Genomic DNA, 70216 nt, shown 5'->3' with positions numbered 1-70216 from the left:
CAATTCAAAAGACTGATACATTGCACAAACTCCGACCGGACGAGACGCACTTTCTCATCCGTGTCGTTTGAGAAGCACTCACTTAGTTGTTTCAGGAAAGAGTTCAAATAAAATCAATTGCAAAAACAGCAGCCCTTCTTTGAAGCCTGCATTAAACACTTATTTCCCATGGCTTGCTGAGTACTCTCGTACTCACCCTTGCTCCATATAAATAATTCCCCCCCCCCCAGTTGCTGAAGAAGATGAAGCGGATCCCGCTGACGAGGAGTTCCTTCAGGAGCAAGCCGGCTACGATGAGTTTTAGGGTTTCGGCCTAGTTCCCAAGTCGCGCCTGTGATGTGTGGTCCAAGTCTTGGCTTCCGCGTTCCTTTTGTAATGCAGTTGTGAGCTCGGGATCTGTCCGCAGCCCAACATGACTGTACCCCTACTCTATAATAAAGAGACCTCTGTTGCTGTGATATTCTGTCTTCCTGTTATACCAGCACTGTTTCCTGGGACTGGTATCAATTAACAGGTAAATTTGGAGCGTCACGGGCTAGTTCCGCTCGGGACTAGTTCGGGGCGTGACAGACGACCCCTCCCCGTCCCCCACCCCGGGCGCGAGGATGTCGCCATCGTGGATCTTCGCGGGGCCGCCGACGGCGCGCGGGGTGGCCGACGGCTCCTCCACCACAGCGAGGGGCGCACGGGGTGGACGACGACGAGGGGCGCGCGCCGCGCGGGGTGGCCTCTCTCTCCCTCTCCCGCTCGCTTCTCTCCCTCCCTCTCTCTCTCCCGTCGCCGGCGGCTGCGGAGTCGTCGCCATCGCGGATCTTTGCGGGGCCGTCGACGGTGCGCGGGGTGGCCGACGGCTCCTCCACCACGGCAAGGGGCACGTGGGGTGGACGACGGCGAGGGGCGCACAGGGTGTCCTCTCTCTCCCTCTCCCGCTCGCTTCTCTCCCTCCCTCTCTCTCTCTCTCTCCCGTCGCCAGCGGCCGCGAGGTTGTCGCCGTCGCGAATCTTCGCGGAGCCGCCGACGGCGCGCGGGGTGGACGACGGCGAGGGGCGTGCGGGGTGGCCTCTCTCTCCCTCTCCCGCTCGCTTCTCTTCCTCCCTCTCTCTCTCCCGTCGCCGGCGGCCGCGAGGTCGTCACTGTCGCGGATCTTCAAGCTGCTCCGCAAGCGCGCCCACGACTACAACTCCGACGACTCCGACGACGAGAAGCGCCTCTCGGCGGAGGATGAGGAGGAGGAGGAGGAGGAGGGGGCCTCTAGCTCCAGTGACGATGAGGCCGCCGGCACCGTCGTGGTGTCTGAAGGGGAAGAGAAAAGGGGGAGAGAAAGAGGAAGGGGGAGGAGAAAGGATGACATGTGGGCCCCACATGTCAGTGGGTCCCGCTATGTATTTTTTTTTTGTGAATGACATATGGGTCTCACAGATATTTTTTTAATTCTAATCCAACGCAAGCGCCACGTGAGACGAAGACCGGGTCAACACCGCCACATCAGCGCCACGTCAGCAAAACCACCCCTCAAAACCGGTGAGGGAGTCAATAGTTCGGGGGGTCGTTCTATCCGGTTTTCTGGTTGAGGGGTACGAATTAGATTCGGCCTACAATTAAAGGAGTCTAAGTGGACTTTTTCCTACTGAAAATGTTGGATTTGAACAACCACATAATCTTATGCACGACAGAGCATTCCTCTAATCATCATTTCTGAGGTAATTTTGTATAGAAATTTATCACCTACATCCTCTATTAAAATTTGTATTTTTTTTCAATGGAGATGTATAAATTAAGCAATGCTCTTTTTAAGATCAAGAATGTGCTATACATTGATCGTATGAACCCAACAACAGTTCCACCACCGCCAGCGCCTAGGATGTTGTCTGCTGGTGCAAACAGCAATTACCAATCCAATTCAAAGCCATCAACAAACATGCTAATCTTCCAAGGCCTAAAATAAATTCCCATGGAATCCCAGATTACCCCTGTCGTCGAAAAAATAAAAAGAATATCCAGGGGATAAATGGAAGAAGAGAAAGCTATTCTTCAGCGCTCGGTGACACGCGGATCAGCTTGGTGATGGTGAAGGCGATGCTGCAAAGCTGGTCGACCTCGCGGTTGCGCAAGGTGAGGATGTTCCGGTGCTGCGGCACGGCCTTGAACCCCCTCTGGCACATCTTCACCTCCGCCTGCCCCGCCGCCACCAGCGCCATCGCCTCCTCGTAACCCCCCGTGTCCAGCGCCACCGTCGCGTCCGTCAGCTGCTCCACCGCCGCCTCGTACCTTCATCACCACAGCGTACAACACCGGTCATTCATCGCGGCTGGCACCCATGCATCGATAGCCGGCGGGCGTGTCATGTGTATTGATTCTCGTTGCGTATACGACGAAAAACGTTACCTCTCGGAGCAGTCCTCGAGGCACTGCTGCAGCTGCACCGTCTTCTTCTCGATGCTGTCGTCGTCGTAGATGCTGGAGAGGTAGGTGGCCGTCTCCGACGCGTTCTTCTGCGCCGCCAGGACGGCCACCCTGGCGAGCCCTACCGTGTCCGACGACTTGGCGGACCGGTCGGCGGAGAGCGTCGCGATGCAGAGGCCGTAGTGTGGGCCGGTCTTCTTGCACGCGTCCTCGAGGGAGTAGGTGGCCAACGGCGCGGCGGTAGGTGCCCCGGCCTCCGCAGCCGGCGCGGCGAGGAGGATGGCGAGGACGGCGACACCGACGGCGGCGTGATACGGGGAGGAAGCCATTTCGTCGTTTTTTTTTTTCTTTTTTGGGTTTTCCTCCGATCAGCGACCGGCTTCGGTGATGTTGCTCACGTTGGACGCGGGAGGGCATGCAGGGATCCTAGCTAGTTGTATGCTGATGTTTGGCTAAATTAAGCACCTATCAATTGTTAGGTGGTTTATTAATTGTTACGATCGCCTATCGCCTGCATTAAGGGTCGAGATTTTGGTTGGACAGGAAAAAAACCCAAAAACTAACAGAGGCTATTATATATATATATATATATATATATATATATATATATATATATATATATATATATATATATATTAAATTTGTTTGGTGCTTCATGGTGCCCGGGCACCATTGTTGAAATTGACGAGCTTTCTTCATATATATATATATATATATATATGGCCTTACAAAGTCTAAGGGGTAGTATGAGATCTGTAGTAGGTAAAAGAATTTGTCCCTTGATTGAGTATGCTATTTTCCCTCCTTTACCGCGCATTATTGTATATGCTTCTAGAAGAGCACGTATGCAGAGAGGAAATTACAGTTTAATAAAAAAGCCTAAAAAAGTTTCAACTTTACGGCAATATCAATCAACTAAAAGTCCTATGTATCAATCCTTACAGCGGATTTGTGGGGTCCGAGAGTGGTTGAATAAGTATTGCATGTGGAAGGAAGTAGACGAAAAAGATTTTGGATTCGAAATAGGCGCATTCGACTAAGTCGTACTTTGAATCCAATTTCAAGTTCGATTAGAAGGATAGAAAGGCCGCGAGGATCGGAAAAGAAAAATCAAATCTTTTTAATTGCTTCTCCTTTTTTGCTATTTTCTTATTATTTATATAATCCATTCGATTCTTTTTTTTAGAATACTAAAGTATTCTAAAAAAAAGTATTCTATAAAAAATCTTTTTTTGCAAACTCAAAAATACAATAGTCAATATTCGTTATAATAGATATACTTAATTATATCATAAGAATCTTAAGATATTTTTTGAATAGATCAAATCGAATAGATAGAAATAGTAAATTTGAATGGAGACACCTATTCTATGATGGATTTTAACTTACCCTCTATTTTCGTGCCTTTAGTAGGCTTAGTATTTCCGGCAATTGCAATGGCTTCTTTATTTCTTTATGTGCAGAAAAATAAGATTGTCTAGAACCGACGGGACCGAATTTTCTCAATGTATTTCCACACAGGATCATAATACGGATCTTTTGTAGTGTAAGTAATATAATATGGTATGTTATGTGGCTCTTTCTACACACAAATGCAAACCCGCTATGGATGGGGATTATGGATGCGGATATAGGCTACGAGCATAAATGCATGCATATGCGGAACCGGGTATAGCGAGTTTTTTTAAGTGGATCAACAAATACTTTTTGAATAGAAAGTCAATGTATCTAACCAATTATTTTACAGGAGTATCTAGTTGGCGAAGGCGATTTCAGAATCAAAAAAAGTAAAGTCAAAATCATTTAGCTTATTCTCTCAATTTCAATCGACCGCTGTTAGTATATCTAATATGAATTGGCGATCAGAACACATATGGATAGAACTTCTAAAAGGTTCTCGAAAAAGAGGTAATTTTTTCTGGGCCTGTATTCTTTTTCTAGGTTCACTAGGATTCTTAGCGGTTGGGGCTTCCAGTTATCTTGGTAAGAATATTATATCTGTACTTCCATCTCAACAAATTCTTTTTTTTCCACAGGGGGTCGTGATGTCTTTCTACGGAATCGCAGGCCTATTCATTAGCGCTTACTTGTGGTGCACTATTTTGTGGAATGTAGGCAGTGGTTATGACCGATTCGATAGAAAAGAGGGAGTAGTGTGCATTTTTCGTTTGGGATTCCCTGGAATAAAACGTCGCGTCTTCCTTCGATTCCTTATGCGGGATATCCAATCAATTAGAATTCAGGTTAAAGAAGGTCTTTTTCCTCGTCGTATCCTTTATATGGAAATCCGGGGCCAGGGGGCCATTCCCTTGACTCGTACTGATGAGAAGTTTTTTACTCCACGAGAAATTGAACAAAAAGCTGCCGAATTGGCTTATTTCTTGCGCATACCAATGGAAGTATTTTGAGTACCAATTGAATTTTTTGAAATGAATTGAATGAAGAAGAATTGGAAGAAGAAAAGTTTTCTCAACACGAGGGAAAAGGTCCCTTCGAAATTGCATTATTGTAAGGGGATTTTGAGTATTTATCTAAAGGAAGGAACAAATGAGGATAAGAGAAAATTGCTTCTAATTTGTCCAAGTGGGATATATGGCGTAATATTCTTCCATTTTCATCCGAAAGGACTTTTTTCTATTTCTCTATTCCACTCCATCTAGATCTAAGAAAGAACTCAATGCAATGAAATTCTACTAGTATAGAAAAATGAGGAATAGATACAAGGTCTCAAACCTTGTTATAGAATTTTTCCTTCAAAGAAAAAGAAATATCATATAGAGTCAGCGAATAAAGCAGATTCATTAACAACCCAATTTACAGATCAAAAATGAAAAAAAAGAAAGCATTGCCTTCTTTCCTATATCTTGTATTTATCGTACTTTTGCCTTGGGGAGTCTCTTTCTCTTTTAACAAATGTCTGGAACTTTGGATTAAGAATTGGTGGAATACCAGGCAATCCCAAACTCTCTTAACTGCTATTCAAGAGAAAAGAGTTCTAGAAAGATTCATGGAATTAGAAGACCTTTTTATCTTGGACGAAATGATAAAAGAGAAACCGAATACACATGTACAAAACCCCCCAATAGGAATACGCAAGGAAATAATACAATTGGCCAAAATAGATAATGAGGGTCATCTCCATATCATTTTGCATTTCTCGACAAATATAATCTGTTTGGCTATTCTAAGTGGTTCTTTTTTTCTGGGTAAAGAGGAACTTGTTATTTTGAATTCTTGGGTTCAGGAATTCTTCTATAACTTAAATGACTCAGTAAAAGCTTTTTTTATTCTTTTAGTTACTGATTTTTTTGTTGGATTTCACTCCACCCGCGGTTGGGAACTATTAATTCGTTGGGTCTATAACGATCTTGGATGGGTTCCTAACGAGCTAATTTTCACTATTTTTGTTTGTAGTTTTCCTGTGATTCTAGATACATGTTTGAAATTTTGGGTCTTTTTTTGTTTAAACCGCCTATCTCCTTCGCTTGTAGTCATTTATCATTCAATTAGTGAAGCATAAACTCATTTGATCTCCTGATATTAATCAAAATTAGCATCCTTTTTCCTTTAGAAAGAAAGCCTTTTTCCATTTTAGCAAAATTCTTTTTTTCTATTTCTACCTGCTCAAGGTATTCATCATTCCAGTACAACTGTTGCAGTAGAATGACAACAGATTCGTGTATAGGGAACTAGATTAGCTTAGCTACCTATCTAATTTATTGTAGAAATTCCGGGATCTGTGATTGGACATGGAAAATAGAAATACTTTTTCTTGGGTAAAGGAACAGATGACTCAATCGATTTCTGTATCGATCATGATATACGTAATAACTCGGACATCTATTTCAAATGCATATCCCATTTTTGCGCAGCAAGGTTATGAAAACCCACGAGAAGCAACTGGACGAATTGTATGTGCCAATTGCCATTTAGCGAATAAGCCTGTGGATATTGAAGTTCCCCAAGCAGTGCTTCCCGATACTGTATTTGAAGCAGTTCTTCGAATTCCTTATGATATGCAACTGAAACAAGTTCTTGCTAATGGGAAAAAGGGAGGGTTGAATGTGGGTGTTGTTCTTATTTTGCCCGAGGGATTCGAATTAGCGCCACCCGACCGTATTTCTCCTGAGTTGAAAGAAAAGATAGGAAATCTCTCTTTTCAGAGTTATCGTCCCAATAAAAAAAATATTCTTGTGATAGGCCCTGTTCCCGGTAAGAAATATAGTGAAATCGTCTTTCCCATTCTTTCCCCCGACCCTGCTACGAAGAAAGACGTTCATTTCTTAAAATATCCCATATATGTGGGGGGAAACCGAGGAAGGGGACAGATCTATCCTGATGGTAGCAAGAGTAACAATACGGTCTATAATGCAACGTCAACAGGTGTAGTAAGAAAAATACTGCGTAAAGAAAAGGGGGGATATGAAATATCCATAGTCGATGCATCGGATGGACGCCAAGTGATTGATCTTATACCTTCCGGTCCAGAACTTCTTCCTAAGAGTTGGGTTAATCAAATCCACTATTTCGTATACACGAAAAAGGTATGATAGCAGAAGTGCAGGACTGATTCTCCATAATAGGTTAGATCGCACCAATACCAATTCCTTTTATTCCAAGGCGAAGATTCAATCACTTAGCCAACATCAAGAAGCTATTGGTACCTTGTTGAATCGAAATAAAGAATACCAATCTTTGATGGTTTTGTCGGCATCCAACTGTTCTCGAATTGGTTTTTAATGCTTATGCTTATTGGGTATTTTGGTTTGACACTGCTTCACGCCCAAAAAGAAGGCAGCTACGTCTGAGCTAAACTTGGATATGGAAGTCTTCTTTCGTTTAGGGTGAAGTAAGACCAAGCTCATGAGCTTATTATCCTAGGTCGGAACAAATTAGTTGATAGTGATAGGATCCCCTTTTTGACGTCCCCATGCCCCCCCCCTATATATATATATATATATATATATATATATATATATATATATATATATAAAGTATTAACGAGCTTTCTTATCCTCTCTTCATATTCATAGTTAAGATATCAGTTCATTTATTGTTTGCTCCGTTGTCTTCAGGTATACTATATATTATGTAAGTTAGTATACTTACTGTATTTGATTGATAGGTAACACGTGGACTATGAATTATTCGCTGTATGAGGTTAGCGTAGCTTATCTGCAAATGAAGTTTATTAGTTTATATGTGCATGTATAAAATAGTATATACGCTAGAAACGTGTTTTGATTGGATTGCCTGTCTTGGGTCTGAGTTTATCAATTTGAATTGACCATATAGTATTTCTCCTCCATAATTGATCACTTCGGACACCATTGTTCCTATGATATTGTTTAATTATGGTGAATTGATGTTGCATCTTCAAAAAGATAAATATGACAAGGTTAGATTACTGCATTTTGCTTTTTGATTGTGATAGTTGTAATTGCAAGTAGTTCATAATTTTTGTTTACCTTGATTGATGTTCTCATGAAGCTTGTAGTCCTCATAGTTTAGAATCAGATTTAGTACCTAAATGAAGTGTTTTGTTGTTGCTTCCTTCTCCTTCCTGGTTCTGCAAGTTGTAGATATGAGCAAACCCTCTACGTGGCACCTCTCCTGCAAAATTTATCTAAAGCATTAGACCATATGGTTTGTTATATTGTATTTATAATTTTTACTGCCATATGATATAGTAGTAGTTCATGTTAAGAATTTGTTTTATAAATAGAAATAGCTCTATGATATTTTTTTAGATTTCGTTGCGAAGTGGTTTGCTTTATGCTAGCTGTTGTTGTCATGTGTAGGTTTTCTTTCACCTTGAGAATGTCAACCAGGATCTCAAGTGCGAGCTCAAGGATTCCAATGGCCCTATTTGGATCCTAGGGATATTTTTTAGCCCTCTCTCAAATAGCCTAAATAGCCCAAAAAGATCCAAAAGGGTGCGCTATTTGAGGGCTATTTGGAAATAATCCACCAAAAAAACTATTCCACCCAAGAGGTGTTAATTGGGGCTATTTTAGGTAGGGCCCACTGAAAAGTGTCTTTTCTCTATATTTCTCTCCATGGGAAGATACATTAAAAGCTAAATAGCTCTCAAAATAACCCTTAGATCCAAACAACTTGTACTTTTTTCTTGTGCTAAAAAATAGTTCTCAAAATAACTCTTGGCTAGTTCTCCAAATAGGGCCGGTGTAAGTGGCCAACCTTTTACATTCTAAACCTAGCCAATTGGTTGTTGGCAGCTTGCTTTTTTGATCGATTTAGTGCATTCAATATTAAATTGTATTTTTTCCTTGTTCATCTTTTCTATACTGTTTTTCTCCATGGAGCCAACCTGAATTGGTTCTGCATATGAATTCATTCCTGCAAATTTATGGAATACATTAGTATACATGTCTTTTGAAAGCATCGTACAAGAGTGTTTAGCACTACATATTTAGTTACATAGCATATGCACCAAAATTACAATGAACTTTAGTTCATTGGTAATGTAATTTTATATTTGTCTTACTCATCTTACTTATTTGTAGTTACATTCGAAATACACCAATGTAAATTACATATGCAAATCAATGGTAATTACATATGTAGTTAACTATTTCTGTACTACTGAACTTATAAGTGGGAATAAGTCAAACATCACCAACACTATATAACAACAGTCCTTACGATAGGTACCTAACAACTATCGTTTAGTACGTCTCGCTATCAACCCTACAGAAGTACAGATCAAGAGATTTTAAGTACCGATGACTGTGACTGCATACCAGTATACTGCCAATTAGCAACTGCTCATCAGAATATGTATTAGAGCGTCGTGAGCACACCGAGGTAGCATAGCGTAGTATCAGCGTGAGATGAATTCTCGCTCGTGAGTCGTGACAGTAGAAGAGCTATCAGAGTATCAGAAGAAAAATCTTAGCACCGATCATGGCATCGCCACCCTCGCTGCTGCCGGCGTCTGAGCCCAGCGCCGGCGAGGACGAGGAATCCCACCGAGAAGTTTACGAGCAGCTCCGCCAGCTCGTGTCGACCTACCCGACCGTGCCGAGCGGCCTCGACACACCGTACCACCGCCACCCCGACGGCTGGTACACGTTCCTGCCGGCGATGGTCAGCGTCATGGTGGCGCAGCGCCACTTCACCGCCCGCGACACCGACATCATCATCACCACCTTCCCCAAATGCGGCACCACCTGGCTCAAGGCGCTCCTCTTCGCGACCGTCCACCGCGACGGCGGCGGCGTGGAGGACCACGCAGCGCTCGCGCTGCTCAGGGCGCGGAACCCGCACCAGCTCGTCCCGTTCCTCGAGATCCAGGTGTACGTGCGCGACAGGGCGCCCGACCTGAGCTCCCTCCCGGCGCCGCGGCTCCTCGCGACGCACATCCCGCGCCCGTCGCTGCCGGCCTCCATCGCCGCGTCCGGCTGCAAGGTGGTGTACATGTGCCGCGACCCCAAGGACTGCCTCGTGTCGCTGTGGCAATTCCTGGACGCGCAGCGGCCGGAGCCACGCGGCGACGTCGGCGAGGACTTCCGCCTCTTCTGCGACGGCGTGTCGCTGGTCGGGCCGTACTGGGACCACGTGCTGGCTTACTGGCGGTGGCACGTCGAGCGGCCGGGGCAGGTGCTGTTCATGACGTACGAGGAGCTGAGCGCCGACACGCTGGGGCAGCTGCGCCGCCTCGCGGGGTTCGTCGGCCGGCCGTTCACCGGCGAGGAGCGGGCGGCCCGGGTGGACGAGGCGATCGTGACGGCGTGCAGCGTCGACAGCCTGGCTGGCGCGGAGGTGAATAGGTCAGGGACGGTTGAGCTGATGGAGGCGCCGATGAGGAACCCCATGTTCTTCCGGCGAGGCGTCGTCGGGGACTGGCAGAACTACCTGTCGCCGGAGATGGCCACAAGGATCGATGAGATTACCGAGAGCAAGTTCAGAGGTTCTGGACTGGTGTTCCCCACGATGACCATCTAATAAGTACAGAACGTTTTGCAATATTGTTACAACATAATAACTGGTTGCAACATAATATGATGTTGAAAAAAAAAATAAAGATATATCTTTTTTTCACTGCTTTTGCGTAAATATACACGTTTGCGAGAGATTTGTAGAAGTATACCATTGTCGTAGGATGGAAGTGCGAGATAAAGTTTTTACTATATTAATGATGTATATGCTAGAAAAAAATGTTGGCTAACCGATGATTCGGCTCCTCTCACACGAGCACACACGCGAGAATGAAAAACACAAACACACTGGACTAGAGAATTTTTCTGTGCTGCACACCAGCACACCACAACACTCACAAGCGCACTACTATGAATCACACCAAAACATAAGCTAATACACTGCTTAAATAGCACACATTAAGCCATGTTCTGGCCGCACTACCCAGCTAAACACTATATGGCTTATCCACTAATCACTTCCCTACATGCAGGCCACATCTCCTTGCATATAGAACACCACACCCACACGTTTAGTTGCAGATATCTAATCCGCCGATGCATGCGTCCATGCAAAACAGACTAGGACCTCTTCCTGCTCCTAAACTTGCGCCATGACTCGATCGACCAAACACCTGGCCACACATACACATGCAAAACTAATTCTAACACACACGTACATACACATCATGCCACCACTCTTGGCCACCACCACGCAGCACGATGAGCACGTATATCACTTACTACAGTTTAACACTTAGACAACAAAATTAATTTCTAACAAAAAATACCCTTGTGTTGCAATGGGTAAAGATGTTTTTTTCAGTGATATATTAAGAGAATAAGAGCTAAGAAATAATTGAAATACTGAGATCACTATACATTATAATTGAAAAGTTTAATGAAAATTCTAACATTAGGATCGCTATATATATATATATATATATATATATATATATATATATATATATATATATATATATATATATATATATTATAATTAAAAAAGTTAATGAAAATATTTTCTTGGTCTTGGGCCGAAAGCCTTCCTTCCTTTTTAGCCCTAGGCCACTCCACTATCTCTCTATTTAGCATGCTTCCCTTCGACCCATGGACAAATGGAGCCGTAAGCCCAGCTCGCACCATCCACTATCATCTTCAACCTTCTTCCTTCCTTTTTAGCCCTAGGCCAGTCCACTACCTTCCTCCGTTTGGCCTGCTTCCCCTCGACCCATGAACAAATGAAGCCGTAAGCCCAGCTCGCACCGTCCACTAACATCTTCAACCTTCCGAATATAGTCTCATGCCAGTACGGTTGCCTGTCACCCAAAATTGGTTGGATAAAAAGATCAGGGAATATGGCCGTCATCATCAGCAACTGTTAAATTAAATCTGGCAAATTAAAGCCGAATCGAAAGATAAAATCATAGGGAAAATGATGAGGGAGGGGTAGGGAATCAATTTTTACAATCAAATTAGAGAAGAAAATGCACTATTGATATGGCGGTGGAGGGAGGCATGTGACGAACGGATCGGATTAAAAATCCGGATGAGTAAAAAAAAGCGCACGGGAGAAAAAATGGTGCCAAAAGAAATTAACGAAAAAAACCAAAAGGGCCCGAGAAGCGCGTGGTAAACACATCGGAATAAAAAAAAGACGAAAAAAACCAAAAGACTTAGCGCGTGGGGAAAAAGACTCTTTCGCGTCAAAAAAAAAGTCGGGAAAAAACCGGTGAAAAAACCAAAACGGACTTTTTTTTTTGTTTTTTCTGGCGAGAGTTTTTTTTTCCTTTTTTCTTGGAGTCGGACAATTTTATTACGATCGACGACATTTTTTACTGACGACAACAGAAGTTTTTTTTATCGCTTTTTAGTCCGACTTTTTCTTCTGTTTTTTCACCTTTTTGAGTCCGACTATTTTTTTTCTTTTTTTACAGTCACTTCTTCTTTTCTCTTTTACCTCTTTGAATTGGACTTTCTTTTTCTTTTTTTACTAACGAAGGAATTTTATTGTTCTTTTTAAGTAGTAGAGATAGAGATTAATACCGAAACATAAAATTAAAACCGATTCATAAATAGATGACATACCAAAGTACCGGCAAAAACATATTTATAATAGTAGAGATACAGTTCCATCTATTAAAAATGCATCCCGCTTTGGAGACAAATAATTATTAATGGTAATATGTGAGTTTATATGTAACTAGGACAAAATGATTTTTGTTTGAATATAAGAAAAAATCTTATCATTTAAGATATCAATGTCTATGGTCTATTTCATGGTATAGATATTTCTTTCTTTTATCATTTTATAATAATTTATGGTTGTTATAGTAAATACGGGAAGATATAACTTCTTTTAACATTTTTTCAAAACTTGAAAATAGATTAATAAGATTTTTTCAAAAAAAATAACTTCTGTATAGAAATCTTTTGTAAGAAATGCATCTTTTAGTAGTTCAATAAGTGTGCGTGTAAAAAACAATGTGCTTTTCAGCTACTATATCATTATCTCGAAATTGAATGTTAGTATTATCTTGAAGGTGGACAATATACATTCTAATTAACAAACAAATATAATAGCATATTGACTATTATTTTGAAGTCGGTATAACTACTGTGTCCCATAGCACAACGCATCAATCGCATACATGAAGCAATTAAAGAATGACCGGAGAGTTTTTAGTCGTCACAAGATCCATCAAGCGTAGTATTTTACTCAAGGACCAGATGTGTCTGTTGTTGCTTTTGGCCTTTTGGTCATTCATAACAAGGAAGGTCACGTCATAGCAGTGAAATGGTAGTTAGGATTCCAATTATTGGGTCCTACATGGCTATGTAGAGTAGTTTGTCCAATTCTAGAGACCACTTATGATGGGTTGAAAGTTACATATGAAACGGATCATTTTTATTTAGAAGTAGCTATATTTATGGTGCTATATTTTTTATCAAAAAATAGTCAGCATGTATTTACATTATAATTCTCTAAATTATTAAATATATAGTTTTAGTGTATTTATAATGTATGTTCCAAAATTACATATGTAAGTCTATAAATTACATATATAAGTCCAATGTAAATATAATGCAATGCAACTTCAATATTTTGCATTGTAAATTACATATATTGATATAATATCTACTATATTAGATACATGTTAGTAAAACCATCAAAAGCTTAAACTAATGAAGCATGTTATGACAGCCGAGAGATGCTGAGGTGGACTGAGAACAACGTACATGACAACCAGAAATTTAACTGTAATCAACCATAAATACGGCGACAATATTTTAGCAAATCCGTTTTTATTTTGTCTCCGACATTGGAAAGTTTGCCGAGCTTCTCTTGTTAACCGAAATTTTCACGTTGGTATAATGAGAAGAAGAAAACTTGGGTACTAATCATGTGCCTTTTGTTGCGTGCGAGCAAAACAACACAACACAGTTCATGGCTTGCTACTCTCTCCTCCAACATGTAGTTCATCCCGATTCCTAGTTTATAATAAAAATTGAACTTAGTGGGAATAAGTCAAACATTACCTATACTACATATATAACAACGGTTCTACAATAGATATCTAACAACCACTACCACAGAAAGGGCCTTCGGTACCAGTTGGAAAACCCCCTTAGGTGCCTGTTTTCCCAACCGTCACCACCAAGGTGGCACTAATGAGAAGACGTCAAAGGTGCGATTTGCAAAAAAAAAAAAAAAAAAAAAAAAAACCTAAAAAAAAAAAACCTAAAAAAAGACACATCACACAATCAACAAGTTCATGCATCATACAATCAAATATTCATCAACAGGTTTACATCACTGAATCAAACATCAAACATCATTGAATCATCGAATCAAACATCAACAATGGCGCAACCGCAAGCGAAGGAGACGGTTGGGGGGGTGCTCACCGGTGGCAGAACCGCAGAAGAGACAAGGGAGCCCGCCACCGTCGCCCGTGGGGAACCCGCTATCATCGTTGCCGCTGCCTACCCCCAGTCAGATCTGGCAGAAGGGAGGGCTCCACCGCCACTGCTGCATCCCCTCCCGCCGGATCTGGCGGAGGGGAGGTCGCTGCCGACGCCGACTCGTGAGCCATGACACTTGCTGCTGCCACCCCTCCCGCTGCCGTCGAGCCGTCGCTGACTCCCCTCCCGACTAGATCTGGCGGAGCGGAGGCGCCACTGCCTCCCCTACCCGCCGGATCTAGCGGAGGGGAGGGCGTCACCGCCGTCGCCTCTTCTCCAGCCACCGGGCCACCGCGGGCTCCCCTCCAGCCATAGGGCAGCCGCAGCCACGGGCTCCCCTCCAGCTCCCCGCCTCCGCCTCCCCTCCTGCCGGATTTAGCGGAGGGAAGGGCGTAGTCGCCGCTGCCGCCTCCGCCGGCCAGCTGTCGGCAGCGCGCGGGAGAGAAGGGAGGGAGAGAGAGAGAAGAGAGCAAGATGATGAGAGCAAAACGACGATCAAACCTTATCTCCTCCTCGCCTCGTCGTGGTGGGGCCCGCCGGTCGGCTCATCCGATGCTGGCTCGACTCTATTTCAATAGGTGTCGGCTTTTTAGAAAAGGACACCTATAATATATTACAGGAAAAACCGACACCTATAGTATATTAAAGTTGCCATTTTTTAAAAAAGAAATTGACACCTATGGAATACTTATAACTGCTTAAAGGTGACATTTTTTGCGATTTCAACCCGCGAAAATTGAAAAAAGCGTATAGGTGTCGGTTTTAGCACTTCCGACACCTATAGTGCGACACCTATTTGATGTTTTGTAGTAGTAAACTACTTCCTCCGTTTCATATTATAAGTCGTTTAACTTTTTTTTTTCTAAGTCAATCTTCAAGTTTGGCTAAGTTTATATAAAAATATAGCAACATTTTCAAAACAAAACAAACATATTACCAAAATATATTCAATGTTATATTTAATTAAACTAATTTGATATTTTATATGTTACTAAATTTTTCTATAAATTTGGTTAAACTTAACAAATTCTAAAAAAAAGTGAAACGATTCGTAATATCAAACGGAGGGAGTATCGTGCACGTCTCGCTATCAACCCTACAAAAGTACATATCAAGAGATTTATACGTGCCATGATTGTACTGATGACTATGACTACATACCAGGACTGCCAATTGGCAACTGATCATCGAAATATGTATTAGAGCATAGTTGTGACTTGTGAGCACACGGAGGTAGTAGAGTATATAGTATCAGCCTGAGATGAATTGTCACTCGTGAGTCGTGACAGTAGACAAGCTATCAGTAGTAGAATCTTAGCAGCGCTCATGGCATCCGCATCGCCACCCTCGCTGCTGCCGGCTTCTGCGCCCAATGCCGAAGAGGACGAGGAATCCCACCGAGAAGTTTACGAGCAGCTCCGCCAGCTCGTGTCGACCTACCCGACCGTGCCAAGCGGCTTCGACACGGCCCCGTACCACCGCCACCCGGACGGCTGGTACACGTCCCTGCCGGCGATGGTCAGCGTCATGGTGGCGCAGCGCCACTTCACCGCCCGCGACACCGACATCATCATCGCCACATTCCCCAAGTGCGGCACCACCTGGCTCAAGGCGCTCCTCTTCGCGACCGTCCACCGCGACGGCGGCGGCGTGGAGGACGACGCGGCGCTCGCGCAGCTCAGGGCGCGGAACCCGCACGAGCTCGTCCCGTTCCTCGAGATCCAGGTGTACGTGCGCGACAGGGTGCCCGACCTGAGCTCGCTCCCGGCGCCGCGGCTCCTCGCGACGCACATCCCGCGCCCGTCGCTGCCGGCCTCCATCGCCGCATCCGGCTGCAAGGTGGTGTACATCTGCCGCGACCCCAAGGACTGCCTCGTGTCGCTGTGGCACTTCCACGACGCGCAGCGGCCGGAGCCACGCGGCGACGTCGGCGAGGAGTTCCGCCTCTTCTGCGACGGCGTGTCGCCGGTCGGCTCGTACTGGGACCACGTGCTTGCTTACTGGCGGTGGCACGTCGAGCGGCCGGGGCAGGTGCTGTTCATGACGTACGAGGAGCTGAGCGCCGACACGCTGGGGCAGCTGCGCCGCCTCGCGGAGTTCGTCGGCCGGCCGTTCACCGGCGAGGAGCGGGCGGCCCGGGTGGACGAGGCGATCGTGAAGGCGTGCAGCTTCGAGAGCCTAGCGGGCGCGGAGGTGAACAGGTCAGGGACGGTTGAGCTGATGGAGGAGCCGATGCGGAACGCCGAGTTCTTCCGGCGAGGCGTCGTCGGGGGCTGGCCGAACTACCTGTCGCTGGAGATGGCCACAAGGATCGACGAGATTACCGAGAGCAAGTTCAAAGGCTCTGGACTGGTGTTGCCCACGATGATGACCATGTAATAAGTGCTGTACATTTTGCAATATTGTTACAACATGAATAACCGGTTGCAACATAATACGATGTGGAAAAAAAAATAAAAACATATCTTTTTTTACTACTTTTGCGTAAATATACATGTTTATGTGTAGAAACCATGTCTCATGCAAGACCTGGTTTTCTTTTCTTTATTTATTTATTCACTTGTCACATCATTTTTCATTCTTGGTGATAGTTTATTTAATGCTATGGACACCATTCTAGTCATTGGGTTGGGAATAGTCTTAGCAATTAATTAATTATTATTATTTCTTTAATTAGCATCATTAGTAAATTAATTGGTCGTTAATCATCATGATTAGTCACTAATCAACGTCCATATCGCTGGCCTGAGAAGCGAGACTGTGGCCAGTATACCACTCTCCCGGATGCCCACCATGCGAGACAGCGGCTTCGTCACGCTTTTTCGCGCCACGATTTAACCATGCCTTGTTGCTTTTCTCTTCATTTGGCGACAACGGTATGTTTGTGCTAAAAATATTACTCCTACATCCGAAATATTTTTGAGAAAAAAAATAAACGAACGGTATATTTTTAAATTTAACTCATACGTAGTGTACATTTTTCCTTATTGAATGTTGCTCTTCACCGTGAGCTAAAATCCGGTTGTTTTTCACCGTCAACTTTTCAAACCGAGCAAATTACATCCTTCTCTTATTCATGCGCCATTACCAGGCAAACGCAAAAATGATACTGTTGCGCTGATTATTTCTTGGTATTACAAAACCTGAACGTTCTCCTGCTAATAAACTGGTCGTATACAGTTAAAAGTGAACATTTCCTTGTATCACACCTATTCTGTCCACACCTAAAGTTCGGTCTGCTTGATATATCTACCGCTAAATTACATCGGTTTGAAAACGTGTACCGTGCACATCATCACACTGCCACAACACTAGCATCTTCGAGAGAGAAAAAAAAACTACCTAAGAACAGATTCAGAAGCTGAGCTCATCAGCGAACGCCTTGGTAAGCTTCTGAGAAGGGCTCAGGCTCCCACCGCGGCTGATCCCGAGCGACTGGATCGACTTCTGAATCTCCAAGGTCATGGCGCTGTCCACACTACCTGCAGATAGCCGCTTGTGAGCCTTCTGCAGATGCAGTTTGAGTGAGCTCGTGCTCAGTCCGACGTTCTTGCTGCAGATTGGGCACACCTTCATCTCAGGTCGCTTGTGCTGCCAATCCATTGACACCTTTCCATGCAGCTTCCTGTCGAGCGCTAGCAGAGCCTTCGCGAAACCGTCATTCGGTTGTGCCCGACGATGTACTTTCTTCAGTAAGTTCCAAGCTTTCACAAGAGTGAGGCCCCTGAAATAAGTGTTTTGTCAGCAGGCATGGGTGAGGTTCTTGTGTGACATTACCACATAATTTGTCAACGGAAGATTGCTAGTTACAAAATTAAATTTCTTACTTTCTGAGCATCAGGTAGGCAAGCACAATTGTGGCACTCCGACTTTTTCCTTCAAAGCAATGAACAAGAACCTTGCCTCCAACATGATCTACATGATCGATATAATCTGAGGCTTCTTCAAAAAGATCACTGATATTTGCATCATCATCATCACTAATCTGTAAAACATTACAAGATAAATGATTTCAGTGTGGAACTCAGTATCATGGAACATGCACTATGTCAGAGGTTGATTGATGCTCTTACTGAAAAGTTCTTGTATTCAAAAAGATCAGGAAATTGGGAATCAGATTGACCAATCTCATTTGAACACAAACATAGTATATGGGTAATGCCCAGATGCTGAAGGGTGTACATAGATCTTGCAGCCAGAGCCCCACCTATGAACAAGTTGTTGATAACAAGAGAAGGCCGCTCGGTATTTGCAGCGTCAGAGACCAAGGCTATCCTTTCAATGATGTGTTCTAGACGCACCTGCAAGTTAGTAATTTATGAATATATTTTTTCAGAATGACTGCAGGATACTTTCTTTAACAGAAGTACCATATATTTAGATACTAGTACATCAGGAGACCCACTTTCAATTCATATGCATCAGCTACCATGTTATTCTCATTGCCATCAAAAAATCCAGAATGAAAATTGTTCTCCTCGCAAAATTTGATCACATCAGACTTAAGCGCCTCATTCCATTGTTCTATTTCTTTGACTAATTCAGGATCAACCTGTCACAATAAATAGTAGTTGCAACTGAGTTCGGAATAAACTAAAAAAAGGCCAATCGGCACACGCAGCAGTCAGTTGAACTAGGCAATTCATTTCAATAGAAACTACTCTGAAGCTAGCTGCATTAAATGTTGGTACTACTTTCGTCCAGTAAAACAAAGACAGGCTAACCAAACTGAAGTTTGCTTAACAAACGAGCATAGTTATGCAATCAGATAAACAATCTTATTGCAAATAGAAAACTCTTACCTTTGGAGTCTTGTAAAAATCACGGAGCTTCATTGTCATTCTTAAACTTCGGGGACCCTCTGCACTCCCTTTGAAATACTTATTACTCCAACTCTCCCTGGACAGAGGAGATACTGAGTCTGAGCTTCCACGGGATCCCGCAGAAGAAGGCTTTGTCGTTGATTTCAGTATTTCAGAATCACCGTGCAATTCACTATTCTGCTGCTTACTAGGAGCGCAAGGAGTACTGTAGTTAGCACCGGGTGATGGAAAATCAGGAACTGTAGCATCATTGTTGTCAGATTCTTCAGAGCCTTTAGTAACTATGGACAAGAAAACTCGCAAAACACCATCTAGTTTTTGGTATAGCTGGAGAAGAAATAGATGGAACCCCTCAAGATCCCTCAGAGCTGCACGAAATGCCCCTCGGAATTCATGAATCGCAGCAGTATTGTCTTCATCAGAAATGGAACAGCAAGAATCAGTGAAAGCGATTGCTTCATCAGGTCCTGGAATCCCTAGCTTACCACCAGAAATCTCATACAATATATTCGAGGAGTAATCTGAATTATTCAACATAAGCTGCACAACTTTGGGATATCGCTCATGATCTTTCACCCGTCTCCCTGCAGGGGGGCGACGTGGCACTCCAGTGTCGATTGCTACAATGTGGATAGGGCCATCCAAACTATCAGCATTTGCTCTTACACTTTTCAATGCATCTGGTTTTGGTGACATGGACACCAATTCTGGAGAATTTATGGTTGCATTTGCAGTGTGAGTCCGCTTGTCACTCTGCACAAATTGAGTAATCGTTGGAATAGAACTTTCTGTAGTGCACTTGGAATCATCCAATCTGTCCACACTGGGTGCAGAAGGTCTATCGGAAATCATCAGGTTTGCAGGATTGCCACGCCAACCAAGCTGACGGCATGGGAGTCTGTCCTCATTTCTGAGTATCAGATCTAGCATTAAGACCCTACCCAAGGATGAAGCAGTAACACAAGCAGCTTCCCGTGGACTAAATGCCTTTGAACTCTCAAGAAGGGGAGACCCATGAATATAACTGCCAATACAGTAGTAACAATTTATATCTCCTCCTAAATGCAGTTTACCATAAAGAAAATGCATATTTATAATCATAGTAGTACCTCATTAGAAGAAGACAACGGCTTAGCTCAAGAGCTTCCAACAATTCTGAGCATGTCATCTCACCAACCTCATCATTATTTGAAACTGCTACTGATCGTGCATTTTCTGCAGCCTTTCTAATATCCTGCCACTCTAGGCTAGAATTGTGTACCACTCTAGCCTGCAGTTGTTAGAAAAACCTGAATAAGAAATCAAATGTTGTGGTACATCATAATCAAAGTGATAATTCATTGGGAATTTGCAAAATACTTGTGGTGTCTGAACTCCAAGCAATCTAGCAAATTCATAACCCAACCGTTCTGCCTGAGTTGACATCTTTGATGATGAGAACTTTATAACAGCAGCTGCTTCTTTTGGTAAGACATTACTTGAAGAATTAAATAGAGCAAAGAACACTACACCACCAGAGTTCACAGTCACCTATAAAGACAGCAAGCAGAAATTATCATGTCAAATGCATGGAAATATAAAGATGGTCCAATGGAGTGAATATCAGATAAATAAATATGGTCTTGCATGTCCAATATGAATATTAAAAAGGCAATATATCCTATGCACACAAGCCCTCACGTGTACACACGTGCACACCAACTAAAAAATGTCACCAAAAAATCTAGAAAAAATCATACACATACTTTCAATTGTATTACACCTAGGGTTAAAATCTTAACGTCAAATTCATTATATTTTAGCCGTAACAAAAAAAACAAAAAATCTGACAGTTTTAAGGTTGCAATTTTGTCAGAATTTTATCTTTTTTGTTATTCTCTATGTAGAATGAATTTGAAGATGCGACTTTACACGTAGATGTAATACTATTGAAAGTATATGAATGAATTTTCCTAGAATTTTTTGTGATAATTTTTAGTTGGTGTACACGGTGTGTACATGTGAGGGCCTGTGTGCATAGGATACGCTCCCTATTAAAAAAGGGAAAATTGTTAAAAAAATTCATGCTGGTTCTATGCTGTGAATTGGTCTCAGATTTGTGTAAGATAGTATGGAAGTAAATGGTTGTTTATTTTTCTCTTGCAATAACTAAAAAGAATGTAAAAATTGCCAACAGAAGGCAGCAACAAACCTCAAGAGGTTTGCTCATTTCATCTTCAGAGTGGTCCGAACTACTACTATGCTCTGTATGGTGCAGAGATGACAGCATATTCCATGAAAAGTCAGGTGATTCAATATCTAGTGCAGAAGCATTTCCAAGTCTCTCCCACAAACTTATTTCTGTAGGCTGACTGCTTGTCAATGGTATATCTTCTTTGCCTATTAGCTCTGCTGTGACCACTTGCTCACTATAGTGGGCAGTTGCAAAACAATAATAGCATTAGCTCAACATACTTACAAGGCCAGGTCAACATTTATCATTTACCAATTTGCATGTCATGTGGAGTTAAAGTAAACCAACAAATATTGCAATTAATACATACTCATATTTCTATCCAAGTTCCCATTTAGAAATGTAAATCTAAATTATGATAATAAACCAATAAAAATGTACAGGATGCCATCATATGTAATTGGTAATTTGTAAAGCGCGAGGATGCTACCTTTTAATGGATAGTTTTCTACGTTCACTGCATTTTAGTAAATAGGTTTATTTGTGGACATAGCAACTGTAATATAGATAAATGTATAATGTTACCTATCATATTGAATTAATATTTGCTAGACACAGTATATGCATATTACATATCATGCCTAATCAATGTTTATTATGACAGTTTTAATTGAAAACTCTAAGAAAAAGTGTTCATGCAATCTTGGATTACAAACAGAATGTGGCCAACTGCAATGGATGTGGACAATTAACTTCCAACTGGAGAAATCTGGAAAGTAGACTCAATCTTGTACCACAGATATGTCCACAACATATTTGCTAGTCCTTTGACTTTTCAGATGAAGTATACTGGAACGTAATCAACATTTATATGAGAAGGTTCGCTGCAGTGCATGTTATGCCTAATAAGATGATTATGAGACAATTTAATCTACTAACTGCAGATAATTGATTAGGTGCTACTCCACAAATAATTCCAAGTGATTGTTGATATATTTTGCTAAGCTACCTTAAGTCTGCTGCACTGAAAAGTGAGAAACTCCCACTCGGCATGACTTCAATCCTCGAATTCCGGCGTGGGAACCCTGATGGCCGGAATGCCCCACTTCGTTTACGTACCAATGATACCCATTTCTCGAATGTCTGTGCTGAGATATCACCACCAAATAACAAAGAAACCACCTACAAACACAAGCAGGAATTTAGAAAAGATATCCAGTAGATCTGTAACCCGGGCTTCTGAGGTTCAATTCGGTATGGAAATGTACGTGAGCAACACAATAGAACTGGAAATTAGACAAATTGACACTTACACGAGAGGATAGGTTTCGATCTCTTTCCTCGTCGTTTTCCTGCAAGAAATGTAAAACTCTTATATGTTCTTGTTTCATGCAGAAATAAATAGTTAAAACACACTGATAGCATGTTCCATTCACAGGTTATGGTTTTGATGGCAAGAGGAGACAAAAAATACAAAGGTACTTTCTAAGTTGAACTAGACCAAAAATTTGGACATCAGCTTGTCAAGATTCTCAACCTACGCAGTGCAATCATGATGAATTCATTGTTAACACGAAAAACACTATTGCTTTGGCACCTTCTGAATGGCATGGGTTTGAGGAACGATAAAATTAATGTCTTACTTACAATGAAAAGTTCACTTGAATTTGGCACATGTCCTGCCAAACTGCGACTTTTCTATCAGAGCCAGAAGCTACAGACTTTAAGTAAAACCGAATGCTAACAGGGGCGGATCCAACGTGGGTGCATGGGGGACTCGAGTCCCCCCTACACCCACAAGATCCATGGATACCCCCGGAGCACCCCCTTCTATTTTTTCATCATAATGATAAACTAAAGGTTCCTAAATGGCTAGAAGTTGAAGAGACTGTGTAATTGAGCACCCCCATTTCTTTCTTCCTGGATCCGCCCCTGAATTCTAACATTGATTGAATCAGGAGATCAAGCATTTAAAAATGGTGCCCATGATTGAATCAGAAGGTACAACAGAATGCTAGGATTGATTTGATCAGGGGGTACCAAGCGGAATATATCCCCCCAATGAATCGCACGAAGCAACAAGTTGCTGCGCCTCTCATCAAAGAAGGTGCATTTTGCGCAAGAACGAGGACCACATCAGCCTCCTGAACCGCAAGATTCTCAACCTACGCAGTGCAAATCTGCCCAAAAAAAAAAAACTACTAGCGCATTTCATCTCCGCACGCCACCTCGCCACGCAGGCTAGCCAACGCTAACCGAGACGCCGAGGCAGATCGAGATCCCTCCCGGACATCGGGGCATGCGCACTCACTCTACGCCCCCCCAAACCCTCCGGCCTCCGCTCGCCACCAATCCAAGAGCCACCGAAGCGTCACAACCCAGATCAGATCAGATCACACAGCACCGAGCAGGAAAAGAGGAAATGGGGCTCGCGGCTCACCCCGGGTGGAACCGCCGGCGCGTCGCGCTCCTCCTCCTCTTGCCGCGCCTCCCGCTGTTCCATGGGAGGGGGCCGCGGCGCAGGTAGCCGTTGACGACCCCAGGCGCGCGGTGTGATATACTGGGTAGTGGGTGCGTCGCGTGGCGATGGTGGTGGTCGACTTTTGCTGCTGGCTGGCTCGCTCCCGGAGAGACAGAGAGAGAGAGAGAGGGAGAGCGCGGGGGACCGTCAAATCCGACGGAAAAGGCGGGATCCCTCCTCCCTCTCTCCGCCGCTCCGCCCTTTCCGTCTAGGTGTCGGCTTTGCCCGCAATGGGGAGAGAGAGTGGCCAGTGGGGGGAGACGAAAGCAGAGCGAGAGAAGGGCGGATCAGTGCAGGACTGCAGGTGGAAGAGGGGGCCAGTTGCTGAACAAACTGAACTGCTTTTTCGCTTTCGGCAACGGCAACGGAATTCGTGTCAAAGGCACGCAGAATGTATATTTTGATAAGCAAGGATTGGTGAATCGCGACCGTCCGAGTGATGATCGACCAATCCCAAGCGGCGCGCGGTCGAGGGAGAATTCAGCGAAAGCGTTTTTGCATGCCTGATACCCGCACGAACCGGCAAAGTAGCAAACAGCTTTTGCTGAATAGTAGAATGTAGGGGCTGTTTAGGCCATGTTTATGTTTAGATCCTCCAAAATGGCAAAAGTTTTACCATTTTGAAATATTTTTTGCTATTTTGGATCTAAACACTAGTAACAAAATTTAGCAATTTGGCATTTAGCATTTGCTAGTCCATAGTAGCAAATTGTGCATTTGGCATTTGCTAGATCCATCTGGAATGGCAAAAGTTTTGGTGGTAAAAGTTTTGGCATTGTAAAAGTACTAGTTGGTGTTTAAATGCATGTTAAAGTTTTACCATTCTAGCACTAAAGTGAGAGAGAGAAAGAGAGGAAGTGGTCTCAAAGCACTTTTTGGCACAATTTGCTACTATGGACTAGCAAATACCAAATGCCAAATTGCCAACTTTTACTACTAGTGTTTAGATCCAACATAGCAAAAAGTGCTACAAAATAACAAAACTTTTGCCATTTTAGATAATCTAAACCAGGCCGTAATAGAGATGGTATGAAACTTCGAATCAGATCGCACTACAACGATTTTTATATTTCTTTGGTTATTACTTAAAAGCCGCCAAAAGTTAAGAACGTAATAGAAGGTGCACAGCTAGGTACTGCTGAGGATTAGGAAAATGAATGAAGGTTATAATTGGCGAGGACTTCACGTACCTTCCAATAGTGTTACACTGAGGATTAGGAAAATGAATGAAGGTTATAATTGGCGAGGACTTCACGTACCTTCCAATAGTGTTACACTTACGCATTAAGCTTGCATGACGGCATCAGTTCCACTGGTTAATTAGTTGATTTCATTGCCACGTGGTATTCAGGAGGATTCTTTTATCATCTTCATATTTTAATATATGACGTCGTTTATTTTTTTTTTACAAACATTTGATCATTAGTTTTATTTAAAAAATTTATGCAAATATTAAAAAAATTAAGTAATGCTTAAATAATATTTAACGATAAATTAAGTTACAATATAATATAATAATATATAATTTTTTAGTTAGATGAATGATGAAATGTATCTCAAAAATTCAACGATATTTTATATTAAAAAATAGAGGGAGTATGTAGTTCCCTTGTCGACTTTTACTATTGCAATGGAGATCATTAACTTATTGTTAGGCTAGTTCCCTTGCCGAGCTTTATCTGCTTACCAAAATAATGTCAATTTTCTACTTGAAACTTCGTCTTATTTGTTTTGAGCTAAATGTAATATTTAGATGGTGGAAGAAAATCCTGAATGCTCATGAAAACATCAATAGATGTGGCGATGGAGTCGTGTATGTATGGCTCTGTGTAACATATTTTAAATTATGGTGTCAACAATTATGAATACGGATGAACTTTTCATGAGAATTTAGTTATACCAAGAAGTTTATCATACGTTTCTCTCTGATCACACGTGTTAAGGGTACACTCGGTCACTCGCAAATGTGCATGTTTGAGTCTCCACAATCATAAGAAAAAAATAAGATTTATTTTTCTCCTAAATAAATTGCATAATATAAATATTTAACAACACTATAACAATATGAAATCGTAAAAATAGAAAATTACCATAAAAATTATAAACAAAAATATGTAGAGGTCCCATTGTAGTATTGCATCCTAATGAAACTTTTTAAATACTATGTATCTTTCTGATAATGTTAGCGTCGCAAATATATAACTTTAGGAAAATGGTTAAGTCTATAGTTTTGTGAGAAAAACTCTTAAAATTTTCTGTTGTTTTGCAAAATATACTATTTTCTTTTGTTTTGCAAAGTATGTAGTTTGGTACTGTTACATGTTGCGAAGAAATTGGACTAGTTTAGTTTTGTTTTGAGTTGGCATATCCTTGGACTAACAATACATATCATAGATATGGTTTTTTAAACATTCCAGTTTAGACACACGTTGCTGTCAATGCATAGTAGTACATGACTAGCCATACTATAACTATTCTGGATAACACTTATCCAGAAATCGCTTTGCTCCAAGGCTTTGATTTCTCTAAATTTCTTCTTGATTTGCCTAAGTTACGGCAGTAGGACGTCCATTTTAGCATAAATAACTGGTATTTGTGTTGACCTCTACGGTTGCTAATACAAGAACCAAATCACTAAATCAGTTTCTGCTTGAAGTACTAAGCTGATGCCTTATCATAAGACCGGTCAAAATATATTCAATAATATACATTGTTTGGAACCTGTCAGTATTACAAAAGGACTGTTTAGTTTTGTCAAAACAGTTTTTTTTTTTTTGGCGGGGAAGTTTGATCAATAGTTTGTTTTGTCCAACTATTTCATCCAGCTGTTGCCTGTGGCTATTTGTGTAAACCGTGCTTTGTTCGAGCCACTGATAATTTCACCTGCTTTGCCATTCAAAGGGGCTGTTTAGTCCCAAAAAACTTTTCTAAAAAACACCACATAAATCTTTGGACACATACATGGATCATTAAAATATAGATTAAAAAACAACTAATTGCACAGTTAGAGAGAAAATCGTGAGATGAATCTTTTGAGCCTAATTAGTCTATGATTAGTAATAAGTGCTACAGTAACCCATATGTGCTAATGATAGATTAATTAGGCTCAAAAGATTCGTCTCGCGGTTTCTAGATGAGTTATGAAATTAGTTTTCTCATTCGTATCCGAAAACTCTTTCCGATATCCGATCCGACGTCCGATGTGACACAAAAGTTTTCATTTCACCAACCAAACAGCAAACAGCGTTACATTTGCATCCCAACTTTACACGAGTCATGCGAGAAACAAATCCTCCGCAAAGCGATGAACTCTAGACCCAATGAACTGTCAAAGCCAGATGGACATGGTTGCCGTGTGCCTCCAATTCTTCGAAGTCCAAGCAACAAATGCGGCGACAGCAACCCAACTCTGACGGCGAGAGCTCACACGCTGGCACACGCGCGCTCTAGCGACTAGACACGCGCATCCACATCCTCCGCGGCCGCCGTCGTGTCCGCCACGCCACCTTTGCGCTCCGGGGCGGCGGCGAGGGCGACGACGCTGGCACGGCAGAGCGGGCAGGTGGTGTGCAGCCGCAGCCACCCGTCGACGCACGACGCGTGGAACCGGTGCCCGCACCGCGGCAGCGCGCGGCACTCGTCGCCGTCCCTCAGCTCCGCGATGCACACCGCGCACTCCGCCTCCGCCTCCGCCTTCTCCCCGCCGGACGAGCGCACGACGAACACGGGCAGCGACGCCAGCACGTCGTCCCGGGTCCTCACAGAGACGGCCGCCGCGGCCGGGGGCGGAGCCGAGGCGGAGGACGACGCCTCGTCGTCGTCGTCGTCGTCGTCGCTGCGCGCGGAGGCTGCAGCGGCGGCGCGCTTGCGCGAGAACACCCTCCAGAAGTAGAGGTAGACGAGGAGGACGAGCGCGACGTTGACGACGACGAGGCAGCCCGTGAGCGCGCGGCCGTGCGGCGCCCAGAGCGGGGCGGCGGCGTCGGCGGTGGGCACGGAGTCCGCGTCCGTGTCACCGGAGACGCTCGAGCTCGTTCCCCGATCTGACATGGCGACAGGTCCCAAACTTCCAATTCCAAAGCTAACAGCTTCAGAAAAAAAAAGGTAACCCTGGACAACAATTCCGGAATCGCTGGAACATAAACAGGAAATCTTTGGATAGAAAAAGAACCTCAATCACGGTGATTGGGGAAAAACTAAAAGGAGAGACTCAGAGGGCAGAAAGGAGAACTCACAAGCAAACAAGCTAGATGAGTACTGTACTAGACATGGAGTGTGTGTGGTCAAGAATGTGTTTGGGGAAATACCATTTTTTTTTCTTTGTGCTGCTAATGGACACTGTTGAGCTAGGTTTGACTAAGTGTTATGATGACATCAGAGTATCAGATATTGATCGGTTATTGGAGGCCATGAACAGGCAAAAGTTATACTTAATGGATATACTAGTGCCTTAAAGTAGATTTTTGTGGAGTGAATTTCATGACTTGGTCAATTTTAGTAATGTTCTTTTGGGGTTCAAAGCACAAAAAAACTAGTAGGAACCAAATGCAATCAAAGGATTTAATTAGAGATGATGCTACAGATCAAGGCTACATAAATTAGGACCAACGTTTGATTTGCTCCATTGATTTAGGAAGATCTGGTCAGGTTTTTCTGTCAAAACTTCGGGCGATACAAAATTAAGGCATCGAGTAACGGCTTCTTGCATAAATTGAACTATGGCTTGACTAAAAGAGTTAGCCAGCGTTTAAACCGCTGCTCGCCAACTTGATTTACGAACAGACATTTTTTATTTTTCTACACCATACATGTGAGAACAATATTTCTCACCTTTCTTAGGAAGTTGCAAATATTTGTCAGATAAATTGCAATTTGACACGTACCTGTCTACTGTCTTGCAAATTCGTGCGGACCCTACTAGTCGGTAGGTAGCAAGTAGGCGATCGAACCTGTACTCCTGTACTAGCAAGTTGGGCTGGGCCTTTAGTCATTTAGAGCCCAAGCCTAATGGGCAATATGGCCCATACTCAGCTGTGCGGTATGTAGGAATAAGATCACTTTGACTCCCTCAACCGATCACCGAATCTAAATCGTATCCCTCAACTGCAATACCAGAAATCTTGACCCCGAACTTGTAAAACTGGTACAATTTGACTCACTTGGTGGTTTTGGAGAGCGGTTTCGCTGACGTGACAGTGTTGACTTGGTTTTTGTCCCACGTGGCATTGACGTGGCGCTTATGTGCATTAATATAAAATATATATATGCGAGTCCATTTGTCATTCACCCAAAAAAAAATTTATGAGACCCACTGACATATAGGTCCCACATGTCATCATCTCTTATCCCTTCTTCCTCCTTCCTCTTCTCCCTCCTCTATCTCGCCACCTGCATCTTCCTCGCGGGCTCCGTCCTCATGGGCCTCGCCCCCAACTTCGCCACACTCCTCGCCGGCCGCTGTGGCGTCGGCGTCGGCGTCGGCTCCCTTGGCGTTCCTGCACCCGACGCCGCCGGTGCGGCGCATCGTCATCGCCGCCCTGGGGATCTACTTGTTCCAGCACCTCACCAGCATAGAGGTCGTGGTGCTGTACGGCCCGAGCATCTTCAAGGCGGCCAGCATAGCTAGCCGCAACTCGGTGCTCGCGGCGACGATCGGCGTGGGCGTAACCAAGACGGCGTTCATCATCGCCTCCCTTGATGCGTCTCAAGCTGGCGTCCCCGGCCGCTGTAGCCCGTCGCCGCTCCGCCTACTCCAGCAGCGCCATTAACAACACCCTCCCGCCGTTGCCGGAGCCGTGCATGGAGCAGCGACCGTCCTTGTCGACGTCAGGAGCGGTTTCCTTTGAGGACGTCCGTGCTAGTCGGCGCGTGAAATTTGGACAATTTGTCGTGGCTTATTTTGTTTTGTTTTTTCAATTTTCAATTTCTTGTTTCGAGATGTTGAACTGATTTAGTGGTTTTGGTTTTGAGCATTGTAGGATCTGTCGCCATTGTTTAGCTCGTGTATAGATGTGTCCCAGCACTCCTTTGCTTTTGGCTGCTGCCTAGCGGGCAATATTTGTCCTCTTCCCTATCCCCCTCCGAAGCAAGCCACCCTCTCCGCCATGGCTCCCCTTCCCGACGTGACCAAACAGATAGAGCTGGAGCGCCCGCGCCGCCGCCGAGGGACCCGAGCTCCCGCGTCCTCCTAGTAGCCAGCCAGCTCTGCCTTGGGCCCAGGCGGCTAGCCCTAGTGAGATTTGTGAATGTTTGGTCTCGTCAGTGGCTAGCTCCCCGGCGATGGTCGGCAGCATACCGGCGACGGCCATGGCGTAGTCTATCGGGAGGAGGAATGAAGCGAGGGGCAGATCTGGCCTCCGGATCCGCAACTCCAACGGCCGCCCGCCCGCCCGCCCGCCGCTGCCGCTTCGTCCATCGCTCGCCGTCGTCGCCGCCGATTCGGACGCCGCTCCCCACGCGCGAAGAGAAAGAGGGAGAGATAGAGAGGGAGGAGGACGAAGGGATAAGGGAGGATGACATGTGGGACCTACATGTCAGTGGGTCCCATAAATTTATTTTGGGTGAATGATAAATGGGCTCCGCATATATATTTTTAATTTTAATGCCACATAAGCGTCACATCAATGCCACGTGGGACAAAGACTGGGTCAACACTGCCACGTGTGCGCCATGTCAGCGAACCGCCCTCCAAAACCACCAAGGGAGTCAAATTGCACCGGTTTTGCAAGTTCGAGGGTTAAGATTTCTGGTATTGCGGTTGAGGGATACGATTTAGATTCGGTGGTCAGTTCAAGGAGTCAAAGTGATCTTATTCCTGGTACGTATGGACAAATGGAGATTTCGCTTTCCTCCAGTTTTGTCATCAGTTCATCACTCATCAGAGGCAGTTCCAACTCCAAGCTGACATCTTCCATTGATCGTCATATTGCCCATACATACCATGATCAAGTCAAAGTTGAAGTTACCGGGCAAAGTAAGTAGGAGTAATTTTTTTTTTCTTTCCAGGAGACTAGAAGTAACTCAATATCCAAAATATCCATTGATGATCATCTGGCAAAATTGTAAAAAAAGTCCAGGACTGGGAGTACAAATCTGGTATACCAACAAATCTATGTACAGTGGACAAACAATCCGAACTCCGAAAAAATCGGTCGCCTCGGCCTCGTGAACGAACGGTCTAGGAACCTTCCGCTGTCCATTCTGTCAGATTCAGAGGGAAGCGGATCGGGTCGAAGCGAAGACCCGCCTCGTCTTCTCGAGATCCGTCCCGCTCGGCAGCCTCCCCATCGCCGGTGCGCCGCCCTTCGCCGCCACAGACGGGGCGTCCCCGGCTATATCGATCCTCACCTCCGGCTGCGCGCCGTCGGCGTCGTACGGCGCCTCGACGTCGGCGCGGCAGAGCGGGCACGTGGAGTTCTCCCGGAACCACGCGTCGATGCACTCCACGTGGAACCGGTGCCCGCACCGGGGCAGCGCGCGGGCCTTGTCGCCGGCCTCGAACTCGGCGAGGCAGACCGCGCAGTCCCCGGGCGCGGCGCCCGCGGCGGCGACGACGACGACGGGGAGCGCGCGGAGCACCGCGGGGTCGAGCCCGCGCGGCGACGGCGCGGCGCCGCCGTCCCGGTCGTCGCCGCCGGCGCCGATGGCCAGGCTCCGGAGCAGGCGGCGATCCCGGCGGCGGGTGGTGCGGCTGTCGCCGGAGTGCCCCCCACCGCGGCGGCCTCTGTTGCAGAGGTGCAGCACGACGAGCGCCAGGAGGACCCCCGAGAACGCCCCCGACACGGCGAGCAGGACCCTCCCGGCGATCTGGTAGCTCGACGGGTTGTCCACCTGCCCGCCGCCGACGCCGGCGGCCGGAATCGGGAGGTGTTTGTGGAAAGATTCATGGCGCGGGACCTCGCCGCCGCAGGGGAGCGGTGGCTCCTGGGCTCCTGGGTTTTTGTGTTCGCCAGCGCCCATGAGCGCACTGCACTGCACTACCGCGCAATTTCTCGGTAGGTTTGGTGACGTGAGCTAGCAGTGTTTCTTTGGGGCTAGCTCAGTACGTCGAGTTCACTTATGCTTGCAGTTTGGACCGGAATGCCCTCGACAGCACAGCGAGGGAAGCCGAGAAACCCAGAAACCCGCGGGCGAACGGCAGGGGTTGTCTCGGGGTTTTTCACATCCGGCGGGCCGTGCGGGTCACGCTTGGCTTGACTAGGCCTCAGAACGTAGACCGCTCTGCAGGCTGACCGTCCCGTACGTGGTGGAGGTCGAACGGACGGCCATGATGCGTCTCCGGAGCAAGGTAAGCTGGCAAATTGGGCGCTCGGTTCGCTCAAAGTCAGAGTTGACGACGACGACGACGACGACGAGTGGCAATCAGGAGTGGCAAGTCTTTGTAAAATTGGGGAGCCGAGCCGTTATTCCACGGCGCGGGGCCGGGGCCCGGGGGCGACTTGACTCGCCGTCGCCGCGGGAAAATTTCGCGGGGGAAGGGAAGGAAACGATGGGAACGGCACGGAGGACGGACGTGGGGCGGTTTCTCAAATCTGTCCGTCGTCGCTAGCGTGCACTCCCTCGGCGTATCGGAGGCGCAGGAAAGTTCGCCGAATCAGCGAGACCGTCATCACTTTGTTCTACGGCGAGCGCGGCAGAGGATGTGTGTAACGCAGCTGCGGACTTATCACACCTGTACTGTACCGATCACCGATCGACGGAGAAAATATCCAAGCGACCCGTCTTTTCTCACCATTTTTGCTACGCTATGCGCGGAACTTATATGTACGGTGACGTTGGATACTCTTCGAGTGTCACTTTGTGCTTAATAGCGGTGATCTTGAAGAGGCCAGGCGGCCAGCGCAGTTACAGTTGAGTACTGCATTCGATCCGGCCGATCCAGCATCCAGTGATGAAGGATTTGCTGGCCCGTCTCCAGATTATAGCTGAATCTCAGAAGGGGAGATCGGCACAGAAGCGAAGGCATCAGCCGAAGCCTACTGCAGTTGGCTAGCGAAGATGACAATGGTGTGCTGGGCGTAAGTCCGCTGTCAGGAATAATGCACAGTATTGATTTTGTCTTTCATGTATGATCACTCTTTTGTTCCAACAATGAGACCGAACATCACGAATTCGTAATACTTAAATCATATGTACAATCTGAGACAAACTATAGTGAAGTTCAAGTTTAGTTAGGTGAATATGGAACAAGCAAATAGTTATCCACATGAAACCTCCTTCCTTTGAACGCACAATATCATGCAACAAAATCACCCTATATCCAACGGAACGGCGAGCTTCACGCTCCAGCTGCTTCACCGATGCTCGGTTGCTTGCTTGACGTGCTGCTCTCTAACATGCTCAGAGCCCTGACGACGATACTCATGGAGGGCCGAAATTCCGCCTCGAACTGTATGCACAGCGCAGCCACAGCAGCCATCTATTTGCCAAACCGAACAAGCAATAAAACACACCCCAAACGTTAATTTGTGTAGAGTAGCTTTTGGCAATTGCTTATTTGATCCCTTTTAAATCATAACTACCAATTTGACCCTACTTTTTAGAGTTTGCTTATTTGACCATCCTTTTTAAAAACGAAGCTCCCGTCTGACCCTGTTTTCACTAGTCCGTTAAGTTTTGATTTAAAATTAAAAAAGAAATGCAACTAATATTCATAATTCCCAGAATACCCTTAGAAACCCTATCCATCCATCCACCCAACCCTATCCACATTTCTCTCTCTCTCTCCTTGTGGCGGCGACTAGCAGCAGCTGTGCTGATGGCGCGGTGGAGGCCGGCGCCGGCCCTGGTGACGACGACGAGGAGGAGTGGTGGCGACGAGTTCTTCTCCTCTCCTCCACGGATCCACCACAGAGAGGTAGCGGATGGCGAGACGGTGAGCCGGCGTTGGCCCTGGTGACGACGACGATGATGTCGAGGAGTGGCGGCGACGAGTCCGCGTAGTGGAGCTCGAGCCCTGGTCAGCGGATCCGGCACCGCCGCCACCGCCTCCTCCTTCCTTCTGCGCCTGCGCCAGGCCGCCGCCGACGCCGCCGCCCCCTCCTCCCTCCTTCCGCGCGCCTACGCTGGCGCCGCCGCCTCCCTCATTCCGCGTCCCTCAGCCGCCGCCGTCGCCGCTCCCTCCCTCCCTCCACGAGCCGGCACGACCGCTCGCTCCCTCCGTGCGCCGCCGCCGCAACTCGCCCCTCCGTCTGCCACCACCGCCGCTCCCTCCCTCCGCCCCCTCAGAGCGCCGCCGCCGCCGCCCCATCAGCGCCACCGCCGCAAGTCGCCGCCCCATTGGTGCCGGCTCACCGTCTCGCCGATCCGTGGAGGAGAAGAGAAGAGAAGAGAGAAGAGAGGAGAGGAGAGAGAACTGACGGGTGGGTCCCACATGTAATAGGGTTAAATGAGTAAGGACAAAAGAGACATTTTGTACTTCAGTTAACACCATTAGATGCCCTTAACAGAACATAGTCATACGGGAGCTTCGTTTTTAAAAAGGAGGGTCAAATAAGCAAAATTCAAAAAGTAGGGTTAAATTGGTAGTTAGGGTTTAAAACGGGGTCAAATAAGCAATTGTCCCGTTGTATAGAGTAGCACTTTGGGAAAGTCATTTCATCCATTAACTCTAACAGGATACATCCTCATCACTTGCATACCACTTAACTAGTTAAGGAAAATTCTTTAAAGTTTTGATAGCGTAGAACATTGTGTTATATCACTTCACAAACATCAATTTAAAATTAAGTTGTACAAGTTGAGGAAAAAAAACAAATTTGACTATGAGTAGAGGTGTAGAGCTCGCATTACCTACCGTAAGTTTGTTATTTCTCTTTCCTTTTTTAAAATCTATAGGTTGCGTTTGGAATTGATTTTTTTTTGTATGATAGTGACTATATTGTGTCAATATCAGCATATTTTTTTAGAATTTTTGTTGCTATTTGATTTGTTTGATATTCGAGAAGTTAGGATAAATAGGAGGGAGGGGGGTACATTCAATTAAAAAAAAGGAAGGGTAAGCCCATTTTACCCCCTCAAATATCTTGTTTGCCTAAAAGATACCTCTCAACTCCATATACAGGTTATTATAGAAAATAATCTCTCTTAGATGCTTTTGCACGATTAAATAACCTTAATGGACCCTACTATCATAGATACATATACAGAGATGATTCACCAGATCGTTTGGTCATGAACTGTCTCTAATGGCCCTTGCGTGGTATTTCCTATAGGATACAACTTGCTTAATGCTTATGGTGCTTTATTAGATTCGGAAGTACATCCATAAGAAACTGTACATTTTACTTGAACTTTATTGAGTATAATTCAACAAAGAAAAATTAAAAGAAAGAGTGATTGGTTATCTACCTCTGGTCACACAAACTTGTTTTGGTTAATGGTCCTTTTAAAATTTATTGTAGTATATTTATAGAACCCAATAAATTGCAAAATTAATTAAAGAAAGTATTTCTTGAGACAACTTTGTACTGTTATTTTCATGTATATAGTAATATATAATTATTTAAAAATGTATGACACTCAAAATTTTGAAAGTTTGAATATAAATATACTATGTCCATAATGGGACTTGTTCGTGTGATAGACTGCTGAGGGTTTTATGTGGATTAACAAGGCCCTCAACTAACCTGCGCTTCCTATCCTCATATCTAACTTTACATGGGAGCTAACCATGAGTTACATGTGCAAAAGAAACCATCTGTTTTTTCAAAGTGAAGAACAGAAACAGATTGTTTGACCCTACAGATAATTTATGCTGACGAAGTTCAGATTCAATGTAGGCAAAACATGATCTCAAATGAAACTTCCCGAAATTCTTATGCAATTATGATGTAAAAAAAATTGTGAAACACAGACAGTAACATCCAGGCTTAGGAATATTATTACCCTGGCAACAGCCTTGAGTGGGAATGCTCGTCCAAGCTTTGGATCTACGCATTGTTTCACCTTGTCTTTACTAAGCCTTGGTGTAGCCTGCATCTCATTATCAACAGGTTAATTAGCTTCTTGATCCTATGAAGAAATTAGATCAGCGAATGCAAGCATGCATGTTTACCCATGTTACAAGGCTCATCTGGCCACGCGGAAGTGTATGATCAAATACTTTGCGACCAGTTAAAAGCTCCAACAATACAACCCCAAAGGTGTAGACATCGCTCTTTACACTATACTGTCCTCTCAACCTGCACCTAACAAGAACCAACGAAGGAAAGAGCATATCAGTAGGAGGTAATGCATGCCATTTCCAAGCCAAGGCTCTAGTGTAACAATCTGAAAGCATGGAAACACTGTGTTGCATACTCTGGTGCTTCATAGCGAAAAATCTGTGGAACTACTCGTGTATAACTGTAATCATAATCTTCAACATGAAGCTGCTTCGAGACACCGAGATCACCTATTTTCGCAACATCATTGCCAAAGAGAAGTATGTTGCTGGACTTGATGTTGGTGTGGATGACAGGAGGCACGGCCTTCTCGTGGAGGAACTCAAGCCCTTTTGCAGCAGTTATAGCAATCTTCACTCGCTGCACCCATGATAGAGGTGGTCTTGCTTGGGCTCCTGTGACACCTTCTCTACCTGCAAATAATCATAAACTCAAAAAATCAACTGTACTCGCCAGGTATGGTAGATTAAAAAATATTCCACACATCAAAAAGTTCAATTATATCAACGAAATATCATATTGTTTCAGCTATTGACCTACTGTCTTTATGTATTCCTTACCATGAAGAATATCATGCAAGGAGCCCTTTGGTGCATACTCATAAACAAGAACACGATTTTCCCCTTCAATAAAATACTCATGAATTTGGACAACATTGTCATGCTTCAACATTTTTGAAATGGTTGAAACCTGCAAGACATGGAATTCAGGAAGAAATCCTTGCTTCTAGTACTAATGAATGAAGCACATTAGCCGAAAAGGTAAAAGGGAAAGGCACGCCCCAGGACCTGCACTATAGTTTCTTCATTAGGATTGAGCTTCTTTACTGCAGAATTTTTTCCATCTTTAAGCACTCCAAAGAAAACTTTAGCGTGTGAGCCTTCTCCTATTAGGGAATTGTTACTGAAGTTCCTAGTTATTTTCTTCAGTATGTCCAGCGAAATGGTCGACGTAGAAGTTGGTGGAGAAGGAATTTTGACATCATTGTTGACAGGGGTAGGGGCTATGTATTGGCTAGGTCCATGATCGCCACAATCTGCATTGAAAAGACAGAACAAGATTTAACAGGCTAAGTTGACTGCTGCTCAGGAGTATTATTATACCTGAAAATTTATCTGTCACTATTAGATTTACAATGAGTATCATTATACCTGAAAAATTTGGTATGAGAAAACCTAAACCTTAAAGCTGTTGTTGTTATGGGCTAGGGTTCATAAGGGGATAAACACCGTCAGGAAGATAGCCAGGTGACAGTGGCCGGCGGCTGCAAGGGATGACCGGATGAGAGTGGGACTTAGGTTGGGGGAGACTGATTCTAATTCATCATTTAATCCAACTAATGATACATTTCATCCTATATAGATGGAGGGAGGACCCAATCTAATCCAACGGACTCTAACCAACCAAGCTACCGTACTGTGTGCAAGGGTATTATTATTAGGTTGCTTTGGGCCTCGGCCTCTCCGGCCAATGTCAATATTTTTGAACAATGAATTATGGATGAATAACAGCTGTCACTAAATGTCAATATTTTCTTCTGTCATCACAATCATTTACCATCTTAAATTTATAACAATTTACTAGTAAAAATAATAAAAATATATGTATTATAGAGGTACTTCCTCTACTCAATTTTATAAGCCACATGCATGTACTTCAAATTTTGTATTTTTTTTACCTTTATAGGCTACATATATACTTCACGGTATAAAATGTTACAATTATATTTGGGATTTCAAAGTTCTTTTATATGAACAAGGTTTTTGTAGCTATTAGTAGTAGAAATGTATGAGAAACATATGGTCAAGTTTCAGTTTCGAATACTGCAAAGTTAAATCGTGCAAAGGGAGTATTTACCTTCACACTTTTCTACTTGACGTGTTGAACATTGACACGGTCTCCAATGCACATGTTTCATCATTATTTTTTAAACTCGTATTTATAAAATTATTAAGTAGTTGTATGAAAGTATTTTTTGTGACCAATCTACTGATATTATTTGCTCTTATCAAATCCTAATATTGTTGCAATTCATGATTTAAAATTTTGAGATTTGACTGCAGATATTCTAGATCATGTAGTTGAGAATGGGGTACAATTTTTCAAAGTACTTTTTGTTAATACAAAGTGGTTAAAGTCTTAAAATTTTGATTGCACAGGATTCCATGTGTTTTTTCTACAACTTACTGGTGCAAGATGTATACCTTTTGCTTGTGGACCCATGAGCTTGCTTCTGATACTCTGAGCTGCAGAGATGATCCGGAGACGGGAAAGAACATCACTCATTTCTGGTCGCATTTGAACATCAAGTTTTAGGCACTCAACTCCAATAGCAATGGCTTCATGAAGGAAACACTTGCCTTCCTCGTCATAAACCTTCTTGACAAAAAAGTCTGTTGCACTATGGTCTATTCTGTAAGTATCAAGGAAGTCTGTCGTAAGCATATGAGCCTGTCCACCAGACTTGTATTTCGCTGTCTTCCAAGTAATGAGTTCCAAAAGAACAACTCCAAAGCTATAAACATCAGACTTGGGGTTGAACAGATGATCAGAAACATCCTTTGGGTCTAAATAATATTTTTGTGATCTTTGGTCATGAATACAATCAACAGAGGCAGTACATTGTTGCACGGCGCAAAGCCCGAGAAATGTTGATAAGTTGGCATTGAAAACTTTTGGCATGAAGTTCTTGTCTAGAAAAATATTGGCTGACCTAAAATTTCCGAACAGGCTTGTGCCACGCGATTCAGGATTTTCAGCTAAAAATGAATGGATATGAACCAAGCCCTCTAAACACTGGACAGCTATTGACAAACGTACATGAAGAGGAAGTTTTTCCGTGGAGCAGATGATCTCATAAAGGTTTTGGTTAGAGAAGGAAATATGGCCATTATTTACCTGGGATAATTCACAGCAAGATTCATACACGCACTCTGAAATGTATTCCCCTAAATGAAAGCCAGCAACATTAGCGACATTTTTGTGATACTTCTGGCATAGTATGCCCATAGTCTTCAGAAACACTTCTCGGTCGGTTTTTGAAGATGTACTCACTTGTTTTACTATAATTGCATGAACCATGCCAAGAACTCCATTGTATAGACGTTCATGGAATTCTTCCCTAAAGGTCATGCTGTAGTTTCTTGTCATATGCTTAATTTCCTCTTGTTTGAAGATATTTAGATTGCCAAATTGGCGTCCTGCTGAGCCTTCATTCTTTGAGGGAGTTGAGTTGTTTGGTGTACTTGTATGTTGCTGAGTCAGATTCCCTAGTTCTCCCTCCAGATCTTTCCTAATCATTCTTAGACTGGTTGCTACTTCAACCATTTCAGGGCGCACTTTAACATCCCTCCTCAAGCATTTAACTGCCAACTTCCCAATATCTTCAAGGAAGTTCATGTTTTGTTTATCGTTGATTTCCTCATCAAACAAATTCATCACTTTCTTCCCTTTTTCAATGGCATCAGTGAAACTTTGAGCAAGGGTGATGGTCCCATCCACTGCTTTCTTTCTGGTGATTATCTCCAGCAAAACCACTCCAAAGCTATAAACATCACTCTTTGGGGTTAGAATTCCATTCTCGCAGAATGCAGGATCAACATAACCTATAGAACCAATGATATTTTTGGTATGTTGAGCCCCATTAGCACAAAGCAATCTTGCTATTCCAAAATCAGATATCTTTGGTGAGTGGTTTTCATCTAACAGTATATTAGCAGGTTTCACATCACCATGAAGAACAGGACTATACATTGAATGCATGCACCATAGCGCTTCAGTAACCTCAATAGCAATGTCTAAACGTTTGTACAAGGGGAAAGGAACACATCCCTTGGTGTTGCTGCAGTGGAGGACATTGTCGAGGTTCCCATTACAGATAAACTCCATAACAATCATTAGAGCATTTTCCTCCGTGCAGCAGCCCAAGAGTCTAACAACATTCTTGTGATTTATTTGAGAGTGCACTATCACCTCCTTAGCAAATTCCTCTTTCAGGTTCCCATGTATGTACCGCTTAACAGCAACAGGGCATCCGTCGTCTAGAATTCCTTTGTAGACCTCACCGAATGCTCCCTTTCCCAGCATGATGCTACACCCATTGGTGATGTGCCATACCTCATTTTTCGTGAAATATCTCAGGCTATAGTTGTTGTCCACTCTTTGAAGAACCACATGCCCATTAGTCTGAAGGAAACTTTTGAGATTATTCTCTTGGCAATCCATGCGTAAGCCAGCTGAAGAATTGGAAAGCAACAGGTGGTTGCCTGCCTGCATAAACAAGGTCAAAGTCATGTTAGTTTGTGAGTTGGAACGAATCATTTTATTTGATTCACTGAAGAATGTTAACAATGCATAACATGCCAGGGAAATTGAAATGCCAAACTGAATTCCAGGACATGGATAACATGCCAGGTTGTCCTGTGTAGAATACTGAAGAATGTTAACAATGCATTATTTGATTCACATGATAGTACTTAAGTTGTTCTCTAAAAAAAAATCAGATTCTGACGATTTTCGACTGGAATTGCTATACAGCACCAATATAACAGTGAGCCTTTTTCTCCCTTCTCTGGAACTGCTATACAGCACCAATATAACAATTTCTCACCATGGGATAACATCATAGGTCGTGCATTGGCCAGCCCTTCTTCGACTCCGGCGAAGAGTATGGCCACCACGCGCGCGCGCGCCGCGCATCTCTCCACCGCTCCACGTTCCGGCGAACCCGCCTCCAACGCCACCACAGCTGAGGAAACATCCACTGCATCTGCATGCTCACTCTGACTTAACTAACTGGCACTCGTCCACATTCTTTTCCTTGCAAAGAGAAGCGCAGTAAGAGCCGCCTTCCGTACCCTCTGCCGCGTCGGCCTTGGAGGCGGCAGAGGGTCGCCGGAGGTGATGGTAAAGGATACAGTTGAGTAAGACGGCGGAAGAGTGGAGAAGAAGGCGGTGGGATTGTTGCGAGAAGAGGGGAATTGGGAATTTGGGATCAGGCGTTACATGGGGATGGAGAGGAGCCGAGGAGGGTGAAGATTAGGGATGGCAACGGGTCGGGTCGGGTCGGGTACGGGTAGAGCAAAACCATGCCCGAACCCATGCCCGTCGTCGCCCGCCCAAACCCTACCCACTAGGATTAGCGGGCAAAACTCTGTGCCCGTACCCATGCTCGACGGGCACGGGTATACCCGGCGGGTACCCAATGGATCTCACATGAATAGTAACTCGAAAGATACATAATTTAACAAAGAGAAATAAAATCAATAATTTACCAAATTATCAGTTATCAACAATAATTTGAATTACATCACAACTTATTATTAGTTAGTATCACAAATGAACCAAGAGAAATGAGTATAAGAATTAAGAGATAAGTCGAAATTAGCTAATACATATGTATCGGGTCGGGCATGGGTTACCCACAGGCAAAAAATGAAACCCGACTGTTGCCCACGATGTCTACGGGTTTCGGGCGGGCGTGCCCACGGGTAAAAATCACACCCACGCTCGTGCCCGTTGGGTCTGGGTATTCGCGTACCCATGGGCAAAATTGCCATCCCTAGTGAAGATATTGAAGAAACAACTTGAAGGTACGGACAGGTGTTAAACATTCGAGAGGCATTAGAGTTTATCCGATTACCCAAAGCTTTTTTTCTTTAAGCCTTATCGGTTACCCATATTTTCTAATAAGCCAAAATAGTTTATTAGAGAATAAAAATTAATATATATATATATATATATGTTCCTAGCGACTTAAAACTCAATATTAAAATATTACGTTGAAAATATCTTAAAATTGAATTTGAAAATTAAAAAAAAAGCGAGGAAACTAGCGTGGAGCTCCTACATTTCACTATAAAAGAAGAGAGTTGATCCAGTTTATAAAGAAAACTGGATCAAAAACCTTACAACGACATGATTAATTTATGAAAAAATGGCAAAACCTAGCATTGATATTTTGAACCTAAGAACAACAATCCAATAAAGAAAAAACTCCTAAAATGAAGTCTTCAAGAAGAACACACTGACATCTCTCGACCCAAATAAATTTAAGGTTTTCACCCAAAGAAATCCCTTGGGTGTGGAGTTGAATGAGGGCTCCAATAGCAACACCTTCAATAAGGTGAATAGCACCCAAGAGCGTCATCGTTGCTAACACCGGCAAGCCAAGCAAGGCTTTCACCTCGGATTCCCATCCAACCATAGTGTCCTCGGAGTCCCATCCAACCATAGTGTCCTCGGAGTCCCATCCAACCATAGTGTCCACAAGGGAAGCCACCAAATTCCACCTGTACGCCGAAGGTACATGCACTATGCATACCACCATATGCACACCGCAACGACCTGCATAGCCCGGACAGGCGCCGTTGACAACCTACTCTACCGTCTAGCCGAACTGTCGGCGCCATCAGACGGCCACACAGGCTACCCAAGATCCACCGAGTGACCCCATCGTTGTCGCCGCCACGGGCCCACGGGGGACCAGCCTCGCCCGACCCAGACTAGGATGCGCCGGATCTAGACCTAGTGGGGCAAGATCTGGCCATCCCCCTTGCTGCCTTCACCATCGCCATTGGTCGCCGCCACAACAAGGGATCCGGCCTCTCGCGTTGGAGAGGCGTCGGATCTTGACCTAGGGTGGCCAGATCCGGCCGTCCCCCTCACCACCTTGACCGCCGCCGCTGGCCCCAGAACGGTGGAAGGCTGCCAGCGTCGGACGTGGGGAGGAGAATAAGGCTCAGAACCGACGTCTCCCGAGTCGCCTCAGATCTAGAGAAAAAGAGGAAGGGAAAAAAAAGAGGGAAGGAAGAAGGGGAAAGGAAGAGAGAGGGAGAGAGAGAAGGGAGGCCTGCTGCCGCCGGGCACCACCGCAAGGGGTGGCGTTGCTGACAGTGGCGAGGCAGGCGAGATGCGCTAAGTAGGGCCTTGTTTGGAAGATTAGCCCAGGGCTAATTTTGAGAGCTAATGTTTAGTCATGAATTGGTAGGCTAAACATTAGCCTAGGATGGCATGTTTGGATCCATGGGCTAATTCAAGGCTAAAAGGTGGAGAGAGAGAGAGTAAAAAGAGAGGAAAGAGAAGGAGAGAGGAGGGAGAGAGCTGCTTTTTGATGGTCCCCACACAAAATTAGCCCCATTAGCACCCCTTGGAGGGGCTAATGTTTTGAAGGAGGCTAATTCACTTTAGCCAAGAATTAGCCCACCTGTTTGGATCCTTGAGGGCTAATTCAAGGCTAAAAGGTGGGGACTAATGTTTAGCCCATGTTACCAAACAGGGCCTAGGTGGGGGAGTCGGCTTTCGCCTCCCAGGTCGGTGAGAGAAGCGACACGGGAGTCAGTTCGACAATGAAAAAAAAAAAGGCTTTAGCTTGTTAGGCCAGCCTAAAGTTTGAATTGTTTTATTTTTATATTCATGAATTATAATTTGGGATACCTTTTTACTACTCCTAAAGTTATAGTTTGAGCCATCCTTTTTATCCAACATTTTCTGTTTTTGTTAGGTAATTTTGTCTTTGTGTCATTTAGGACCACCACATGTAGTTCATTCTATGTCAAAGGTCACTCTACATACATTTTTGAGAGTTCATTGGAGTGCAAAAGCCAATTTAGTCGAGCTCATCGATATTGTAAACACTTTAGCTAATATGTTTAGGATTTGGCTAAAGGATTTATAATCTAGACTAAAGTACCAAATCTTTATAGGGATTGCGGCGTTGTTGTGGGCAATGTGGATTTGTAGAAATAATGTGGTCTTCAATGGCTCCAATTTTAACTCTTACTTGCAGGTTATTTTCAGGGGAACATACTGGGCTCGACAATGGTTATTGTTGCTTAAAGAAGATGAGCACGATGTGATGAAGGAAGGATGCAAACTGTTAGAGACATCTGTTATGCACTTCTTTGGTAAAGATGGATGGAACCAGTGGCGAATCCAGGATTGAAACAGAGGATAGGCTCAACGTCGAAGAACTAAAGTTAATTTACGGGGATGTGCTAATTTCTTAAACATAAAACAATAGAAACAAAACACAGGATCCTTTTGGACACTAATTTTTCGAATTCCGTTGAAATGACCTTGAAACCTTACCATCTAATGTCTTCGGAAAAAAAATATGGTCAGGTGCTCTATTTGGAGCATTCGATAAATATGCCATCCTCACTTCATCTGTTATGTCAGGAGAAAAAATAGTAGGCATTCTTTGTGCGGGATCAGCAAAAATTTCATTACGATCAAATTGTACTTGAGGCTTCTTTGGTTGATTTGTGCTCTCATCACTTGGAATTGGATGGGTACTACTTAAATTGATTTGCTTGCATAATTTAACAACGTTTTTTTTTCTTCTCCACTGCAAACCTAAGGATAAATCAAAACTATGAATCATGAAGCTCAAATCTTGTAAATCCCATCATCTAGCTGCTGCTGTTGAAAACAGAGATGAAGTGATGACTCACCGCTAGCGGCTTGACGCTTGCTCTGCTAGCTGCTGCTACTTGCCCCACTGCGACGATGCCTGATGCCCTTTGATGGATTGATGGCCTGATGGCCAGATCTGCTAGCTGCTTGCCCCTCGTCGGCCGTTGCGCCTCTACGGCGCTGCGCCACCGCCTGTATTTTTGCCTGCCCGTGCACAGCCTCTGCCTGCGCCATGCTGCTCGCTGCCGCCGCCGCATCGCCGCCGCCCGCCGTCGCCGGTCACGCCGCTAGACGCTAGGTTGGTGGCTTGTGGCGGCTTGCGTGATTGAGGAAGCGAGAGTCGAGGGAATCAGCGAGGCGGAGCAGATGGGCTATCCATGAAGTGACGATGTCAACTGGGCCACAATTGGGCCTAATACTATTTTTGTGCGTGCGTACCGCTTCGCTGGCCTTCTTTCTCGACGCCAAGCGCTGCCGCTGTTCATCTTCTTTCCCGGCGAACACCGCCATGATTTCTCCCGATTGTTTGTAAGATGAGCTATCTAGTTAAAAAAATTTCGCAAAAATTAGAGGGTAGGCTAGAGCCTGATGGAGCCTACCTGCTAGAATCGTCACTGGATGGAACATGAGAAAGCAATTAAAGGAGTAATGTGGTCGTTAGTTTGTTTGGACGGTCTTTTCACTTTGAAAGGCTTTGGAGTTTTTGTGCTCTTTTTAGTTTTATGTAAGGTGCTTGAGCCTTTGTGTTTATTTTGTTTGTGAACTTGTGTGTATGAAATGAGCTTGTTAGCTCGGATTTTTTTGGCTGTATACATCCCCGTTGGTGTAGAAGCCGGGTTTTATAAATTCCCATTATCTAAATAAAAATGCATGCAGGACATCGTGCAGGAGCTACCGAGCTAGCATTAGCATTTGATCTTTCTAATTCCAATGGATGAACTGAACGGCCGATGCAATTAATAAGGGTAATTTGGAACCATCCATTATAATTTTACAAAGTTTGAGATATGCCATCGGTATCTCAATGACATGTAGGACCCACGTTGGTCAATGACATGTGGGTCAGGATGGCATATCTCAAATTTTGCAAAATTATAATGGCATGGTTCCAATTTTCCCAATTAATATTGGATCGGTATCAGGCTTTACAATTCCGACGAAAACTGGTCAAATTTCACGAAATTTCGAGGTTTCGATGAGACTCGAAAGTAGAAGCCATTTGAGATTTCGATGAGTTTCATCCAAATTCAAAAATTTGAATTGATAAAAAAATAAATAAATCAAATAAAATCTTATAAATAGTATGATATTAATAGAACATATTGGGATATAAATTTTTGAAAAAATTGATGTATTCTGTGTATTTACTCAAATTTACAATATGAAAGAAAAGAATAACGAATTAAAAAAGAAAATAATTTCAGTTTACATTTTTTTTTACCGGTTGAAATTTCGATAATTTCGCTAAAGCCGACCGGTTTTCGCAAGCTTATCGTTAAACTTAAGGAATTTGTATTCAAATTTTAGTTTATGAAAATTGTTCATAATCTACCGGCTTTCCACCGGATTTCACGAAAACCGTCATTCCGCCAGAGCCCGAAACAGAAGGCCATCTCCGAATCGTAAATCCTGATCGGTATTCGATCGGCTACCAAACCAATTTCTCGTGATATATGCCCATACCACATAAGATGTACATGCGGTTAGACCAAATCTCCAAACCCAAATCACCGATGATACGAAATAATCATACCAAGAAAACATAAATATGAATGAACGAACGGTGAACAAGATATGGTATGGAGGACAGAGTAAACTGCTCTGCCACGATTATGTACCTACTGTCTTCTCGTACATTAAGCCTAGCTCCTGTTTTGGCCGCCGCCTAGCCTGATCGGAGACGGAGATGGAGACGACGACGGTAGACGCAAAGTCTTGCGCCTTGGGAATGGCGGACAACCGGAATACCGCCACAATGATGGTGGCTACGCATATAAAGGATAGTCAAACCGTTATATATTTTAGATAAATTAAGTCTGCTTAGTGGGGAGGACTGCATAAGGATGAGCTGGGAGCTAACCAAACTTGACTTGGGAGCCGGGGCCCTGGGGCGACTTGACTTGCCGTAATTTCGCCGTCGCCGCGGGAAAATTTCGCCCCGGGGAGGGGGGGGGGGGGGGGGGGGGGGGGAACTCCGTCGTCCACTCCTGCATAAACCCTCTGCAGTCTGCACATCCCGTTTACAACTCCAATAATTTTGGGTAGCAAATCGGAGCTTCGAAGTGATCTTTAGTCCCAGTTAAAATCACCTACCGAAACTAATTTTTTTCATTGTTTTTTGTTTGCATATTGATTTCTAACCAAACTCAACAATAAAATCATTCACATTCAGAAAACATCACAAAATCATCCACAAATCAACAAATTCATATAAACATCACAAAATTATCCATATCCACATGTTAAGGATAAAATTAGGTGTTTTTTCACGTCAACACCACATCACAACTTTACAGATCCAAACACATCACAAATCAACAAATTCATAGATAAATCAATAAAATCAGCAAATTCACATATCCAAACGCTCGTCGCCTCCTTCGCCGCAGGGAAGACGGCGGATTGGATCGGCCGGCGGTTCACCGTCGTCTTCGGGGCCGCGTCGGTCGCCGCCCGCCGTGCGCCGCCTCCCATCCCACCACCGTGGCCACCCACTGCACAGGCCGTTGCCACCCGACCACCTATCGCCCCTGTCGTCGCATGTCGGGCACCGCCGCCCGCTGAAGGGGAGCCAGAGGGGAGGAGAGGAGAGGGGAGGGGGCTGGAAGAGGAGATGGGGGTGAGAGAATGAGGGGGAGGAGAGGAGGAGAAGGAGATAAGGTTGAGAGGAGGAGAGGAGATAAGGAGAGAAATAGATTGGGACAGTTTGCTTACTTTTTTTTAGCGCGCGGCTCGAGGCAATTTGCTGATTTTTTTCCCCGGTTGTTTAACAACCGAGACTAAAGATAGTAGAGGGGTCTGATACCGTCTATCATATTTTGAACCGGGATAAAAATAATCTTTAGTCCTGGTTGAAAATAAAAAAAAGTGCCGTCAGGTTTTTGAGTCGGTCTCGATTCCTATCAAATCGGGACTATTATGGTTTTTGGCCAACCTGACAGAATGTTTCACCGGTAGTGTCGCTAGCGTGTACTCCCTCGGCGTATCGGAGGAGCAGGAAAGTTCGCCGAAATAGCGAGACCGTCGATCGTCGTCCCCTTGTTCTACTGCGAGCGCGGCAGAGGATGTGTGTGCACAGCTGCGGACGTATCACACCTGTGTACTGTACCAATCGACGGAGAAAATATCCAGGCGACCCGTCTATCAGCTAGCCTTGCTACCATTTCTGCTCCGCTATATATGCGCGGAACTTATACGTACGTTGACGTTGGATACTCTTCGAGTGTCACTTTTTGCATATAGTAGCGGTGATCTTGAAGAGGCCAGGCGGCCAGCGCAGTTACAGTCGAGTACTGCTTACAATTTGATCCGGCCGATCCAGCAGCCAGTGATGAAGGATTTGCTGGCCCGTATCCAGATTAGACTGCGTTCTTTCCACAAGGTTCCCAACTCCTCTCTCTCATTTTTCACGCGTACGCTTTTCAAACTGCTCAACGGTATGTTTTCTTTTTACAAAAAGTTGCTTTAAAAAATCAAATTAATATTTTTTTTAAAAAGCTAATACTTAATTAATCACGCGCTAATAGACCGCTCCGTTTTCCGTGCGGTAGAGTTGGGTTCCTAACCCAAGTATCAAACACAGCCTTATACCGTGTTTAGATCCAAAATTTTTCTTCAAACTTCTAACTTTTTCATCGCATCCAAACTTTCCTACACACATAAACTTCAAACTTTTCCGTTACATTGTTCCAATTTCAACCAAACTTCCAATTTTAGCGTGAACTAAACATAGCCTTAAGGCATCAACCGAAGCCGACTGCAGTAGGCTAGCGAAGATGATAATGGTGTGCTGGGTGTAAGTCTGGCAGTCCGCTGTCAGGAATTATGTACAGTACTGATTTTTGTTTTTCATGTATGGGTTGTGTTTAGTTCACGTTAAAATTGAAAGTTTGGCTGAAATTAGAATGATGTGACGGAAAAGTTGAAAGTTTATGTGTGCAGAAAAGTTTTGATGTGATGGAAAAGTTAGAAGTTTGAAGAAATATTTTAGAACACGGCGATGGTCACTCTTTTGTTCCAAAAATGAGACCGATCATCACGAATTCGTAATAATTAAATCATATGTACAATCTGAAACAAACTATATAGTGAAGTTCACGTTTAGTTAGGTGAATATGGAACAATCAAATAGTTACCCACATGAAACCTTCTTCCTTTGAACGCACAATATCATGCAACAAAATCACCCTATATCCAACTGAACGGCGAGCTTCACGCTCCAGCTGCTTCACCGATGCTCGGTTGCTTGCTTGACGTGCTGCTCTCTAACATGCTCAGAGCCCTGACGACGAGGAGGGCCGAAATTCCGCCTCGAACTGTATGCACAGCGCAGCCACAGCAGTCATCTGTTTGCCAAACCGAACGGCCATGTTTAGTTCCTAATTTTTTTCTCAAAAAACATCACATTGAATCTTTCGATATATGCATGTAGCATTAAAAAGAAAAACTAATTGCACAGTTTGCATAAAAATTGCGAGACGAACCTTTCGAGCCTAATTAGTCTATGATTAGCTATAAGTGCTATAATAACCTACATGTGCTAATACCGGATTAATTAGGCTCAATAAATTTGTCTTGCGGTTTTCAGCCGAGTTATGAACTTAGTTTTTTCATTCGTGTCCAAAAACACCTTCCAACATCCGGTCAAACGTCCGATATGATATTCAAAAATTTTCTTTTCGCGAACTAAACAGGGCCAAGCAATAACACACCTACTACTAGAAAAAAGTATTTTCACATACGATGGGAGATTTTTTTTTTCCAGGCGGATATGACCCTCGGAGCTAAATGGCCATATAGGAAAATGTAAACCGGGGTGGAGCTCACCGTCCGCCTGCGAAAATCATTTTTTCTAGGCGGACCACTTAATAGGTCCGCCTGCAAAAATACCTTTATTTTCACAGGCAGACCTCTTAAGCGGTCCGCCTGGAAAAATATGATTTTTGCATGCGGAACCTTATGTACGATTCTCCTGCAAAAACCACGCCACCAAAAATATATCTAAGTTTCATTCTTATCCTCTCCTGCACCATTCTTATCCTCTCCCCACCACTCATTTTCCTCCTACTCCTCTCTCTCTCTCTCATTTGTTCACCACCACCAGCAAATCCACCACCGGCTCAGCTTCTTGCCGCCTCCGCCGCCAGCCGCAACGGTCCCCCTCCTCACTGCCTCCGCCTTCGCCACTGGCTCGCTTGCCCTCTCCCGACTAGGCTCCTTCCTCTCGTGGTGACACGCCACGACGACAACGACGGTGCCGCCTATGGGTAGGGGGAGGAGACGTGCGACGACGACGATGATACCGATGCGACGAGGACGGCGCCTGTGTGAGGGCGGGGATGGAAGGAGGAGAGCTGTCGGCTGGAGGGGGAGGCCGGCGGCGGCGCCCGTGTGCGGCTTTTGTTATTCGCTGAATGTGTTTTTGCAGGCGGGTAAATCACCGCCTGTAAAGAGGAGATGTCTCCAGGCGATCCTTTCCTCTGCCCGTGAAAACTGTTTTTGACCGTCTAGAAAAATGATTTTGAGTAAAATGCACCAGCGATCCTTAAACTTGTCGGGAGGTTTCACTTAAGTCCACGAACTTGCAAAGCGCACATCGAGGTCTCTAAACTTGGTTTATTGTATCATCCCAGTCCAAAGCCGCGTTTAATTGTGGTCTTGCCTACGTGGCACGCCACGTGAATGATGACATGAATTTTTTTATTTTTTTCTCCCTTCTTCCTTCTTTTTTCACCACTGCGACAACCCCTCCCCTCGTGTCGCCTCTCACCACCAAGAAAAAAGAAGAAAGAAAGAGAAAAAAAGAAGGAAGAAGGGAGAAAAAAATAAAAAAAAATTCCATGTCATTATCCACGTGGCGTGCCACGTAGGCAAGACCACAGTCAAATGCGGCTTTGGACCGGAATGATATATCGATGTGCACTTTACAAGTTCGTGGATCTAAGTGAAACCTCCTGACAAGTTTAAGGACCGTTGGTGTATTTTACTCATTGATTTTTCTAGTAGTGCCCCCAAAAACGTTAATGTGTATATAACTTGGGAAGGAAACACACTCTACATTTGTATAGAGTAGCACTTAGGGAAAGTCATGTCATCCCTTAACATGATATACCCCCATTACTTGCATACCAATTAATTAGTAATGATTTTTTTAAAAAAAAATTGCTAACGTAATTCATTATGTTATATCACTCCATAAACATAAGTTTAAAATCAACTAGAACCTGGGGCGTGCCGTTGGCGCGCCGCCTGAGCGGAATTACGGTGGGCAAGAAATGGGTAATTAGCAAAGACGCCAGATGATGAGATATAAATGTAAGTATTCTTTGGTGTTAAAAAAGAGAGCAAGGAAGCAGGAAGTGAAATAGAAGTAAACTGCAGTGCCAAACAGTTATAGGCATACCGATATCTAGTAGTCTTTAGCAGCAACATGGATATACACAGACGTTTCTTAAAATGTCCAAGCTAGTGCACTATGGATAGTAAGCACCTAAGGTGTAGAACTAATAAGCATGGTAACAGTTCCAGGGGAGGGAAGCGGCCGATCCTGATAGTGATCAGCTTGTTTACTGGCAGCAGAAGCATGATCATAAGATAGCTATGAATGCCCATATGGTCTTCACAGGACATCAATAGTAACCTCCAGGCAGGTTGTCCTGTAGAAATGGAAGATGCAAACTGATCCGAGAGCTATGTCATCTGTGCTGCGAACTTTCTCCACCCTTCAAGTTGCAACGGTCATCTGTTGAAACGTGGAGGATCATGCTGGTTGAAATACCTCCTGCTACTTGTACTTCAGTGTCGACGGTTTTTTACCTTCCATTAGCGGTTTTATGTAGTTCTGTGAAAATTCCTTTGTAAAGTACTGTAATTGCACGGTATGTTAGTTCTTTATTAGTGGTAGAAAAGCAATATTATCATGAATGATAGGGGTGGGAAAAATAAATAATTGTTGCAAGAGCTTACAACTCTATCTTGCTTGATGAATGTGCTGTTGATGGTTACAGCATAGAAGCTGCTTGAATGGTGTAGGAACTGCTTAATAGCTTCGATGTACTTTTTTAGATCAGTTGTGCGCTGGACATTTTTTTTTCGCAAAAGCACAGCTCCCTGAATGTACGCCCGCGGTTACCTGCACGAATATATTTGTATGTAAGTTTTCATTGGATGGGAAGATGCAGATGATGTAAATGAATAACAATGTCTATAGATGTTCGTAGGCATTGCTAGAACGTGTAGCACTGAAGCGACTTAGTGAATATCTTCTGTTGTTGGTGGGTGGTAGGGCTGAAAATTTTATGAGGTCATATGCTGCAGCACTATATGATAGATGTAGACCGTGTTTCAACACAACTTTGTCCGTGGGAGATCGCTATGCTAAAATGCGAGTGACAACACTATAGGGAGTCTTTAGTAACTGCCTTTGTGTTACTCCGTATTTTGTTATTTGTAATTGTTTGTATTTGATTATATCCTGGGAAGAAAGCAAATCAATTTAGATAGAAACAGAGGTTAGGTATACCTGATGCCTTGCCTTTGGAATATGAATCGATTTTCAGGAGAGTTGACTATCTAGAAATAGCTCCCAGCTGTAACTATAAATCTATGGCAGAATAGCAAATTTACACTCCAAAGCAAACTTTACCCGTAATTTTAGCTTATTCTTGTCAAATTCAGGACGGGAAACTATAGAGTTCAAGTACTATATATTATTTGGTGAAAAGCAAGGAGAAATGCAATACTGAAATACATGAGTTATGCTTTGCAGTAAGCTATACATAGGTGATAAGTTAAGTATAATTATTTGAAAAACTACATTGTTTCACCAAACAATCACAAATCAACTAAGTTGAGTGCAGTCCCACTATATATTCCATACAGCTCAAAGTTGACTGATATGTGAAAACCAAACATGGATCTGTACGAGAAAAGAAATGAGTTGAAAAGATGGGAAGAATATATCTATACCTGGTTGAGTACCTAGGATCATCAATGTGTTAAGACATCTATCTAGGCCAATGAACCAGGCTCCTAATGATACATCCTCATTAAGATATTTCCAGAGAAAACGGCTGAAATGGCAACATTGTTCATGGTCAATGATGGGCAAGTGTTTGATAAAAGCAAATTTATGGTGTAGATAAATAAAAAACATGTCTGAAGAAACCCTTACTGGTTGATTGACATGTAACAAGCTAGGTCCTTGAAGATTGGATAAAACTGAACGGTTGCATGCCAAAAGTACTTGATCCCTCATTCTCCAAATTTCCAATACTCTACCTCAAGATATCTTGCACCCTGAGAATGAAAAATAATCTAGCATTTGGTCAACAATTTAAAATATCAGGTATGACATGACAACAACAAGGGAACTTACTTCTAAGCTAATACTAAACTAAATTTCATGCAGCCAATGTAAGCTCGAGGATTCGACTGATGCTTACCATGTTTCCAAGAGTTGCTACAATATTTTTCAATCTTATTATTATAGTGTCGCTAGATTTGAGATAGAATTTTAAAATCTAAAGATTTTGAGTTTTTAGCTTTGGAAGCAACATCTTTGGAGATAATAGCATATATGAGATTTGTCAACTTAGAGTGTACAGTTTGTATGCCAAATACTTAGCATAAATTTAATTTAATAAAGATGAAATGTCTGAACTATGAACAAATTAAATTTAAGCATGGAGAAAAAAGACTCAAGATGATGCTAAATTAGAGGGCAGTAGTTCAAACACCTAAACTTACATGTAGATCAACATCCACTGTAATGCAGTACTCTACACCCTACCCGGGCATGACTGCCACAAAAATGATTGTCTCTGCAGCCAATTCCAGATATCCTTCAACAAGATCTTAAGTAATCAACATATATTCCAAGATATTTCACTGTTACAGACTAAAAAGCAGATTGTTAATACTGTACTCCGCCAAGTTAAAGTAACTTTTTATTGTAGTACATCAAATGGCAATTACCAATTTCATAAAGTCACCATGTCCTATCCTCTGCATATATAGCTCTATCGATTATCCCACCAGATGTTGAACTGTGAAATAAGATAAAAGGTGAAAATTTCAGATTCAGTGAGCTCAAAGGACATAACCTTGTTCATCACATTAGAATATTGAAAGGGTTTCTGAACCAAAAAAACATTGTGTAAAACAAAAACAATTCAGAGCACCTCACTTTTTTCAACTGAAAAAATATCCATACATTTGTTCATATAAAGTCAATTATTAATAAGATTGCAGTGGAATCAACCTACCGAAACACCCTTTAGGATCAGAGCTGCCAGGCCAAGTCTCCTGCGCACACATGAAGAGGAATCAAACCATAAGGAGGCTGCTTCCCAATGCACACAGTACAGAAATAGCAAATTCAGGTAATCTTTCTATTAGAGCATCTCACCACCGGCTAAAAGGATAACGGCTAGCTTCCCCTCCGAAATGGCCTTCAGCCCCTTGTTCCACCACCGACCTCTCCTCTACCTTCAACACGCTGGACTCCGACACCAGCTTGACGATGGGCAAAGGAAGCCTGCACTTGGAAAGAACATTAATCACACCATAAGATTAAGGCAAGTACTAAGAAAGTTTCACAGTACGGTTTTATCATCTTGATGTAATTGACTGAGTTCTGTAAAGCTTTCATTATCCAAAAAACCTAAGGCAAGTGTGATGACAAAATTATAAATAACTCTAATGTCCTACATTGGAAAGACAATTTTTTTTTTTTTTTTTTTGCATGAGGTGATCCAAGGGAGCGCTGGATGATCCGATCAATCCTTGAAAGATCTAGGCTCTGAAAAAATGCATTATATGTAGGTCCATTAGTCACTGTTGAAATGGATAGCTCAAATGACAACAAAAACATGCTGCGGGTTTCTCTTGTGCTATTTTGCAGTGTAAACAATGAAGATTAAGACCCATGGAGAGCAGATAAATAATTGTTGATAGTGACAACAAAACTGTGAAAGTGTGAAGTAAATTATCACTGGAATCCAAACTCCTCTTCCCACGAACCGTAGTAAAACTTTCAATTGATAAATCAACTGCTACTCCTGCAGAATTCATACTTAGACCAAAACCACATTCAGGACCAGAGCTTTCAGGCAGAATTCCGGCAAAAATATCAAACTTTTATACAGAGTTCGTCCCTGGCAAATAGAAACGGACAGAAGCTCCCGATTGGAAAAAAGTTCCCAACGCAAGAAGCAACATTTGACGCAAAATTCTCCCAACCTGCAGCGCATTGGGCTTACTCACCTCGATATCCCTGACGAGCAGTTCCAGGTCCTCAGGCGAGAGGTTGTCCCAAAGCGTGAACGCCCTCCTGCCCGTAATCCTTCATCCTCTCCAGGAGCGCCTGGGCGACGCCGCCCCCCACCTCCCCACCGGCGCCGAAGCCACCGACCCAACCACCATCTCCTTCATCTCCTCTCCTCGCCCAAGAACCGCAGAACCCCCAAGAAAAAATGTGGTTTGTGGGCGGAGGCGGAGGCGACGAGGACGCGACGGCGGCGGCGCGAGGGAGAGGCGGCGGGGGGACGAGAGGGAGGAGGAGAGGCGGGCGGCGGCGTGAGAGGGAGAGGGACGGCGCAGGACGAGAGGGAGGAGTCGAGGAGAGGCGGGGCGGAGGCGGCTAGGGTTGGGGCGCGGGTTAGTGCGCGGAACTTTACGAAAAAGCCCCTCGACCTTCGATTTTTACAGCGCAGTCCTATTTCGCGTGTTTCCCCTCCTCCGCATGTAATATCCAGATTTTAGAAGGGCCCTTACGTAGAATATCATCTCAGGGGCACTGTTCGGCAGGGACCTATTTGGGATTACGAACAAACCGGAGGGCTTTTTCGCAAATTTCCACCGCTCGCACTATACATACTGTAGAGAAAATCCGACGTGGCACGCGCGAGCACTCGCCGCTGGGGGGTGCTGATACGCGATCAGCCGCGCGCCTCACCCCCCCCAGTCTCTCTCATGGGTACTATATACATCTTATGTATATACGTATATATTATATACTATATATATATATACACGTGTATATTGTAACATCCTGAAAATTCAAGACAATAAAAATCACGAAAATTTCGAACTTTTTAAAACTTTTGCATCATGCTGGTTGTTATGATTGCTATTGCTTGCCAAACCGTAAATGATCACAAAGAAAGTAAAGTAAGGATCTAAAATTTAAGTAATAGATAAATTTACGAGAATATAATATTGTTAACCCTACAAATAATTACGCACAAGAAAACAAAGCCAGAAAAAAACAGAAGGTTAATTACTAATTTAAATTATGGATTAAATACTAAATACGTGAACCATGTGTTGCGTGCCATGACATCTAAATACACATGAAATGAAATGATGACCATTTATAATGGAACTCTATCTATAACATAGTTTCACTAGGAGTAATTAATGGGATATTACTAAATTATAATGGTCTATATAAAGGTAAACCAATTCACATGAAATAATAATGGTCATATAATTAAATTAAGCTTTTAATTATGTGAGGTTTTAATTAAACAATTAGATTAATATTGTGCCGAGTCTCAATTTACTATTTATAGAATAAATAGATTGAACCTATCCGTGTAAAATATATTGCTGTACAACTAAACTTGACCAATCCGCTAATGTATTAATCATGACAAGTCGTTATATTAAATTACTTGTCATATTAAATTTAATAGTACCCCAAAGTCTTCAAAAATATATAAGTTCACCTTAGGGCCAATAACTCAAATTAATCTAAAAAAATTCATTTGTGCGATAAATAAATAAATATGGGTAATATTAATCTAGGGTGAATCCATTGGTTAGAATAACACAAATATTGAGTAAACTTCATTTGTGCAAAAATTAGGATTTATACAACAAAATTTATATAGGAAATAGGCTAAAATAGGGTTAAATAGCCGGCTAGCACTGTTCATTAGCCCCCTAGGTGTTCGATTTGGTTCCTAGCCGTCCTAGCCCTCCTCCTCCTCCTGCCCACTGCCGCTCGTGTCGCCATCGTCGTCGCCCGCGCCGCTGCTGCGTGCCAGCTCGCGCCCCGCGCCGCGCGCCATCGCCGTCACCGTCGAGCCGTCGCCGTCGCCGCCTTGAGCCCGCGCGCCATTGTCGTCACCGTCACGTCGTTGCCTCGCGCCCCGCGCCCCTGCCCCGCCGCGCGCCCGTCCCATCTCCCCTGCCGCGCGCGCCTCGCGCCCCGAGCCACCGCGCGCCGTCACTTCGCTGCTGCTGCGCGCGCTGCTGCCGTGCCCCCTCGCGTCCCGTCGTGCCGCGCGCCGTCGCCGTCTCCAGTCGCATCGCCTCGAGCCCCACCCCTCCGCGCGTCACGCCCCGTCGCCATCGCGTCGCCCGTCGCCGTCGTGCCGCCATCGCCGCGCGCCAAGCCCCACGCCGCGCCACGCCGTCCCGTCGCCGCGTCGCCGTCCCGTCGACGCTCCGCCGTCGCCGTCGCGTCGCCCGTCACCGTCGCGTCGCCCGTCGCCATCACCGCGCGCCGAGCCCCGCGCCGCCCCGAGCCACGCCCCCGTCGCCGTCACGCCTCGCGCCCCACGCGCCGCGCGCCTTCGCATCGCCATGGAGCCGGCCGCCCCTCCCCCGCGCCCTATAAATCCCTTCCCCAGTCGCCCTTCCATCCCACATCACCCCCCTCCTTCCCCTCCTTTCTTTCCCCCTTTCTCTCCACCGCGCCGCCGCCTACGTGCCGCCGCGCTGTCGCCTCGAAGCCGCCGCGCCACGCCGAGTGCCGCGCCGTGCGTCGCCACCTTGCGCCGCAGTCGCCGCCGCCGCCGTCGGTAAGCCGCCGCCTCCTCCCCTTGCTCGGTCGCCGTCGCCAGAGAGCCAAGAGAGAGAGGAGGGAGAAGAAGCCGGGAGGGAGAGGAAGAGAGAAAAGAAGAAAGAGAGAGGAAGGAGAGGAGAGATTAGAGTGGGCCCCACGTAATTGGTGAATAGTAATCCCCTTCTTAATATTTATTAGTTGTGTCTATTACATGTGGGTCCGGGTGGTTAAAAATCTTATTATAGAAGTTTTATGGTCTCGAGTCTATGACATGTGGGCCCCACTTGTCATTAGCTCTTCCTATTTTCCTTTAGAAAATAATTCGGTAGGAAAAAGAAATAAACCCGGGGTCCCACTTGTCAGTTGGTACAAGGCTGTGGATATGTCTTGGATTAAAAATAAATCGTCTATGAAGTAGCTTTTCGCAATTTCTCGGATTTATTCAAATTTGAATCTTTACACTAGCATAACTTATTCATTTTAACTCGGATTTGAGTGAAACTTGAACCTAAATTCATCTAAATTCATAAGCTTTCCAATGATATATAATTCACTATTCAATAAAATATATTTATAATTATAAATTAATATCAAATGATTAGATAATAGTTAACCTAAATAGTGTGCCAATAAATAAAAATGGATATTGTACAGTAGCATAATTATCTTTAACATGTCTTGTCACTGTAGCAACTAAATAAATTAGTTATAATCAATCCTTCAAATTAATGGATGTATAGGAAAATATTAGTGCCATTTACTAGTCTATGTCCAAATATAACTAAATCCATGACTTATAAATTATTTACATAAAGTTTAGCCTGTTACAAAATATAAACACACATAGATGAATCTTTAACTTGTTTAGGGGAGTAATCACAGAGCTAGTTGTATTTGGACCACCTAAAAATTAGTCGATACAATGTCATGTGAAGTAGAATATATATATATATATATAGTCGGTTGATATCCATTAGTTAACCAAACAGAGCCATCTTAAAATCAACATGTATTGTATAGCTTACAGTAAAAAGCAACTACTCAAATATATGATGCAATAATAAGATATTGATGCTTACGCATATTATAGTGGTACGGTATAGTATTAATTTACGTGTTGCATATATTAAATTAAGAGGGAGTGTATGACAAATATACATGTATATTAGATAAATACTAGTTATAAACCTTGACCTCATATAATATTAATTATAGTTCAACTGTAAATTAGGATTATTCATTGTAAAATTATGTGATGGGATAATCTGTAACCATAATATGATTAATCTAAACAACTCTAACATACAAAGCATGGATAATTATTAACCTTTTATAATTTATTGTGACAAGTAAAATATGTCATAATTAAAGTAAAGCTTCCATCAATAAAATAAATAATACAAATGATTCACTGTAATTATTTGATTGACCCTAAATCCATCTAACAACAGAACCTCTAGTATATAACCGTCCTATTTAGATAGATGCATGCTTAGCCATAATCCTTCCATAGCTATTTGATAGACTAAACCACCGATTAGCCAAATATATATGTATCCCATAAATGCTATGTTGGTTAACTCCTAAATAGGCCACGTTGACAATAGAAAGATTAAGAAACCTTAGCCCCTAGCGTGATTGGAATCCATTAGCAGACATGAATAGTATATTTTGTTGTGCATATTTGGTTGTTGTTTGAATGTTGGTTTTTCTTGCGTATTATAGAATTTATGTATCAGTTAGTCGTGAGGCAACGTCAGCAACTTCCAGGAGGTGAAGGTTGATCAAGAATTATATCAAGAATAAGGACTATCCTGAGCAAGGCAAGTCATCACTATTCCTTGAACATATTGATCCCAATTGCGAAATCATTTTGTTTATAAATAAAATTGCATGCAATGACGAACATCCTACTTGTAATTATGCCATGCCTTGATTATTGTTTACCCTTAAAATCCTTGTAACCATGATTACGTATGAGTCCCTAGTCAATTATGACAATTGCTTAGAAATGCCATTCTAGAATCATGCATACTCATATTTATCAAATGCTATATGCTTGGGCAATTACCTTTGGGAAAGTAATTGAGATGCGGCATGTGGAGACATGAGCACCACATTGCCATGATGTTGATGACATGATTTGTGAGAGGAGAAATAAAATTAAACAATTGTTTTCGACTGGGCGGACGGAGGATTTGGGTGGTATCTGGGAAAGGCTAGTACCGTCCCCGGTCAATTAAGGACCGAGCCATGAAGTTAAGCATGAAACGACCCCCGTACAACCGTACTTCTCGAATGGGTATAGACCTAGCAGATTAGATAGCCGAGCGGAGGCAGTATCCCTGCATAGATGATTCACCCCTAAGTGGGGCAGGTGCGCTACGATGGGACAGCCGTTGAGGTAGGGCCGAGAGGCGTGCCCTACATCGGTGTCGCCATTGGTAGGACTGCCATGAGTGTGTGTGAGAGAGAACTTAACTTGAACCATAATTTAATATGTGTGAGACTTCTCTTTCCCGGGAGCGCCAGAACTCCTCTCACTGCTAGAAACATGGACGCCTAGAGTGCATGAGGATTTAAGTTCATGGAGCGGGTACTGCCAATGCAAGGTTATCGAAAAGCTTTGCCGTGACGCGTCTCATGTGTTGGGACGAGGCTCATGTGTTGGGCAGTCGCGGAGTGCGGGTAAAGTGTACATCCACTGCAGTGTGAGTAAACCAAATCTATTCGAATAGCCGTGCTCACGGTTAATGAGCACCGGGACATGTATTACACTTGGCTAGACTCTAAATTCTTAACTTGTGTGGGATGGGATATTGCATGGTGATTTTTATGCTGATGGAGCCACTTCCTTAGAGGAGGGAAGGTGGACGTCCTCAGAAAACCATGACGACTTAATGGCGGGAAGCTATCCTTGGGATCACAATGGATGGTGGACAGAACCGTCGTTGTTTAATGTGAACACTGGAACTAAAATTTGATCTGTCTATGATAGGTCTTAGGCTTGTGAAAATATTTGCAAAATGCAGCTTTATGTAAAAGAACCTGAAGCCATTCCTTGAATACCCTCTATCATATGCATTGTTGTTGTGGTGGCTTGCTGAGTACGGTTGGTACTCACCCTTGCTATTTATATATCTTTTAGGAGAGTGTTGAAGAGAAGCCCTTGTCGGTACGCTTGCGTATCCAACAAGATGATCGGAGTGCGGTCTTGTTCTAGGTCTCGTTCCCTAGTCGACTGCCTGTGGCATGTTAACCGGGCCTTATATTATTTTGTCTTTCGCTGTTGTTCTCTGATAGTTGTTGGCCTATCTGGCCCTAATGTAAGTATTTAACTCTTTTAGCCTGAATTCATTCGTGATATGTTGTGATCCAACTATGTATGTGTGTACCAACTACTGATCCAGGGATTGGTACGGATAAACACAGAAGATTTCCGATTTCCAAAATCGGGGGTTGGGTTTACATATATATATATATATATACGAATATATTTTAATGCATAAAAAATATATACACACATACACAAAGTTTATATAAGCGTATATAAATTTTGTATATGTGTATACAAACTTTGTATACGCGTATAGAAAGTTTGTATATATGTATAGAAAGTTTGTATACGTCCATAGAAAGTTTGTATACATATATAGAAAGTTTGTATGCACATATAGAAAGTTTGTATGCGCGTATAGAAAGTTCTATTCGTACGAATACAAACTTGGTGTATATACGAATACAAACTTGGTATATATACGAATACAAACTTTGTATTTATACATCTTTAAAAAAAGGAAAAAAACGAAAGAAGATAAACCGGAAAAAAACAAACCGAACAGGAAAAAACCGGAGAAAAAACCAAACAAAAAACCGAAGGAAAAAAACCGAACAGAAACGAAAAAAGGGAAAAAAAACGAAAAGCTCGCTCCCTCACGGCGCGTCGCCGCCCCCTCTCCGCGCGCGACACGTGTCCAGTCGCGCGGGGAGGGAGGCGCGCGACTGATCGCCCAATAGCAATCTCGCTCGCCGCTTGCGCCCCCTTAATATACTCCGATTTGTACAAATTGAAAAGTAGAACAAAAATCTGACTATAAATAGTGCTCACACTACCTAGTATAGAGTTTAGTTTGTTCTCTCTCTCCCGATCTATAGGTTGAGTTTGGAATTTATTTTTTTTTATGATAGTGACTACTGTACCAACATCAGCATTTTCTTCAGATCTTTTATAACTATTTGATTTGATTGATATTCGAGATGTGAGAACAAATGAGGGCGAACAAATGCAGATCAAATAGTTTTAAAAAAGAAGGATAAGTCCATTTTTACCCCTCAAATATCTTGTTTGTCTAAAAAACTCTCTGAACTCTCCAAAACAAGGTATTATAGAAAACCATCTCTCTTAAATGTTTTTGCACGATTGAATAACCTTAATGGACCGCCTACTATCAATAGACACGTTGGCACTTGGCAGAGATGATTGACCAGACAGGTCTGGTCTCTAATGGCCCTTGCATGGTAGTATTTCCTAGTATACAATATGACTTGCTTATGGTACTTTATTAATAGATTCAAAAGTACATGCTCCATAAGTGCATTGTACTTGAACTTTAATTTTCTTGAGTATAATTAAACAAATTGTTTTTTTAAAAAAAGGACGGTTGGTAATCTACCTCTGGTCACGGTAACTTGTTTGGGAATTGGGATAATGTCATGGTCCTTAAAAGATTTATTGTGGTTTGTTTATAGAATCCAATAAAATTACAAAATTAAATAAATAAAGTTTTTTTAGACAATTGATTTTCATGTATCTAATACATAATTATTTAAAAATGTATGACACTCAAAATCTTGAAAGTTCCAAAAGAAGTATATAACTATGTTATTTTTTTTCTGAAGTGAAGTATAGAAATTTGTTGGTTAGAATGCAATACATATTCTATTTAGCAGTTTAAAGTCAATTATGACTTAAAAATAATTAGCCATGAACCGGCGGTCCGACCGGTGAACCGACGAGCTCACCGGGTCAGTCCCCGGTCCGGTTTTTTCCACTATGCGTGTGACCAGTGAGGGTTTTATATGTAGAGATTCACAAGGCCCTGGCCCCCTACTTTGTTGTTCTTCCTATCCTCATCTCTAACTTTGCATGGGAGCCAACCTCGAGGTATATGTGCAAAAGAAACCACATGTTATTTTTTTTAAAGTGGAGAACAGAAACAGATTGTTTGACCCTACAGATTAGTTTTCCTGACGAAGTTCAGATTCCATGGAGACAAAACATGATCTCACATGAAACTTCCCTTAAAATTATTATGCATCTATAATGTAAGAAAAAACGGCAATACTAAAATGCACAATTCATTACTTTAGAAAATAAAGCACAATTCAAAATGTAAACTATACACCACAAAATCTCAAATTGTTTACGAAACACAGACAGTAACATCAAAGCTTCGAATAGGAATATTATTACCTTGGCAACAGCCTTGAGTGGGAATGCTCCTCCAAGCTTTGGATCTACGCATTGCTTCACCTTGTCTTCACTAAGCCTTGGTGTAGCCTGCATCTCATTGTCAACAGTTTAGCTTCTTCATCCTATAAAGAAATTAGATCAGCGAGTGCACTTGTTGCATGTGTACCCATGTTATGAGGCTCTGCTGGAAACGCGGAAGTGAATAATCAACTACTTTGCGACCAGTTAAAAGCTCCAACAGTACAGCCCCAAAGCGTAGATATCGCTCTTTACACTGTACTGTCCTGTCCTCCTACACCTAACAAGAACCAACGAAGGAAAGAACATATCAGTAGGATAATGCATATCATATCCAAGCTTAGGCACTAGTACTGTAAGAAACTCAAGCATGGAAATCTTTCACTGCATACTCTGGTGCAATTGCATCATAGCCAAAACTGCGCAGAGGATATAGTCGGGTATTGTAGTAGTCATTATCACTTTCAGGATAAAGCTGCTTGGAGACGCCGAGGTCACCTATTTTTGCAACATCATTGCCAAAGATAAATATGTTGTTGGACCTGATGTTGGTGTGGATGACAGGAGGCACAGCCTTCTCGTGGAGGAACTCAAGCCCTTCTGCAGCACTTAGAGCATCTTCACTCGCTGCTCCCATGATAGAGGTGTTCCTGGCTGGGCTCCTCTGACACCCTCTTGAGTAATGCAACAAGCAATTCAACACATAAAGTAATGTAGTAAAAAAATCATATTATTTCAGCTATTGATCATAATACAGTAAGCAAGCAAGATAGGAATATGTCAAAGTAAAAATCTTTTGTTATTCCTTACCATGAAGAATATCGTGCAAGGAACCCTTTGGTGCATACTCATAAGCACACGATTTTCCCCTTCAATAAAATATCCAAGAATTTGGACAATGTTGTCATGCTTCAACATTCTTGAAATGGTCAAAACCTGCAAGACACATGGAATTGAGAAGGCATTCCCTTGCTTCAAGTACTCATGAATAAAGAGCATCAACTCAAAAGGTGAAAGGCAAGACATGCATCCATGACCTGCACTACAATTTTTTCATTAGGATCAAGCTTCTTTATTGCAGATTTCTGCCCATCACTAAGCTCTCCAAAGAAAACTCTGGCGTCTGGGCCCTCTCCTATTAGGGCATCATTACTGAAGTTGCTAGTTATCTTCTCCAATATGTTCAGGGGAATGATCGATACAATAGTTGGTGGAGTTTTGACAAACTTCTTGGTAAGGGGAGGGGCTACATGTTGGTTTGGTTTGTTGTCACCACTAGCTGTATTGGAGAAACCAAAAGAATAAAATCCAATAGATTAAGTTAATTGCTGCTTACAAAATTCGTATTTTGTTAGTTGTACTCCATCCAGTAAAAGATACTTGACATTTGAAAATTGACCTTTTTTAATGTCTTTAAAGTGCATCTCTTAACAATAATTTTATGCTACCTCCCTTTCTAAAGAGTGCCTTTTTAGCTATAAACATGGACAACACAGTCTAGGTTCATAGCTAAAAAGGAATTTTTTTAGGAATGGAGGTAGTAAAATACAAGTTTATGAGATTATGGAAGTACCTTTCTGGACAACCAGACAAATCTACACATGTCATTTTAATGTTTTTAAAATAAAACTTTTAAACATCAAAGTTTTAAAATTTTGACTGGATCGTATCTAAAACGTCCAAGTATTTGTGGCTAGAGGGAGTGCTACTTAAGTACTTAGCACAATAATATTTATATTTTTGCAAACAAGGTGCACATTTAAATTCATCTATCATAATTTCGATTAAAATGGGTATTGCTATACCTGAAAATTTGATATGAGAATAATACATCTTAAAGAACATCACCGCTAAATGTGATTGGTTTTTCTATGACAGAATTCATTGTCCATTTTAATTTGAGTAAATTTGAAACCAGAGGGAGTAATAATGTACAAGTAAAAAAACTAAAAACAAAATGTATAATGGAGGTACCCATCTGTTCAATTTTGTAAGCCATGTAGACACTTCAAAATTTGTAAGTTTTTACCGTTAGTCAAGTTACATATATGCCTAGTCATATTAAAATGGTACCATTAGATTTGTATTTCAAGTTGCTTTCATACCACACCATGGTTTTGTAGCTATTAGCAATACAATGTGTGAGAAACTTGTAGTTGAATTACAATTACAAAGGCTGCAAAGGTAGTATTTTGTAAGGCATTTTTTTCATACAATAGTGGTTAAAATCTTAGAAGTTTGACTGCACTATGTTCCATGTGATAAATGTGCAAATTTATTGGTCTAAGAGGTGCAACCTTTTGTTTGTGTAGCCATGATGAGTTTGCTTCTAATACTCTGAGCTGCAGAGATGGTCCGAAGACGTGAAAGAACATCACTCATTTCTGCAGAGATGGCGATTTGCCGTATCTCATTTTCCGTAAAATATCTTAGGCTACAGTTGTTCTCCACTCTTTGAAGAACCACATGCCCATTTGTCTGAAAGAAATTTTTAAGATTATTGTCTTGGCTATTCATGCGTGACCCAGCAGAAAAATTGGAAAGCAACAGGTGGCCTCCCTCTGCATAAACAAGGCCAAGTAAAGTTAGTTAGTTTACTTGTAACTGATTAATCTAGCATCTGAAAGAAAGGTTATATGCAATGCCAAACTGAACTCGCAGACATGGATAACATGACTGACTGTTCATGTTTAGTGTAGCATATAATGAAGAATGTTAAGAATGCATGCAACATTTGATTCGTAAGTGTTACTTCTGCCACGTTTATCATAGCACTAGACTTGTTCTCTCTAAGACATCAGATTTCTAACAATTTTCTGCTGCTCTAGAGATGGTATTCCGGTCTGATGTCTCACCATGGGATCGACATCATGAGGCGCCTCAGCCACCCCCCCCCCCCCCCCCCCCCCTCTTCATAACCGGTGGCGAAGAGTGCCACCACGGTAGGCGCAGTTGGCCACGCGCACGCGCAGACGCATGACTCCATGTCCCCGGCGAATCTGCCTCACCTTAGCCCCCGCGGAGGATGCCTCCACTGCATGGTCACTCACTCACCAACAAATCCACCTTCCATAAGCAAACCAACCGTCCGTCCGCCTGGCGAGAAGGATGCCGGAGATGGAGAAGTCGCCTGTAGAGGCAGCATAGGGTTGTCGGAGGCGGTGGTGAAGGATAGAGCGAGAGGAAGACAAGGGGAAGAGCGGAGAACAAGGCGCCAGCACCAGCGAAGCACCGTGATGGAGCTCATGGAGGCGGCGTAGTTGTTTGAAGAGGGGAATTGGGAGAGTTTGGGTTAAGGCAGTACTCCATGTTAGATTGGGAAGGTGAAGAAACAGGTGAGAGGGCATAGACAGGGGCTGTGCTAAGCATCAGAGAGGAATCCTGAATCCTGATCATGCCTACTGTCGTTAATGCTAGTAACTTCTATTATCAAAGTTTTTATTAGCTTTGAAAGGCTTATATTTTTCCGAAAACAATTACTTCGTCCATTTCAAACTAATTTTTTCGTTATCTTTACCTACACATTAGTAACGTTTTTGTCGTCCGTTAAATCCGAGCCCTTCTTCGACCCCATAGTGTTTTTGTCATCCCTCGATGCGCTCCCGCTCCCACTCCCTCTGTCATTGATCTGTAGTGATTTTGGTTTTGTTTCATGTCGATTCGATTGTTCCATTTTCCTTTGCAAACACTTTCAAGCGTAGAAACAATTGGAGAAAATTCCTTACATACTCACGAGTTTTCACTCAATCTCTTATATGCCCCTGAATTTTACTTCATCCTCAGTACGCTCCAGATTTTTTTATCCTTCTATACCCTTGTTGTGAGTTGACTGTGAATTGACCATTAGATTTATCCCAAAATGACTATATTACCCGTACTTTATGGTACCTACTTTAAAAACAAGTCCTGTTATAAAAATAATCTTAATCTATGATAAAAATCAAAAGGGACATATTTGACACCGGATTTCCAAAACAAAATATAAATTTTCAAGCATTTTTTTTAAAAAAATGAAATACACAAGAAGTTTTATTCGGAATTTGAAAAACCAAAATTGTTTCTTATTTGGGTTTAAATTTCAGCAAAAATTTTGAACAAATTTCATCAAATCTAATTTGAAACTTATTTAAAAGAAAATGTAAATTTTAGTTATCAAATTTATGATAAAGTAATTATGTCATGTTTGTTTTTATAAATGAATCAACTTTTATGTTGAGAAGGGTGTTTTTCTTCAATCAACTCTAAGCAATAAGTAGACACAAGGGTGATATAAACATTTTTTGAAAAATTAGTCAACTCACGTAATATGCATAGGGGATAAAGATGAAAACCCAAGGGTACATAGAGGATAAGGCATAATTTAGGGGCACATAAGGGATTACGTGAGAATTTATAGGTACATAAGGGATTTTCGTTAATCCCTGGTATACCCCTAAAATTTTAGCTAATTCCTTATATGTTCCTGAATTTTGCTTACTTCCTTGTATGCCCTTGAAATTTGATTTTGATGCTTTCCATACCCTTCCCCTCAGTTGACCATCAAATTTATATAGAAATGACTATTGACGGTCGTTAACGATCAGTTTCATCAGTCAATACTACCAAAATAAAGGAGAAATAGTGTTAGAATAATAAATATTCCATTAGCACTAGGATTACTAACCTCTTGCAGAGAATAAACATAAAATAGAGGAGAATCAAAATCAAAACAGACGATCAATCAATCAGATGATGTCGGAAATTGGATGAATGGGCCAAGAACTCAGAAATGACACGTCGAATTTTACCAAAATCCACAAGTTTGTGACAGGGATCAAAAGAGGAGGCCACCTACTGAAAATAGGCTAGGAAAGCCCAGCCCCTGGTTCAGCCGAACTCCTGGTTCAGCCGAACCCCTCCCTAGCACCGTTGGATGCAGGGTTTCTTCTGGACGGCGTGGATCGCTCCCCAATGACGGTTGGAGGGCAATTCCGACCATTCCAACTGCCACAACCGTCATTGGTAGCCTATTTAAGGAGCTCATCTTCTCACTTTCTCCACACACCTCAAGCAAGCTCTCTTATACTCTCTCAAACTTAGTTTAGTATTCTCAAGTTAGTGGAGTAGGAATAGAATAGAAGTCTGAGTTCGGAAGTCTTCGGAAGAGTTCGGGTATAGCTCCAGTAGCTCTCCTTTCTTCTTTTGTAAGACTTGTACTTTATTTAGAATATTCTTCTTTATACAACTCTGGTGTTGTAATACTTTCTGAGTATATGAATACCAATTTTACTTTATATCTGAGTTATGTTGATTATACTGCTAGCTTATCTGGGAGATGCAACGGTACGTGTATAATGTTTGCTTATGTAATTATTCTATGTCATGACGATGATATTAGAGTAGTATTTGGTAGTTTAGGCGTGGTGTCTAGATTACTAGGTAGCATTATTTGGGGTTATATGCTGCGGAAGAGAGGTGGGCCGCTGATGGTGACAGCTCGATACGGATATTCCTCCGCGCGTGTATATAGTCCTTAGTTAATTCCCTGGGGAGGGTATTCCTTCGTATTTAGCCCCGGTTGTATGGTCATGATGGGCTGTTGTAAGAAACTCGGCAGTAAGGGGTGGCTTCTCAAAGTACCAGGAGGGTATCGGAATAAGGGTATTAGCTAGTTAATCTTATAGCTAGGATGTATGTATATTATGTATACTAGAAGTATAGAAATATATTCTTTTCTATTTTCTTTCCACTTAGCTCGGATAATTTAATATGAGAGTGAATAGTCTTATGCTTGTGTATCACTCTACCCTCTGCTTATATTAACCCCCTGCTTAGACTATGGTTATTACAAGTAATATATAAATTATTAGTACGATTCTCTCTACTATAATCTTTCCACGGGATAAACAAATACGATACCTTTGGAATACTCTCGGGTGAAATGCTACAATGGTATATCTGTGCACTTGCGGATGAAATCTATAACCATAATATACCAGGAGTATTTTTGCGCCATTGCTGGGAATTATATTTCTAGTAATGTCGTTAAGTAATACTAACAATGACCATTTTACCCTTTGAATGAGCATAGAAATTTATGAATTACATTATTGAAAATATAAAAGTTTGTCGCATTAGACTATTATAGATATGTGTTTGTTGTGCGATACATTATTTAGGATAAAATTTATTTTAGATAATAAAATAAAAATATGTATTTATTTTATTTTTAAAAAAGTCATAAAAATGAGGAGTATCCATAGAAAGATAGGACTACCAATGCCTATGATATTTTTCTATGAATGCCCCGATAAAAAAATTCATTGTCCTATTAAAATTTTAAATAGAAAAAATAATTTATTACATTTGTTTTATTTTCAAAATTTATGGCAAAATTTTATGCTCTAATTATTTAGTCTCATTAGTTTCATAAAATGCATATATCGTGTACTCAAACAAAATTTTCAATCGTTTTTCAAGTTTATATTCAAACATAAATCATCAAGGGCATAAAAGATATTTGCAACCAAACTTAACAGTGAAACGAAGGAAAATGTAACTGCAGAGGCATGGAAGGGGATCAAGTTAAAATTTCAGGGGTATCGAATGGATAAGGTAAATTTCAGGGGTATGAAAGGGATTGTGTTTGTTTTCAAGGGTATATAGAGAATATAGTCTAAGAAAATCTAACCTGGTTTATATTTTAGCTTACTTATTTGATTTTAAATTATCTATTCACCCTCATCAATGTCTAAGTAAGTAACCCTTTCAAAGGTAGATCGACGTCTACCCATAGCCATTATACCTTGACACCTTTGATATCTTGGTATCATGGTACCGATATCATTTCTGGTATTGACAGTATCATGTGCGGTATAAATAGTTATCAACCAGAAATAGCTGCTAAGAGCAGGTATAATAGCAGACTATAAGCCAGCTATAAACATATTTTAAGAAGATAAAAAAGGAGAGATAAGGCAACGGGCTACAGATTTGTAGTCAGCTGCAGTACGGACTCTAAGACGCATGTGTATATAATAGGTGGGACCAGATATTAATTGTGTAGTATATGTTTATATGTAACTATTGTATGAATTGGCTATTAAGTTATAGATGATTTGTGGCCAGCAGTTAGCTCTACTATTAAACTTGCTCTAACATCGTTATGACACGAGCATCGTAAAAGCTCACGTCACCCTAACAACATCCCGTCTCCCTAGTCTCCCTCTTTCAGCAAATCTATTTATTAATTGTGAATTTAATAAATCTTTGTATTATACTCCCAACTTTCACAAAAGTTACACTATTATTTTTATCATCAAGATC

The 70216-nt window shown here is 42.9% G+C and overlaps 7 protein-coding genes and 1 pseudogene across 16 annotated transcripts; 2 read left to right on the top strand and 6 right to left on the bottom strand.

Moving 5' to 3' along the window:
- Positions 1-1859: 1859 nt before the first annotated feature.
- Positions 1860-2850, bottom strand: LOC127758727 (cell wall / vacuolar inhibitor of fructosidase 2-like). Its single transcript, XM_052283934.1, has 2 exons — positions 2386-2850; positions 1860-2268 (listed from the first exon to the last, which is right to left on the bottom strand). The coding sequence occupies exons 1-2, from the start codon at positions 2730-2732 to the stop codon at positions 2025-2027; spliced, it is 591 nt and encodes a 196-aa protein (XP_052139894.1). The 5' UTR covers positions 2733-2850; the 3' UTR covers positions 1860-2024.
- A 6356-nt stretch (positions 2851-9206) lies between these two features.
- Positions 9207-10730, top strand: LOC127759944 (cytosolic sulfotransferase 5-like). The gene has a single exon (XM_052284157.1). It carries the CDS (start codon positions 9331-9333, stop codon positions 10369-10371), a length of 1041 nt encoding a protein of 346 aa, XP_052140117.1. The 5' UTR covers positions 9207-9330; the 3' UTR covers positions 10372-10730.
- Positions 10731-15558: 4828 nt separating this feature from the next.
- LOC127760064 (cytosolic sulfotransferase 5-like) lies at positions 15559-16862 on the top strand. The gene has a single exon (XM_052284274.1). It carries the CDS (start codon positions 15636-15638, stop codon positions 16686-16688), a length of 1053 nt encoding a protein of 350 aa, XP_052140234.1. The 5' UTR covers positions 15559-15635; the 3' UTR covers positions 16689-16862.
- Positions 16863-17287: 425 nt separating this feature from the next.
- On the bottom strand, positions 17288-24153 carry LOC127781421 (dual specificity protein phosphatase PHS1-like). 2 transcript variants are annotated; one of them, XM_052308375.1, is made up of 11 exons: positions 23746-24149; positions 22619-22657; positions 22315-22487; positions 21324-21540; positions 20492-20662; positions 20242-20402; positions 19112-20156; positions 18715-18861; positions 18383-18610; positions 18137-18294; positions 17293-18033 (listed from the first exon to the last, which is right to left on the bottom strand). In XM_052308375.1, exons 1-11 carry the CDS (start codon positions 23806-23808, stop codon positions 17664-17666), a joined length of 2772 nt encoding a protein of 923 aa, XP_052164335.1. In that variant the 5' UTR covers positions 23809-24149; the 3' UTR covers positions 17293-17663. The 2 variants fall into 2 exon arrangements, with proteins under 2 accessions (XP_052164342.1, XP_052164335.1); XM_052308382.1 differs by lacking the exon at positions 18715-18861 and having other exon boundaries at positions 17288-18033; positions 23746-24153.
- A 2876-nt stretch (positions 24154-27029) lies between these two features.
- Positions 27030-28116, bottom strand: LOC127770009 (E3 ubiquitin-protein ligase EL5-like). The gene has a single exon (XM_052295679.1). The coding sequence runs from the start codon at positions 27874-27876 to the stop codon at positions 27280-27282; it is 597 nt and encodes a 198-aa protein (XP_052151639.1). The 5' UTR covers positions 27877-28116; the 3' UTR covers positions 27030-27279.
- Positions 28117-30651: 2535 nt separating this feature from the next.
- On the bottom strand, positions 30652-31961 carry LOC127758855 (RING-H2 finger protein ATL64-like). The gene has a single exon (XM_052283942.1). It carries the CDS (start codon positions 31783-31785, stop codon positions 31036-31038), a length of 750 nt encoding a protein of 249 aa, XP_052139902.1. The 5' UTR covers positions 31786-31961; the 3' UTR covers positions 30652-31035.
- An 892-nt stretch (positions 31962-32853) lies between these two features.
- LOC127782249 (pto-interacting protein 1-like) lies at positions 32854-46370 on the bottom strand. 9 transcript variants are annotated; one of them, XM_052309385.1, is made up of 9 exons: positions 44444-44543; positions 44079-44345; positions 38195-40259; positions 36779-37026; positions 36551-36680; positions 36127-36403; positions 35882-36014; positions 35713-35799; positions 32854-33244 (listed from the first exon to the last, which is right to left on the bottom strand). In XM_052309385.1, the coding sequence occupies exons 2-9, from the start codon at positions 44079-44081 to the stop codon at positions 33104-33106; spliced, it is 3084 nt and encodes a 1027-aa protein (XP_052165345.1). In that variant the 5' UTR covers positions 44082-44345; positions 44444-44543; the 3' UTR covers positions 32854-33103. The 9 variants fall into 9 exon arrangements, with proteins under 9 accessions (XP_052165345.1, XP_052165353.1, XP_052165337.1 ...); XM_052309393.1 differs by lacking the exons at positions 44079-44345; positions 44444-44543 and adding an exon at positions 46244-46370; XM_052309377.1 differs by lacking the exon at positions 44079-44345 and having other exon boundaries at positions 35882-36008; positions 44444-44783.
- Positions 46371-51269: 4899 nt separating this feature from the next.
- On the bottom strand, positions 51270-63757 carry LOC127769424 (probable receptor-like protein kinase At2g47060; annotated as a pseudogene).
- Positions 63758-70216: the final 6459 nt, after the last annotated feature.

Source organism: Oryza glaberrima, chromosome 1 (genome assembly GCF_000147395.1).
Source record: "Oryza glaberrima chromosome 1, OglaRS2, whole genome shotgun sequence".
NCBI classification, from domain to species: Eukaryota; Viridiplantae; Streptophyta; class Magnoliopsida; order Poales; family Poaceae; genus Oryza; species Oryza glaberrima.
Note: the sequence above shows the minus strand (reverse complement) of the source record. Positions and strands in the feature narration are given on the sequence as shown.

What these genes read in the sequence shown, in the direction of transcription:
- LOC127760064 (XM_052284274.1), top strand. Translation starts at nt 15,636, where the DNA reads ATGGCATCCGCATCGCCACCCTCGCTGCTGCCGGCTTCTGCGCCCAAT.
- LOC127781421 (XM_052308375.1), bottom strand. Translation starts at nt 23,808, where the DNA reads ATGGAACAGCGGGAGGCGCGGCAAGAGGAGGAGGAGCGCGACGCGCCG. An exon ending in AAATGAGCAAACCTCTTGAG is followed by an intron (nt 20,663 to 21,323) that starts GTTTGTTGCTGC and finishes CTGTCTTTATAG; the next exon opens with GTGACTGTGAACTCTGGTGG. An exon ending in TTGGAGTTCAGACACCACAA is followed by an intron (nt 20,403 to 20,491) that starts GTATTTTGCAAA and finishes TAACAACTGCAG; the next exon opens with GCTAGAGTGGTACACAATTC.
- LOC127758855 (XM_052283942.1), bottom strand. Translation starts at nt 31,785, where the DNA reads ATGGGCGCTGGCGAACACAAAAACCCAGGAGCCCAGGAGCCACCGCTC.
- LOC127759944 (XM_052284157.1), top strand. Translation starts at nt 9,331, where the DNA reads ATGGCATCGCCACCCTCGCTGCTGCCGGCGTCTGAGCCCAGCGCCGGC.
- LOC127758727 (XM_052283934.1), bottom strand. Translation starts at nt 2,732, where the DNA reads ATGGCTTCCTCCCCGTATCACGCCGCCGTCGGTGTCGCCGTCCTCGCC. An exon ending in CTCGAGGACTGCTCCGAGAG is followed by an intron (nt 2,269 to 2,385) that starts GTAACGTTTTTC and finishes GTGGTGATGAAG; the next exon opens with GTACGAGGCGGCGGTGGAGC.
- LOC127782249 (XM_052309369.1), bottom strand. Translation starts at nt 44,662, where the DNA reads ATGCGGCGGCGGCAGCGAGCAGCATGGCGCAGGCAGAGGCTGTGCACG. An exon ending in CATGGGTCCACAAGCAAAAG is followed by an intron (nt 37,027 to 38,194) that starts GTATACATCTTG and finishes TTTTCAATGCAG; the next exon opens with ATTGTGGCGATCATGGACCT. An exon ending in AGATGAGCCTTGTAACATGG is followed by an intron (nt 35,800 to 35,881) that starts GTAAACATGCAT and finishes AATGAGATGCAG; the next exon opens with GCTACACCAAGGCTTAGTAA.
- LOC127770009 (XM_052295679.1), bottom strand. Translation starts at nt 27,876, where the DNA reads ATGTCAGATCGGGGAACGAGCTCGAGCGTCTCCGGTGACACGGACGCG.